This window comes from Zootoca vivipara, chromosome 12, assembly GCF_963506605.1.
Source record: "Zootoca vivipara chromosome 12, rZooViv1.1, whole genome shotgun sequence".
NCBI classification, from domain to species: domain Eukaryota; kingdom Metazoa; phylum Chordata; class Lepidosauria; order Squamata; family Lacertidae; genus Zootoca; species Zootoca vivipara.
Genome location: NC_083287.1, coordinates 56,166,040 through 56,235,820, shown reverse-complemented (window position 1 = coordinate 56,235,820; position 69,781 = coordinate 56,166,040). Strand labels below are relative to the sequence as shown.

Below are 69,781 nucleotides of genomic sequence, written 5' to 3'. Positions count from 1 at the left end.
TCCCGCATCTTGAGTTCAGGGACCTGCTTTTGTTATACAGTCATACCTCGGGTGCGGGAGGTGCGTTTGCAACTCACAGTGCCGCGTCTGCGCATGACGCAATTCGGCACCTCTGTGCATGATGCCATTTTGTGTTTCTGCGCATGTGTGAGCACCGAAACCCGGAAGTAACCCGTTACGGTACTTCTGGGTTCAGCACGGAGCGCAACCCGAAAATGCATAACCCACAGCGTTTGCAACCAGAGCTGTGACTGTACATGGAATCTTCCACCTAGGTACAAAAAGTTGGTCATATCTGTTCTTCTTAAATCAGATATGAATGTCCCATGAGTTTCAAAGGGACCCAGGTATAACCTATCAAACATAGCTAGCAATACTGAAGGATGCTTCCCCCCCCCCCACGCAGCAATGTTGAAGTGTGTCAAGTTTCAAAATTAAAAGTACATTACCGGTACTATGGTACCCCATTGCCTCTCGAGACAGATGGATGCCAACAAAAATTACCATGGCTATTTTACACATTGTGTTTTACATAAGAGGAGTGGCATTTCCCACCGGCAGAAATATACAAAGAATCAGAGCCAGAAACATGGATTCAGCGTAACTATTGGCTTAACTAAGGTTTTTGCACTTCAAGCACTGAATATGACCTCGCCTTCACTTTACACAATGTCTCGGTTATCTTCTGAATTAGCTGATTATCATCTCAAAAACCTTAGCACATGCCTCATCTTAGAGCCAGTGTGGTGTAGTGGTTAAGAGCGGTAGACTTGTAATCTGGGGAACCGGGTTCGTGTCTCCGCTCCTCCACATGCAGCTGCTGGGTGACCTTGGGCTAGTCACACTTCTTTGAAGTCTCTCAGCCCCACCCACCGTACAGGGTGTCTGTTGTGGGGGAGGAGGGGAAAGGAGATTGTTAGCCGCTTTGAGACTCCTTCGGGTAGTGATAAAGCGGGATATCAAATCCAAACTCTTCTTCTATTTAATATATATATATATATATATATATATATATATGACAACCTAGCATATAAGCATTTCCTGCATTGCAAGGAGTTGGGACTAGATTACCCCTGGGTCCCTTTCAATTCTAAGTAATCAGAGTTTTTTGCATGGTATGCTTAATATTGCTCAAGTTAAATACACATTTTTAAAAATAGGGTGGTGGGCGTAGCCAACTCTTTAATTAGCAAGTCTTGGGCTTGTCCTTCTTGTGAGTCACTCTCCTCTAAGCTTGCACATACAAACAAGATTCAGAGCAGACTGCCCTCAAGGTAACTCACACGGTAATTTGGAAGCATTATTCTGAGATTACCCTTTGCTAAAGAAACAGGATTCCATCGTGCTTTAAGCAAACACTCCTGTTTAACTATATTGGGTCATCATTGATTTCTAGGAACTATGATTCCCACACATCAGCAGTTGCTGAATTTTATTTTTATAAGGAAATGTTTAGCCTGCCCTTCATAACAATAAAAACGACACTGCAATGAAACCAATTCAGTTCAATGAGTAAAACCGGGGGGGGGGGGGATTAAAAATGCTTAGGGAGTCACAGCCTCGGTTCTCCCACTTGCAGCAGTGAATAAATTCCTATTAATTTCCCAAAGGCTGGGGAAGTTTAATTTTTACTTGGCGCCCAAATAACAAAGGCATCTGTGTCGGCCACGCCTCTAGGGGGCACCCATAGCCGCCACGGAAAAGGCCCCGTCCTGTTTTCACCGCATTAACGCACTTCTCCTGGCTGTGTGATGATGAAAAGGGCCTTCCCTCCAGGTCTAAGAGCAGAAAGGTTGATGCAGGGCGAGGCACTAATTCAGGTATTTGGGCCTCAAGTCATTTAGGGATTTGCAGGTCAACACCAACACTTTGCATTCTGTCCAGAGGGAGCCATTGTCAAGATTTCAGAAGGGGTGTTACTTGATTCTGGCTGCAAGGGTTAACATTTCGGCCACTGTGGTCTCAAGTAATTGTATATTCCAAACAGTCCTCAAGGGCAGCTCCACAAACAGTGCATTACAATAGTCCAGCCGGGAAGCTGGCAGAGCACCAGTCACTGTGGCTAGCCTATCCTATACTTTTTCACTGGGCTGTATTCAATTTAGCAGACCCACTGAAAATAATGAACCTAAATTAGTAATCTCCATTAACTCCGATGGGTCTACTCTGACTAGGATTAGCACTGAATAGCACCCAGCAATTAGAGCATTACTGTTCTGAAATTGTAACTTCTGACAACCTGTCTTATGGTAAACAGTAATTTCATTACTGCAGTTTCAATTCATCATAACTTAATTATTGTCACTGCAGCACATTCTGTCTCCTACAGATATTAAACTTTTATCTCAGAAAGCTAAATCTACCAAAGCCTACATTGTATATTGTTTAAGGGCTATATCTAATGCTTGTCCTACAATGGACATGGTTAACTTAGGTTCACCGATTTCAATATGTCTACTCTGAGTAGGTTGGGGATTGATAAGAAGGTAAGGTTTTGCATTGATTCCCCAGATAAGCTCATACTAAGGCGGGAGGGGGGAAGAGAAAATAGTTTAAAGGCACGAAATGCATGTTAAGAGTGCCAATTCACCTGATTAATCAGTTTGACTCCACAATATTATCCACTGTAAGGCTGATTTTTTATTTTCTGTAAGAAAAATGAACATTTGAAAGAAAGGTAGAGACAAAAACTCCCATTTGTGCCGACACAAACTTCATTTTTATTTTACTTCTTATTTCAGGATTTCTTATTCATCACATAAACCCATGCTGTTAGCAGCCAACCTGTACTTTCCTATCCATTTGCGACAAAAACTGTATTCTCTCCTACCTGTATTAAGCACTTGCTGACATCGCTTGCACAGAGCGCCTTGTTGCAGCACATTGAGGATGGGATCCAGAAGAACAGCAGACTAGTAAGTGCCGCCGCTGTGCAGCACCACAACCTCATCTTTCTTGAAAGTGGGAGATTTCTGGAACGTTCAGACAGCACTGAAATATTTAAAAAGCAGCAACTGAAGCATCTACATTTACTGAAGCAGAAATTAGGTCTTTTTCATCCTTACCACATGCTCCTAAAACAGTTTTTGTTTGGTTTTTTTCTGTGGGTTTTCCACACTCTTGAATAATCCTAGACTACTTTTCTATAGACTTTTTTTAAAAAAAGAAAGCTTTACACTTTGATTTCTAATCAATGTTTAGTGAGAAAGGGCAGGACCTGAATTAAATTAATTGTGGCTAGAAAGCAGAAGAAAGTTACATTGTAGCTGGGAAGCTGATGCAAAGATTACTGCTTTCAATTTAAAAATAATGAGAACGTGTTTTAACACAACCCCAAACTGTTTCTCAACACTGGGTGTCTAGATGTATACATTTACAAAACAAGGCTTTGGAACAAGGAACAAGATGAGTGCCACATGTTTATGAATGCCAAGCAGCATTGTATTTGGTACAAAAAGTTACGGGAGTTCAGCAGGAAGTCAGAGGATAGGCACTGACTGTAAATGAAGTGACCGCCGCAAAACGTTTGCATGCACGAATAGTATTGAAAGAAGTGGGATATTGTAAGTGGCCACTCATAAAGATTTGTTAACAGAAGCAGAAGACCAACTAAAATGGAAAACATTTGAAGAAATAAGAGTTATTAACAGATTGGTTACAGTATCATCAATTAAACGATGTCTTTAAAGTAGATAAGAAAAAAGGTTTTGATACAGAGAGGTCGAGGTTTGAAATACATCTGTTGGAAAATAATGTGAAAGTACTTTTAAAAACGTACAAATTACTTTTAGAATGGTATACAAAAGATGAATCTACGGCAGTGATTCATCATGGGAAAAGTTATGGAAAGAGGATCTAAAATTTACTGCATGCTGTTTGTTGAAGGAAAACTACAGTATATGAAAATGATGTACTGTTGGTATCTAATACAGAGTAAAATTTCAAAAATGTACAGAACTAGTTCAAATCTGTGTTGGAAATGTAAAGGGAAAGAGGGTACCTTCGACCATATGCGGTGGTCTTGCGGAGTGCTAAAAACTTGCTGGGAAATGATATATAATGAGTTAAAGAAAATGTTTTAGAAAATTTTTGTTAAAAAACCAGAAGCTTTTGTGTCAGGTATAATTGGTGAAGAGATACCAAGAGAAGACAAAAGACTTTTCATGTATGCAAGGACGGCAGAGAGAATGCTTCTGGCCAGAGATGGAAGGAGGGAGAAGTGCCGACCAGCGAAGAATGGCAGACCAAGTTGATGGAGTATGCAGAGATGGTGGGAAAGATCAGAAACCAGGAAGATCAAGACTGGAATAAAATTTTAATATACTTAAAAGACCACTGTAAACGGTTAAAATCAATCGCAAGGATACAAAGACACTTGTAATGTGAAACGAACTTGGGTAATTATGGATATACAACAGATAGATAATGGTAAAAGATGCAGAAAAAGAAAAAATATAATTTCTTTGAATATGGAACCCATGGAGGAAGGGAAGGAGGTCTGACGGTTTGAAAGAACCTTTTATTTTAATGTTTAGAAATGGTTAAAGTGAAAATGTATAAAATTTTGAAAAACCAATAAAAAATTTTAGGGGGGGGGGAAGTGGGATATTGTATGACTGCCCCAATAGCATCATGAGCGCGAATCATCATGCATGTGCAATAAAAAACGACATTTGGAGGGGTCCTTACATCATTTCCAGTAACTGGCTCCCTAACTAGGAAGCTTCTTCCTTGAACAGACTTCTTTCTTACCGTAACATATGCCCCAAGCTGGCAAAGGTTGATTAGTCAAAACCATGATGGGTTTGGAACAGGCCAAGAAAACTTGGAATGTCCTTTATGTGACCCTCTTGGTTATAAGCACCTAAGAGCAGCTTTCTAGACCTCAGCAATGGCTACGGGATGCTTACTGGAGCAATATCACAGGTTTCTAACAGTGTACTTCCATCCTCCATCACACATTTTCTGTTTCCAGCATTCTAGATTTTAGAAAAAAAGCACCTGAGAACGGCGTGATAATCTTAAGCTAACAGCAACCTGGCAAGACTGCTGAATTTTGAGAAACCTGTTTATAGTGTTGGCTTTAGGCACGCTGTTGCAGATGGCCTGGACCTTGCTCTCCTGAAAGGCACTCTGGCTCTAAAAACTAGGCATAAAAACCAGTAACAAATTGCTATTTGGAGAGGGACGGGGATGCTGAAAAGTAATCCATAACACCGGTTTGAACCTATGTTTCTTAGTTCCATAAAACAGAGAAGTATGCTACTTAAAAGTAGGTGCTTTTTTCTTTACCCACCCAGACACATTTCAGGGGGCACTGGAAGCTGCTCAGAAATTACCTTCACACTCATTCACCCATAATAAAAGGATCCTTTTTGCCACTCACATGCTAACAACTCCGAGCCAGCTAAAGTTGTTAAAAGGCGCTTACAATGTTCTCAAAAGTTCCACATTTCTGCAGAGCGCGGAAAGTAAAATAGTGCAATGCATCAGCATACTTTATTCAAAAGATAACTTACTCTGCTTACCTATTTTATTCTTGAAAACCCAATAAAAATTATTTTTAAGAAGCCAAGCCAAATTTCAACCCACAAACCCCTTTTAAGCCCCTTGAGATGACGACTGGCAAAAGGAAACTTTTCGAGGATGCTAAAACTTTCCCCTTAAAAACAAAAAACAAAACACTGGACTTCCAAGGGAAGAAGATCTAAGGGGGGGGGAGCAAATGTGTTGGGCCAAGAGACACAAACCCGTGCCAAAGAAAGACGAAAACAGCTCCTCACCTCTGGCGTGGTTTGCTGGAGCGGGTTTGGGAGGAGGAAATAAAAATAAAACCAGCACCGGTGTGAGCAGGGGGGGAAAGAGAGAGAGAGGTTTGTTGAAGGAGCCAAGGAGGCTGAGCAAAGCAGCTGGTGCTTTCGCAGCAGGGACAGACCAGGAGCGAGGAGGAGAAAAGGAAAAAGAAAGAGACCCATACACAGAAAAGAAACTGTGTTGGGACAACGTTATTTTGCAAAACGCAACCAATATAAATATTGCATTTTACAAAATTACGTTATCTTGACTTGCACCTGCACGCTCACATCAAGAAAAACGGGAGTCAAGGTTGCATTTTGCAAATAGTGTAACCCTATCGCGCTTTCATCATCACCATCCTCATCATTTTTAATTTGCATGCCGTCTTTCTGTCTTACAATACTCAAGGCGGTTTACAAGCTGAAGAAACAAAAAAATGTACGTCTTATAGCAATCTAATGCAATACAAAATAACTTCAGCTCGCTGCATTTTGCAAAATAACTTCAGCTCGCTGCGTTTCGCAAAACACCAGCGTTTTTTAAGAGAGCCGTTCGGCGAAATGCAACGAGAGAACGCTGTAATGATAAAGCAACAAGTCCCTTTGTCAAATGAAAAATATATATGCACTGTTGCATTTTTGCAAAGTGACTTTCTTTTCACAAAATAACTTCGGCTTGTCTTGCATTCTGCATCCTCCCGACGCCCTTATTATTATTATTATTTCTTCCTGTGAGTGGAGAGAGAGGGACCCCCAAACACCCCCCTTCCCCCCAACCCCAAAGCCCCCCAATTCCCCAGAGCTTCTTACAACAACAACGCCCCCCTTCCCCCCCCCAAATCCCCTGAACTTTCCCATCCTCTGGGGAGGAGGGTCTATTATTGGGGTCGCCCCCCCTATGGCCGCCCCCTCCCCTCCCCTCCCTCCCTTACCCACCTCGCCGTCCTCGTCTTCCTCGCCTCCGCTCGGTCGCGCAGGGCCAGGCGGCGGCGGCGGGCAGCGTGAGGCGCCTAAAAGGGCCCCTGCCTGCCTGCCTGCCTTTGCTGCCTGCCTGGCACTCCAGACCCGGCTGTGAGAGGGAGGAGAAGGAGGCGGGAAAAGGAATGGCCGCCTCCGCCTCTTCCTCCTCCTCCTCCTCCCCGTCATTCACATACACACGCCCCGCCGCGCAAGGCGCCTGAGGAGAATTCTCCTCAGAATTCTCCTCAGGATCGGGCCCGGAGGGAGAGGCCTCGCCCTTTCTCACGGGCGGCACCGCCGGGGCGAAGGAACCCCCTGGGCGTCGCCGGGGAGGCGAGCGCCTGGTCGGCGGCGGCGGCGGCTCCAGCCTGAGAGAGCAGAAGGGCCGGAGCAGTTCTTCCCGCCCATTTAATTACTATTATTATTACCTTTGGTTATTAAGATTCGTCTACCGCCTTTGAGCCGAAAGGTCTCAGGGCGGCGTGCGACGTTGAGAATATGAATTACTAGGCAACATAATGGGGGGACACTGTTGTTGTTTAGTCGTTTAGTCGTGTCCGACTCTTCGTGACCCCATGGACCATAGCACGCCAGGCACTCCTGTCTTGCACTGCCTCCCGCAGTTTGGTCAGACTCATGTTCGTAGCTTCGAGAACACTGTCCAACCATCTTGTCCTCTGTCGTCCCCTTCTCCTAGTGCCCTCCATCTTTCCCAACATCAGGGTCTTTTCCAAGGATTCTTCTCTTCTCATGAGGTGCCCAAAGTATTGGAGCCTCAGCTTCACGATCTGTCCTTCCAGTGAGCACTCAGGGCTGATTTCCTTCAGGATAGATAGGTTTGATCTTCTTGCAGTCCATGGGACTCTCAAGAGTCTCCTCCAACACCATAATTCAAAAGCATCAATTCTTCTGCGATCAGCCTTCTTTATGGTCCAGCTCTCACTTCCATACATCACTACTGGGAAAACCATAGCTTTAACTATACGGACCTTTGTCGGCAAGGTGATGTCTCTGCTTTTTAAGATGCTGTCTAGGTTTGTCATTGCTTTCTCCCAAGAAGCAGGCGTCTTTTAATTTCGTGACTGCTGTCACCATCTGCAGTAATCAAGGAGCCCAAGAAAGTAAAATCTCTCGCTGCCTCAATTTCTTCCCCTTCTATTTGCCAGGAGGTGATGGGACCAGTGGCCATGATCTTGGTTTTTTTGATGTTGAGCTTCAGACCATATTTTGCGCTCTCCTCTTTCACCCTCATTAAAAGGTTCTTTAGTTCCTCCTCACTTTCTGCCATCAAGGTTGTGTCATCTGCATATCTGAGGTTGTTGATATTTCTTCCGGCAGTCTTAATTCCGGCTTGGGATTCATCTAGTCCAGCCTTTCACATGATGAATTCTGCATATAAGTTAAATAAGCCTAATGACAAGTAATTACAACAAATAAGGGCTTGACATATCTTGCTTTGCATGTCATGCATCTATCTATCTCATATATTGGTTTCACCTTTTAAGTTGCATTACTGAAATAAATGCACTTTTTGACGATATTCTAATTTTCCGAGTTTCACCTGTATAGCTTAGGGCCCCACTCTCTTGGGGGTCCCTCAAGAAATTTAAAGGGGGGGACTGGATGTACATTTCCAAAAGATAAATAAAAATAAAAAATAAAACCTACATGCAGCAACAGTGTTTGTGTGTTGTGTAAGTCATGGGCCCCGCCTGCTAGCCTGCTCCCTAAAATTTAACAGGCCATAGACAATGATAATTTTAGTTTATATACCGCCCTTTATCCAAAGATAAAAGGGCAACATTTAGGAACAAATCTTAACCCGGCCTTTGGCTGAATAATATCCTGCAGCTTTTTTACATGTTATCTCTGGGGAAAGAGTGTGTTGTGTTATTGTTTGTTTGTTTACTTGTGCTTTATCTTGTCATTTATCCTGTGTACTGCCCTGAGGTATTTTGTTGAAGGTTGGCATTTACTTTTTTTCCCTCTCCATCTTCCCGTATCGTTTTTTATGAAGCTTCCCAACAGTATTTCAAAGCGGTTATCATCATGTTTTATTAACTTGCAAAGTTTCTTTTGGACTTCCCACCCACTCCTTTCCTAATGTTTTATTAGCTGTTTGGAACTCATTTTTATGATCTAAACCCCATTATTGATAAATCCACTGCTTATATTTCAAAAAAGAGTGGTATATAAATTAAATAAATGTATGAATGAATGAATGAATAAAGTACTCAGCATAATAATAAAAACATAATGTGCAGCATAATAATAAAATAATCATTATAACAGCAAACACATACAGAGACATATTGAACAAGCCATAGATTATTTAATGCAGGGGTGCCCAAACTTTTTCCAGAGGGCCAGATTTGATGAAGTGAACGTGTGTGAGGGCCGCACGTTGCTGAGCTTTTTTTAGGATTGAAGTTGTTGAGCTTTTTTTAAAAAAGATTTTACCCCAGGACATATACTGCCACGGGGGCCGGATTAAATTGACCGGCGGGCCGGATTAGGCCCTGAAACGGACTTTGGACATGCCTGATTTAATGGCTAAAGGTCTGAGTAGAGACAATGGCAGCTGAAGGTGATGGCGCCAGGCGAGCCTCTCTGGGGAAAGCATTGCACAGAAGGGGAGCCACCACAGAAAAGGTCCTGTTCTCGTGTTCTCCCCCATATATCACCACCATGAAATAGTAGTGTTGAAAGGGATTCCCCGGGTCTTCTATCCCAACCCCACTCAGTCATAAAGCTCATGGGGCGACTTTGAGCCAGCCTCAGCCTAACTTATCTCACAAGGTTGTTGTTAGGATGAAATCGGGGGGGGGGGAAGAACCACGTGCCCACTTTGAGCTCTGTGGAATAAAAAGGTGTCATACAAAGGCTACACACACACACCTCGTATATATCCCCACAAGGGGTTTTCCTCTGATCCCTGGAATCAGGGTCAGATTTAGGTTTGATGAGGCCCTAAGCTACTGAAGGTATTGGGGCCCTTTATATGTCCAGCTGTCCTTTGTCAACAACATATTGTTGCTGTTTCTTTGTGTTTAATATATGCTATATGTTGATTTATGGACCTCATAGGTATCTAAAGCCATTTGCTCATGTTGCCCTGCAACCAGTCCATGCGGAATGTAGGCGCCCTGGAATGTACTGTTCCTCACTCTGAGAAATACACCCTTGTGAGTACCTGGCAAAAGCCCTCTTAACTGCCTTTTGAAAGTTTGGAACAGCTTTCTCCCTTTGCTTTGCTGGTTTGATCACACCTGTGTGGATCACAACGCCACCTATTGCCCACGCGAGTACTTTCTAAGGGCTTAATCCAGGAACGGCAAGACGGTGGACTTCCAGATATTGTTGGACTGCAATTGGCATCAGCCGGCACCATCACTCATCAGGGATGTGGGTAAATAGAGGAACAACCTCTAGAAGCCTCTGCTTCCCCATCCCTTGCTTGGTCCAAGTGATGGCACATACCGTAGCAATGCTTTACTCTGGAGGAGATGTGCTTGCTTTGGAGAGGTATTATTTTGCAGGTGTGCTATTGGTGATTGTGAAAACTGGGATTCACGGTTCTATGCTAAAAATTGGGCTTGGTTTGGTGTGCCAGTATCTGCAGGAAAGCTTCCTGTGCATGAACATAAGAGTCATAAGAAGAGTTTGGCCACTGGGTCTGGCTACTCCCATGAACAAAATATTGCTGCCTATCCTATTATTGCATGCATCCCAGTCTCTGAGCATGGAGACTGTGGCATCTTTCGGATACGTGGTTTTATTTGCACATACAGTGGTACCTTGGTTCTCAAACGCCTTAATACTCAAGCAACTTGGAACCCAAACACTGTTAACCCGGAAGTAAGTGTTCCAGTTTCCCGACTTTTTTTCAGAAGGTGAATGTGCTCCGTTTTGAGTGCTACGCTTCCGATTTGAGTGTTACGCTGAGGTATGCTTGTTTTTGCTATGTATTTTGCATTTTTGTTTTTGCAGCTCCTTTTTTTTTGTTTTTGTGACTGTGTGGATGGAACCCAGCTCAGCTATTGATGGATTGATTGTGTAGCTGCAGTACATTGTTTATTGCTTTCATTTTATGGATCAATGATCTCATTAGATAGTAAAATTCATGTTAAATTGCTGTTTTAGGGGTTGTTTTTAAAAGTCTGGAACTGATTGATCCATTTTGCATGACTTTCTATGGGAAAGCACGCCTTGGTTTTGGAACGCTTTGGTTTTGGAAAAGACTTCCGGAATGGATTAAGTTTGAGAACCAAGGTACCACTGTGTTTAGAACGTAATGCAGAAGGGCTCCCAGTGTTGACACTCCAAACAGGCATGCTTTGTCATTAGGCTTTCATGGGAGCGGTGGTCCCCGAAGCCATGGCTTTGGAATCAGCACACAGAGCAAGATTCTGCATGTCTTTTTAAGCTTCCCGATTCAACCCAGATCAAAAGCAAGACTAGCCCCAAGCCAAGCCTATTCTATCAACAGGTGAGGGGGTAGGGAATTCCTAGCCTTGCTGAAAGAGCATCCCCCCCCCCAGTTGTCTTAATGCCATGTCAATGAAGGGTGCTTTAAACCAGCTAAGGCCATTAACTTAACATACAGACTGGTCTGACGAGTTCAGAGATATGTAACTACAAAGCTCTCATCTCACAGATACCAAATCCCAAGTTTGGTTGGGACCCCATGACCGATATCCAAACCGACCACTCAATCCAGTAACAATTGGATCATGCAGAAGGACTCAAGTCTAAATTGTGAGACAATGGCCTATCACAGGAAATACAGTTCTGAACTTGGTTTGGTACTTTATTAAAAAAAATTAACGTACTTAAAAAAAAGTCTAAGCGGATTACATAAAGTGGTATAAAGCACTCATTAAACACAGTAACAAAACAGACTTTAACAACAGTATACAAAATAAAATTACCAAAATATAGATAGGACAAACTGGTCGTTGTTTTTTTTAAAATGTACAAAATAAAATTATAAGTTGTTCTGACCTAATTTAACATAGACAGGCGTCTCCTCCCAGGGTTGTACTTTCCTGACATAACTACTACTTACCATTATATTGTATTTTTACTTGGCAGAATGCTCTCCAAAGGGTGCTCATCAATGGCTCCCATTCATCCTGGAGAGAAGTGACTAGTGGGGTGCCACAGGGTTCTGTCTCTTGGGCCCAGTCTTATTCAACATCTTTATCAATGACTTGGATGAGGGGCTTGAGGGCATCCTGAGCAAGTTTGCAGATGACACCAAATTGGGAGGGGTGGCTAATATACCCCAGAGGTCAGGATCACACTTCAAAATGACCTTAACAGATTAGACAACCAGGCCAAAGCAAACAAGATGAATTTTAACAGGGAAAAATGTAAAGTACTACACTTGGGCAAAAAAATAATAATGAAAGGCACAAATACAGGATGGGCGACACCTGGCTTGAAAGCAGTAAATGTGAAAAGGATCTAGGAGTCTTGGCAGACCACAAACTTGACATGAGTCAGCAGTGTGATGCAGCAGATAAAAAAGCCAATGCAATTCTGGGCTGCATCAATAGGAGTATAGCATCTAGATCTAGGGAAGTAATAGTACCACTGTATTCTGCTCTGGTCAGACCTCACCTGGAGTACTGTGTCCAGTTCTGGGCACCACAGTTCAAGAAGGATACTGACAAGCTGGAACGTGTCCAGAAGAGGGCAACCAAAATGGTCAAAGGCCTTATGAGGAACGGCTTAGGGAGCTGGGTATGTTTAGCCTGGAGAAGAGAAGGTTAAGGGGTGATATGATAGCCATGTTCAAATATATAAAAGGATGTCATATAGAAGAGGGTTAAAGGTTGTTTTCTGCTGCTCCAGAGAAGTGGACACGGAGCAATGGATTCAAACTACAAGAAAGAAGATTCCACCTAAACATTAGGAAGAACTTCCTGACAGTAAGAGCTGTTCGGCAGTGGAATTTGCTATAGCACTCGTGCACCTGCTTGACCGCTGTAGGAAAGAATGCCTAACTAGACAGCACTTCAGTCTGATCCAAGGGGAGGCTCTTGTTACATTGCAAGACTGGCATCATGCAACGAGCAGACACGGAGGCTGGCTAGCTCTGGTTAGTGCATGGCGTGGCTTCCTGGCGCATCTTGCTCATTCTTCGGCAGAAGCAGTGTAAACACTGGAAGAGCCTGCTGGATCAGGCCAGTGGCCCATCTAGTCCAGCATCCTGAACTCGCCAGTGGCCAGCCAGATGCCCTTGGAAAACCTGCAAGCATAATTCAAGCACAAGAGCCACCCCCCCTCCTGTGGATTCCAGCAACTGGGATTTAGTTGTGGAGGAAGAGCGCAGCCAGTGGCCACTGATAGCCTTTACCTCCATAAATCTTCTTTTAAAGCTGTCGAGGTTGGTGGCCATTGCTGCCTCCTGGGGCAGGGAGTTCCAAAGTTTAACTCTGTGTTGCATGAAGACGTACGTTCTTTTATCTGTCCTGAATCTTCCAACGTCCAACTTCACTGAATGTCTACGAGTTTTAGTGCTATGAGAGAGGGAGAAAAACTTTTTATCTACAGTATCTGCTTTCTCCATGCCATTCTTACACAGGGGAGTCACTCCATCTTTGTTCATTTTGATTTTGTTGCGTATCTTTAAGCACCAGGCAAAAACATTCCTCTTCTCCCAGGCCTTTGGCTGATTACTGTATACAATTATGACCTTTTAAACTGTGGGGTGTTGGTGGTGGGGAGTTTTATTGCTTTGCTTGTCCTTGCCTTATGCATTTTTGAGTTTTTATATTGCAAACCGCTCTGTGATCCTCAGATGAAGGGCGCTATAGAAATTTAATTAACAATCATAAATAAAGTACGTATATCAGAAGCAAAATCCACATGCCTTTTTCCACACCATGCACCAGCAAGCTGGGGGTTCGCTTATTCATTTTATACTACCCCTTTCCCGACTAGCCTGCAAGCTGATAAATGAGTGAGGAAAGCAAGCTCAGCAGAATGTACTTCGAAATAAATAAATGAGGAAAAATCTGCCTTGCCTGTCTCTTGTTTCGAGATAGCATTAAAACACCCCAGCAAGCAACTTCCAAGCCTATTTGTGTTCTTTGTCCCTGCATCCCAAACGCTCCGCTGCAAAGGCGCGCAGATCGCCTCCCGTTTGCAAAGGTAAAGGGGTCGTGCAATTCTCCCCCTTCCTTTCCTCCCCTGCATGGAAAATCTCCCTTTTCCCGCCGCGACGTTTCCTAAGCGGGCGGCGTCTCCGCCAACGGGCTACAATAACCACCGATCCCCTTTCCCTCCCCCCCCCCGCCACGGCAGGGGCGCCCAAAAGCGAGCGGCCCCAAAAGGCATGTGCTCCAGGTGAGGCTCGAACTCACAACCTCGGCATCGCTCTGCTCTAGTACTGCTGTATAAGTACCGCGCGCTAACCGATTGCGCCACTGGAGCCCTGACACCAACTCCTCCCGAAACGCTTTATCAAGGGCTCAGCTTCGGCTACGCGCCATCTGGGGAGCCGCCGCTTTTATTTCCCTTATTTTTTAAATACAATTCCGACTCTTCCCTTTTCCCTCCTTCGCGCCCGAACGAAGGAGGAGGGAAAGGGGAATATCGCTCCGTCCCGCTTTGTCGTTTCCCCCTTCCTTCTTCAGCCTCTCGCCGGCTGCTCTGAGGGGCGCCATTCGTGGGCCCGTTTCCCCTCAGGCTCCCGCCGAGGAGGAGAAGCGGGGGTGGGAAACGCGGTCGAGGGAGAAAGAACGCGGCGGCGGGGAGGCCGGAGGGAGCGGCGCCTTCTGAGGCGACGCGTCGCCGGGAGTCTGAGGGGGGCCCTCGGGGGCCGCCGAACGGCCGCTTCCCGGAGGAAGGCCCGTCCGAAGCGGCGGAGGAAGAAGGCCGGCCGGCGGAAAGGCTCGAGGGGCGTGGAGAAAGGGGGTTGTGTGTGTCGTCCCCCCCCCACGTCGCACAATATGCACAAAAACACACAATAAACACAAATTGCGGGCGGGTGGTGGTGGGGATGCGAGCCCCTCACGGTCGCCTCGGTGTGAGGGGACGAAGGAGGCCTCGGCGCCGCACGGTCGCTTGGCCGTTTACCGGCTCCCTCGCTCGGAGCGGTTTCCCGCCACCAGGGCCGGATTGACGTACAGGTGAAACTCGGAAAAAATTAGTCGAAACAAAATAATAATAAAAAATTCCTTCCAGCAGCACCTTAGAGACCAACTAAGTTTGTCATAGGTATGAGCTTTCGTGTGCATGCACGAAAATTAGAATATCGTCGAAAAGTGCGTTTATTTCAGTAATGCAACTTATTATTCTTTATTTTTCTTTTAATTTTTACAAATGCTTTCTTTTGGAAATCCCACAGTAATAAAACAAATAGTTACAATAATACAAAAATAAACATCGCTATTACATTTCATTAATTGCATTCCATTTATAATTGACCCGCCTAACGACAAATAATTACAATTGCAACAAATGAAGGCTTGACATATCTTGCTTTGCATGTCATGCATCTATCTCGTATATTGGTTTCACCTTTTAAGTTGCGTTACTGAAATAAATGCACTTTTTCTTTTTAAAATTTAAAAAACTTTATTAAGCTTAAAATGCAAAAATACAGATAAAGAAAAGAAAACAACAACACAAAAATACAAAAAATATGTAAAAGGAAAAATTACAAGAATGCACAAATGAAAATACAAAACGAAAAGTATGATACAAAGAAGTGATAATAATAATAATGTAAGAAAATCATAATAATCAAATCATAAGTCAAACATAAACCAAAAACTCAAAATTTTAATTCTCGACATGAATTGAAGTTTGTCTAAACCCACGTTATCATCTCCCAAATCTCTTCTTAATTACCTGTATTCCGTACACAACAAATTTCTATAAACACCTTCTTTATTTCCAGATCGACTTCCTCTTGTCCTTTTCCCGGGTTAATTTTTTTACACTGCTTCATTCTTATTTAAATTTAGTCTATGCAAGATGTTATAAGTAAGTCCAAGTTTTTATCATGGGGCACTGCTTTTTGAGATACTCTCCAAATTTTACCCAATTTTGAGCGAATTTTTTATTATTACACCCTCTGATTGCATTTGTTATTTTATCTAATTCCACATAGCTTAATATTTTTTCTTGCCATTCTTTAATATTCGGAATTTCTTCTTTTTTCCAATATTTTGCTAATAGAATTCTTGCTGCAGCTATCGCATACAGACTGATTTTTTCATCCTGTTTTTTTATATCCTCCCCTCCAATTCACAATAGGAAGAATTCCGGGTTCTTTTTGATGTTGTATTTGCATATCTTTTTCAGCTCTTCCAATATCCCATTCCAAAAAACTTTAACTTTTTCGCAGTGCCACCATATGTGCACAAATGTCCCCACTTCCTTTTTACACCTCCAGCAGAGATTATTTCCATTTTATACATTTATACATATTTCACCTTTTAAGTTGCGTTACTGAAATAAATGCACTTTTCGACGATATTCTAATTTTCCGAGTTTCACCTGTATAGCTTAGGGCCCCACTCTCTTGGGAGCCCCCCCAAAAAAAATTAAAGGGGAAAAAACTGGACATACATTTCCAAAAGATAAAATAAAGAACAAATAAAATAAAACCTACATGCAGCAACAGTGTTTGTGTGTTGTGTAGGCTCCTATGATGGAAGTCATGGGCCCTGCCTGCTATCCTGCTCCCTAAAATATCCCTGGTTTGCTCCTTTCTATATATAGGGTGCCTACATTCTGCATGGACTGGTTGCAGGGCAACATGTGCAAATGGCTTGAGATACCTATGAGGTCCATAAATGACCATATAGCATATATTCAACACAAAAAAATGACAATTTGTTGTTGACAAAGGACAGCTGGACATATAAAGGGCCCCATTACCTTCAGTAGCTGAGGGCCGCATCAAACCTAAATCTGGCCCAGCCCCCCACCCTTACGGTTCCCAGAATTAGTAGTAGTAGTTGTAGTAGTGATAATAACCAGTGCTTTTTTCCTTTAAAAAATGTTTAGGGGTACAGTGGAACCTCGGTTTACGAACACAATTGGTTCCAGAAGTCTGTTCATAAACCGAAGTGTTCATAAACCGAAGTGAACTTTCCCATTGAAAGTAATGGGAAGTTGATTAATCCGTTCTAGACGAGGAAAAACACCCCCTAGAACGGATTAACCGCTTTGCTCCGATGCCTTCGCGGAGGCCGGGGAGCGTTTCCGCGACTGGGCTGCAGCTGCGAAAGCGGTCCCCGGCCTCCGCAAAGGCATCGGAGCGAAGCCCCAGCCTCCGCAAAGGCATCGGAGCGAAGTCCTGGCTCCGATGCCTTCCGGAGGCCGGGGAGCGTTTCCGTGACTGGGCTGTGCAGCCGCGAAAGCAGTCCCCGGCAACCGGAAGCCGGGGACCGCTTTTGCGGCTGCACAGCCCAGTCGCGGAAATGCTCCCCGGCCTCCGGAAGGCATCGGAGCGAAGTCCCAGCTCCGATGCCTTCCGGAGGCTGGGGCTTCGCTCCGATGCCTTTGCGGAGGCCGGGGAGCATCGCGAAAGTGCTCCCCAGCCTCCGGAAGGCATTGGAGCGGCTTCCGGTTGCCGGGGACTGCTTTCACGGCTGCACAGCCCAGTCGCGGAAACGCTCCCCGGCCTCCGGAAGGCATCGGAGCCGGGACTTCGCTCCGATGCCTTTGCGGAGGCCGGGGACCGCTTTCGCGGCTCCCCGGCCTCCGCAAAGGCATCGGAGCGAAGTCCCGGCTCCGATGCCTTCCGGAGGCTGGGGCTTCGCTCCGATGCCTTTGCTGAGGCCGGGGAGCACTTTCGTGACTGCAGCCCAGTCACGGAAACGCTCCCCGGCCTCCGCAAAGGCAGCGGAGCGAAGCCCCAGCCTCCCCAAAGGTATCCGACGCTCCGATGCCTTCGGGGAGGTTTGGCCTTTGCTCCGATGCCTTCGGGGAGGCCGGGCCTTCGCTGCAGGCCTCCAGGAGGCATCGGAGTGAAGGCCCGGCCTCCCCGAAGGCATCGGACGTTCAGTAGACCTCCGGCACCTCGGTTTACTAACTTCCGGGTTAGGATAGTTCGTAAACTGAAAGTTCGTAAACCGAGGTGTTCGTAAACCGAGGTACCACTGTACTCTAATTTTCCTACTCATTGAAATACTGTCCCTCAATGAGGCCAAACTTAGATTCACAAAATGTTTAGGGGTATGCATTCCCCTGCATTCGTCCCCCCTAGAAAAAAACACTGATAATGATGATGATTATTAAAAAAACACTGATAATGAAGAACACAAGGCGGTTTACAGTATAAAGGTAAAGGGGTGAAGGGGCCCCTGACCATCAGGTCCAGTCGTGTCCGACTCTGGGGTTGCGGCGCTCATCTCGCTCTATAGGCCGAGGGAGCCGGCGTTTGTCCGCAGACAGCTTCCGGGTCATGTGGCCAGCATGACAAAGCTGCTTCTGGCGAACCAGAGCAGCGCACGGAAACGCTGTTTACCTTCCCGCCGGAGCGGTCCCTATTTATCTACTTGCACTTTGATGTGCTTTCGAACTGCTAGGTGGGCAGGAGCTGGGACCGAGCAACGGGAGCTCACCCCATTGCAGGGATTCGAACCGCCGACCTTCTGATCAGCAAGCCCTAGACTCTGTGGTTTAACCCACAGTGCCACCTGGGTCCCTCGGTTTACAGTATAAAAACTACCAAAAAATATGTAGTGTAATAACAACAAACACAAATAAAAAATTGGGCAGGGGCTTCGGGTTTTTTTTGGGGGGGGGGCTCTTCAGGCTCCCCAAAGCGTTTTACAGATGTATCGTTATAACTAGCGGGACCCGGCCACGCGTTGCTGTGGCCCAGTCAGGGCCCCCGTACCACAGTGGAGGATTGTAGGATACCCCTCCCCCTGTTGTCCCCAGGGAGTGTTGGCCCTTCCCCCTGTATATCCATACCTTGGCCCCCACCCTTGGAAAAGGAGCTGCCTGAGTCATGTATTATAGTCATTGGCCAGTAGATGGCGCTGTGTTTAGTTCCTTAAAATTGGCTTTTACCTGCCTCAGGTGTGACATCTGTCTAAGCAAACTGTATAAGAACCTTCACATATTTCGCATGTGATCTGCAAAGGTGAGCTGAGCTGCTTTGGAGAGGGAATGTTTTATAGCTGCAGTACCAGTGTCGTTGCCGCTAGAGGGCGATGTTTTGCAACCTTTTCTGTTGTTGTTTTCTGGTTTTTCCGAAAACTTTGATTTAACCTGCATAAGGTATGACATACTTTATGTATAATGTATGTACATGCAAACACTCCGACATCCGCACGGAACGTTGTGCCAAAATTTCAACACAATCAGTCAAGCGGTTTCAGAGAAAAGTGGAAAGCCCCAAACATGGACCCCTTTCATTCATTCATTCATTCATTCATTCATTCATTCATTCATTCATATAGCAGCGCTGCTGCTCTTCAGTTTACAATCTAAATGACGTTAACCTAAAAAGGGAAATGGGATGGGAGAGAATGAGGAGAAAAATAAATGCATGCCCCTTCTTTCGGTTTATCCTACAAGGTGCTGGGCCTTCACTTTTTGGGGGGTTCACAGATCCCATTGAAAACTATGGGATCCCCTCTGCAAAATATGCATAAAATTTATTGTGCACTCTATTTTATTTTGCGCTCCGGAGCCCCGCAAGTTAAGGACCCCTCTGGGTTGGAATTGGAGCAGAAGAGCCAAAAGGAGATGGACTCCGCAGGCTGGGGCTGGTGGAATGCTATTATTTTATCATCATCATCATCTGCCTACATAAGGAAAAGAAGCAATGAGGAACAAGAGAGCAACCCTAAAAGTAAAAGCACTGGCAGCTGTGATAGTCTGGTCCATTAAGGGGGGGGGATTAAATCCACAAGTGGGCAGTGTTAGCCCAATAAAAATATTACAAGCACTAAAAAAGGTAAAGGGACCCCTGACCATTAGGTCCAGTCGTGACCGACTCTGGGGTTGCGCGCTCATCTCGCATTATTGGCCGAGGGAGCCGGCGTATAGCCTCCAGGTCATGTGGCCAGCATGACAAAGCTGCTTCTGGCAAACCAGAGCAGCACATGGAAACGCCGTTTACCTTCCCGCTGTAGCGGTTCCTATTTATCTACTTGCATTTTGACGTGCTTTCGAACTGCTAGGTTGGCAGGAGCTGGGACCAAGCAACGGGAGCTCACCCCGTCACAGGGATTCGAACCGCCGACCTTCTGATCAGCAAGCCCTAGGCTCAGTGGTTTAACCACAGCGCCACCTGGGTCCCACAAGCACTAGCGTCCCCTTAAATTCTGCAATAGGCATGGCATTAAATAGAATTGTGGAGGGCCTCAGAGAGAAATAAATCGAGGGCCTTGCTGAAGCTGCTGCCCAGATTTGCAATTTATAATAATCTTGAGCCAGTAGAGAGGAGCAGTTTTGCAGAACTACTTGGATTAGCCTCTCCGGGTGCAAGACAGTGCAACTCATTTTTTGGGGGGGGGGGCAAAGTGCTTTATTTAACAATAGAAGTGTTTTTGTATCACTTTCTCAAAATACCACGGTTGTGTACAGCAATATAAAATCTCATTAAAAGCAGCACAGAGCAATCATTAAAATGATGGGCTACCGAATAAGAAGATGGAACACACAGGTCCACTTTTACGTGGGAAGGGAGGCGGGGCTTCCTTTTACCTGTCCTTTGCCTACTTCCTATGGACACAAATACCTGAACTGTCCAAAGGTGTGTCTCCAGCATGTGGCAAAAGCCGGACACATTTCCCTGGGGAGTTCCACAATTTAGGGGCTGCCCCTAGAGAAAGCCCTCTGCAACCCAAGCTACCGTTCCTCATTCTTCTGGGGGCAGAAAAACTACAAAGGGAGCCCCACCACCCTTTGGCCAATCTCAGCAAAGTCTCAAAATATTTCCATGGAAATATGGAACTTGGTGATCACGGAAAATATAACCTACAATATAAAGCTTTCCAAAGGTTTAGGAGAACCAGAACTTTTATACTGTACGGTTGGACATTTTTCAGTCCAGCTAACCTCCAGAACTCTTTGGCATGGTCAATAGGGAAATGTGGACCTCTTATTGTAAGGAATCTTCTTGCCTCTTCCAATTTGGTTGACAAATTAAGAGAATGGATATGTGCCCCACGTCAATTCTGATATTTTTAATTATAGTTTTCTGTTTGTTGTCCTTGTTTGTGTTCATACATTATGTGCGATGGAATAAAACAAAACCAATTTATTGTTTTATAAATTTTAATCAAAATTTGGTGGCAATGGTGAATCATGGAATCCATCTTGATTAAGCAAAGTACACTTGCAAACATTTTATACTGTTCCTGCTCATCATAAGAAAGGGAAAATAGCATTAACCAATTGAAACCCTGTCTTCAGCCTTCTTTTCTAGCTTTTTGAGACTGCATCAATATTGCCAACACACACCTACACCACTTTTCCCAGCTCTGATAACTTGGCAACTTATGTATTTTTAAGCGTTTTAATTTTTCAGGCTTCTGAATTCTCTGCCCGCTGTCCTGGTGTTTCTCAAATTGTATGAGTCAAAGTACGTTTCTGAAAGTACGGCTAATACCACCATACTTGCCCACTGCTTCCCCTTGCCATGCTGCGTCTTCTGGTTCGACTGATGCCATCACCAAAAAATCCCCATATGCTAAATAAAGGTGGTTGGAAGAAAAGAGAAAGTCCGTGAAGGAGGAAAGAGAGGTCTCCTTCCTCTACAGGGAAAGGGTCAGGGCAGGTGTTGGAGAAAATTTGAGAGAGATGAAAGGTTAATTTAACAACAATAGTAATAATTAGAAAGGAAGAACGTAAGAAAAGTAGTACCGTGTTTCTCCGAAAATAAGACACCGTCTTTTATTTATTTTTCTCAAAAAAACACACTATGGCTTATTTTCAGGGGATGTCTTATTTTTTTTTCCTCCTCCTCCTCCTGCGGCCGGCATTGCTGCTGCGCCTATCACTACAGTGTTGCCTCGACTCACGAATTTAATCCGTTACGAAGGCACCTTCGTAAGTCGAAAAATTCGTAAGTCGAAAAACACCATTGGAAACGCGATTTCCCATAGGAATGCATTGGAAACGGAAAAATTCATAAGTTGAAGCAACCCTATCTAAAAATTCGTAAGTCGAAAAATCCCTATCTAAAACCACCACAGTTTTTCCCCGGATGTCGAGACATTCATAAGTGCACGTCCATTACCCCCATTCGTAAGTCGAAAAATTCAGTTGTCGAGTCGTTTGTAAGTCGAGGTACCACTGTATGTCTTATTTTCGGGGCATGGCTTATATTCCTTGAATACTTAAAAATCCTGCTACGGCTTATTTTATGGCTACATCTTATTTTCAGAGAAACAGGGTATAGGAGGAAGAAGTTAATATAAAAGCAGCTGATGAGGAATTATAGAAATAGCTTGTGGAGGAGAACAGTGCAAGTTAAAGCGTGAAAGGAGAAGGGGGGAAGCAATGATAGAAGATGAGTAAAAATACTGACAGGGGAATCTATGTGCGTGCAGAACATATAAGATCAAATTTAGAACCTCTCATCTTAGATTCTCTCCATCAATTTGGCCTAAAATGGGGCGGCCGAGTCATGATACTGCCAGAAGCAATATCTGTACTTAGGGTTTCATAGCTCAGCTTTCTTCAAGCTGTATCCTTGCCACAAGGAAACCATCGCTGTATCTATGATGTCACTAATTGCCACCTGATTAGGATGGGCCTCCACCTACCACCGTTTTGTTACCAGCTTTGACCCTGCACTGCCATTTCGCAACTGGTGTGCCTCCGTAATTTCCATACTTCTCCAGTGGGCTCTGGGGTGTGTGTGTCGATGGTTTGAGAAGCCCTCCTCTCTACCCCACTTTTCAGTGCAGTCCCAGAACTGTAGATAGCAATTACCCTGCCCAGAACCCCCCCTTTTCTCTCCAGACTGATTCAGTCCTCAGTCACACCCCAGATGCTTAGCCTCTTTTGATTTAAATAGCAAGAGGCTCCTGTCCCAACTCGTGTTTCCAAAGAAAGACACCAGTTCCATGGCACAGTCGGTGGTCAAGATCTCGGTTATCCTCTCAACCACATTCCCGTTGATGGCGAGGGACCGGAAGTGGTCAAAGTCGTGCCTGCCCAGTTTCCGCAGGCGCCGGGCAGCCGACCGGTAGCATTTCCACGGCTGGGGCTCGAGGAGCAAGTATGCGCATTTAGACGCAAGGTAAGACAAGAATGTCACAAGGCCACAGTCCCCATGATTGAGGTGGATCCACATGGTCACGGACATACAGAAGGCAATGTCAAACGTGGAGCGGCCAAACCTGCCCAGGTAGGAGCTCAGCAGCGTCTCCCTTGCGTCGGGGTCCATGATGTCAACGGTGGCGTAGGAAATAGAGGCAGGGAAGGGGCTCTGTTGGCTGGCTCTCTCGATCAGCCCAGCGTCAATGTCGCAGCAGAGAAGGCGAAGTTCATTCAGGTGCTCCTGGCAGGCTTGGCTTTCCTGAAGCCCAAGGAGGTGCCTGTAGAGGGCGATGCTGAGCTCCCCTGAATTGCACCCCACATCCAGCCCCAAAAGGGGCTTTGCACGTGGGTTAGGGAACAGCTTGCTCAGCAATGCGCTGGGCAAGAGCTGGATTCGTCCCTCTGGTGGGTGGAAACGAGAGTAATCGGGGAAGTTCCCATATGGTGCTGCCCCGCCTGGGAGCTGGGCATCCCCAAACACTTTACGGTATTCACTTGCAGGCACTGCCATCTTGGGAAGGATGAGGCCTAACATCCAATCCTGTGCATGTTTCACAAAGAGCAAAGACTGGTTGCACAGACCTGGAACAAAAGGTGTGAAAATTATATGAAAGGACTGGAACTCTTTCGGTTTATTCATGTTGTATTTAGGAAATTTCATGTCTACTCAATTTACCTAGCTCAGTATATGTCTGGCATCATACCTTCCAACATTTCTCTGATGAAAATAGGGATGTCCTATTCAATAATAATAATAATAATAATAATAATAATAATAAACCTTTAAAGCCCTAAACAGCCTCAGCCCAGTATACCTGAAGCAGCATCTCCACCCCATCATTCAGTCCAGACACTGAGGTCCAGCTCTGAGGGCCTTCTGGCGGTTCCCTCTCTGCGAGAAGCGACATTACAGGGCACCAGGCAGAGGGCCTTCTCAGTGGTGGCGCCTGCCCTGTGGAACGCCCTCCCATCGGATGTCAAGGAAATAAACAACTATCTGACTTTTAGAAGATACCTGAAGGCTGACTGTTTAGGGAAGTTTTCAATGTTTGATGTTCTATTGCAGGGATACGCAAACTCTGGCCCTCCAGATGTTCTGAGACTACAATTTCCATCATCCCTGACCACTGGTCCTGTTAGCTAGGAATGATGGGAATCGTAGTTCCAAAACATCTGGCGGGCCAAAGTTTGCCTATGCCTGTTCTATTGTTGGGAGCCACCCAGAGTGGCTGGGGAAACCCCGCCAGGTGGGCGGGGTATAAATAATAAATTGTTGTTGTTGTTGCTGTTGTTGCTGTTATCTGATTGGGTTGCTCCAGCCATTCTGGGTGGTTTCCAACATATATAAAATCTTAATAAAACCTTAAACATTTTTAAAAAAACTTCCCTATACAGGGCTGCCTTCGGATGTCTTCTAAAGGTTGTGTAGTTACAGGTAGGTAGCCGTGTTGGTCTGCCATAGTCAAAACAAAATAAAAAATTCCTTCCAGTAGCACCTTAGAGACCAACTAAGTTTGTCATAGGTATGAGCTTTCGTGTGTATGCACACTTCTTCAGATACACTGAAACAGAAGTCACCAGACCCTTATATATAGTGAGAGGGTGGGGAGGGGTATTACTCAAAAGGGTGGTGGGCATGAGTGATTGGCTGATAGGAGTGGTAAACCTGTTGAGCTGAATTGCAACTTATTACCAAACTTAAAACCATGGGGAGACCTGGTTTGAATAGAGACATTGGATTGGATTCTTATCTCATTATACATGGTAAAGTTATCTTTAGCCATCTCACCCCTTGCTTTTTCCTGTAAGACCAATTGCAGTCGTTAACAGTCGTCAACAGCTATCAGTCAGTAAATCACCCTTTCCCATCACCCTTCTGAGTAACACCCCTCCCCACCCTCTCACTATATTTGTATCTGAAGAAGTGTGCATGCACACGAAAGCTCATACCAAAATATAAACTTAGTTGGTCTTTAAGGTGCTACTGAAGGAATTTTTTTATTTTGCTTCGACTCAGACCAACATGGCTACCCACCTGTAACTATATTTGTTGTTGTTGTTTAGTTGTGTCCGACTCTTCGTGACCCCATGGACCATAGCACGCCAGGCACTCCTGTCTTGCACTGCCTCCCGCAGTTTGGTGGTCAAACTTCATGGATCAATGCCTTGTCGTGGCGAAGGGGCTTGAATAACTCAGAGAAGCTATGAGCTATGCCATGCAGGGCCACCCAAGATGGACAGGTCATAGTGGAGAGTTTTGACTAAACGTGATCCACCTGGAGAAGGAACTGGCAAACCACTCCAGTATCCCTGCCAAGAAAACTCCATGGCCAAAGACAACAGACAAAGACTCTCACTATATACTGTACTGTATAAGGGTCTGTGACTTCTGTTTCAGTGTATCTGAAGAAGTGTGCATGTGCACGAAAGCTCATACCAATGGCAAACTTAGTTGGTCTCTAAGGTGCTACTGGAAGGATTTTTATTTTTTATTTTGTAAAGGTTGTGTAGTTACTGATCTCATTTCATTCTAACTCCACTTTCTTAGTTCTGTGTTTGTATTCATTTCAAACTGCTTTTTCAGTATTGCGTTTGACTCGTGACCCACCCAGTGGAACCCTTAGCGTGCACTGAGTAACTTTGCACGAAACAACAACAAACAAACAAACAAACAAACAACAAGGACTGAATCTCAGCACTGTTCCCTTTGCTCTTACCTGCCTGGGATGGGCGAAACGAGGCAAGCGCTGCTGATCCACAACTGCACGCTTCCTCCCTTTTCCCCCGCTACCAAAACCTTCCCTGCGCCCCCAACAACGTCCGAAACGAACCAGGCTGCGTGTACTCCTCAAAAGCCAGAGTCTACCCGAAGTTAAGTATCCCTTTCGCGTCCCCCCCCCCTGCCCTGTTTTGCCTTTCGTAAGTCTACAGTTTGCCGGAGGGTCACGTGCTCCGTGTCCCGGAAGCGCGTCCTTGGTTCCCTTTCCCCCTCCCCTTCACCATCAGGAAGTGAGGGGGGAAATCACGTGACGCCATCGCGCCCTACCGGAAGCGGGCCTCTCTTAGCAGAGGGCTATTTCCGGCGCCGCTGCAGCTGCTCTTCCTCTCCTCCTTCTTCTTCTTCTGGGAGCGAGCGAGGGAGGGAGGCGAGTCTCCTCAGGCGGCTGGCGCACGGGCCTCTTCCCCCTCCTCCACGGGATGTAGCTACAACGGTCGTCCGGTAAGCGAGTGTCCGGGCGGGGAGCCGGGGGGAGGCCTCGGAGAAGCTGCCGGCTTCTGGGAGGGAGGGAGGGAGGGAGAGAGAGAGAGAGAGAGATCCATATACTCTCCATATCCCAGGATACGTAGCAGTATATGCAGCTATGTACGAAGGGAACAGCTCGCTTGCGTGCGGGGTCCTGTCAGCAACAGGTAGGGCTATTGGAGACAGGATTCCCAAGGGCAATGTTTTGCGGAGAAGGCTTATTCCAGTTTTATTATATGTGATATTATATATTATATTTTATATATGTATATACATACATACATACACTCACACACACATATACCGGTACAGACACACACACACACATAAAAATTCCTTCAGTTCTACTGGAATGATTTTTTTGTTGTTTTGACTACGGCAGCCCAACACGGCTACCTACCTGTAACTAGACACCCACCCACACACACCCACACATATGTACACACACACACACATATGTACAGTATACACACACACACACACACACACACACACATACACACAGTGCTTTTTCCTGGGGGGGTTGCAGGGGTACACATACCCCTAAGCATTTTGTGAATCTTTGTGCTTTTGTGTATTTATTTTTCCCAATTTGAACCATAAAATGGTGATTCTCTTGAGACAAAATGAGAGTACCCCTAAACATTTTTTAAGAAAAAAAGCCCTGTCTTCTTCTTCTTTGGCGATCACTCGAAGCCGATTAAGATTGTCTTCCATAAACACGATTTTAACGATTGGTCCGTAAGTGACTGTGGAGGCCAATTCTGGATCCACACGTCCTTCCACAGTGGGGACATTGGTTTCCAGGCAAGAGTTGATCACGGTGTGGATTTGCCAAGCATGCCTTCCTCTTAGCAGGTTTCTCCGCTGTGTCCTGAGATCGAGTTTCTTCAAAGCCCATGACACCTTTGGTAAAGGCTGTTCTCCAACTGGAGCGCTCGCAGACCAGTGTTTCCCAGTTGTCAGTGTTTATACTATATTTTTAAAGATTTGCCTTGGGACAGTCTTTAAACCTCTTTTGTTGACCACTAGCATTATGCTTTCCATTTTTACGTTCAGAATAGAGTAGTTGCTTTGGAAGACGATCATCAGGCATCTGCACAACATGACCAGTCCAATGAAGTTGATGTTGAAGAATCATTGCTTGTGTGTGTGTGTTTTAAGTACTCTATTTTAAGAGCATGCTTGTTTTCTGCTGCTCCGAAGGATAGGACACGAAGCAACGGCTTCAAATCGCAAAACGGGAGATTCTGACTAAACATTCAGGAAAAACTTTCTGATAGTTAGAGCTGTTCGGCAGTGAAACAGACTCCCGTGAGAGGTGGTGGACTCTCCTTCCTTGGAGGTTTTTAAACAGAGGTTGGATGGCCATCTGTCATGGATGCTTTAGCTGAGATTCCTGCATTGCAAGGGGTTGGACTAAATGACCATTGGGTCCCTTCCAACTCTTAAGATTTTATGATTCTATCAGTCAAGTTGTTTTATGTTGATAAAGCACCTTGTGATCTTCAGATGTAGAGTAGTATATAAATTTTAAATTATTATTTATAGACAGCAGCCTCCCTTCTCTCACCTACGAAGAACGTTGCTCTCACAATCCACGGGTGGCCCATATTTCCTTGCCTTTTGCTTTCTGTCTAGGTTTAATCCTAGGGATAAAGAGCTTATACAGTAGTGGCAGAATCTGCTCCAGGCAGGAGTGGCTTGGCATGTTTCTGACCTGCTTAGGGTAGTGGTGGTTGTGATCCCAACAGCTTTTTGTATTCTTGTAAACTCCTATTAATTACCAAAGGGAATGACTTGATTCCAAGTTTAAATGCCCTCAAGTAACTCCACCCCCCTCACACGTCTTACCTACAGTCTACAGGCCAAGCTCTTCTTACCTTCTTAAGTTCTTATGCAGTGCTAGAGGAAAAGAGGACTTGACAGTTCTACCTTTTGCTGCTGGTTACTCTGCCTTCCAGGGGATCGCAAGACTACACTTCATAATCCAGCAAGCTGCGTTGCCACTTGTTTTCTTTCGCAATAGAGGCTGTTTTCTTTAAAGCTCTTGAGTGGAAAAGGAACCAGCTATTAGCTGTGCTCTAATAGCGTTTCCTGGATCTTATCACTGGAGAAGTGAGTGTTTTTCTTTAAAAGAGGCCTGCAGGGTAATTTGGGGTCAGGATTTGGCAATCTCACTTGCCCCTCTCACGGCAGGAGCTCAAATTCTTTCCGGTGACATGAGTTTGTGAAGGAGGAGGGATAGCCCCAACCCCAAGCAGAAGTGGAAGCCTGCTATTTGTTTTGAGTTTGCTGGGCGCAGGCAGTGAGCCAAAACTAACTCCTGGCTCCAGACTGGAGGGAAATGGAGCAAACGGCGGTACTTGTCTTTGGTGATAAAGGCCGTTGTTTGGAGGCAAAGCATCTGCTTTGCATGCAGAACGTTGCAGGTTCAATCCCCAGCAGCCCTGGAGAGCTGTGGCCAGTCAGTGTAAGCCAGAGGTAGGCAACGTGGCGCCCTCCCAGTGTTGCTGGACTACAACTCCCATCATCCTGACCGTTGGCCATGAGGAGTGGCGCTGATGGGAGTTGTAGTCCAAAAACAATTGGAGGGGGCACCATTTTGGATACCCTTGATGTAGGTTGGTCGAATGGCTGGCAGAGAATGAGGCAGTTTTCTATGTTGGATCTCAAAATGTCCTGCAAAGGAAGAGTGAGCCCCACACACCTTGCAAGTTTCTGTTCATCTTCAGGGTTGCAACCTTTTGGGACTGCATGCTTGGTAAACTAAGATTTTTTTTGTGTGGCCTCGTCAAATAGCAAGATGGTCCATGCCTGCTCTATGGTTAGATTTTTAGTGAAGAGCAAACACACTTGAAGATTACCTTACATCCCATTATTGATTTTCCCTTGCATTGCACAGACACAGGGGACCTGCTTGTGTGTCTTCTACGATTGTTCACACATTGAGACCCATCGGGCCTGGCCGGTGTGTGTCCTACAATAGACCCCCAAATCCTCTATCACAGTGGTTCCCAACAGGTGGTCCAGAGGGGTCCACAAGATGCTATTAGAATAAAAAATATATTAAATATATTTCGTATGATATATGATAACAGATTTTTTGTTTTGGCCGCTTCCTGCATGAGCAGAGTCTAGCGCAAAACTAGAATTAGATAGAGGCAGTAGTTCTGCTGTATGCCGTTAGGTGGCGCTTTACAAACACTACTGTTTTGCAAAGAGGCAGCGCGCGCATTCTACTAACGCTCACCTCCCCAAGATGCTTTGCGCGCGTCAGCTTCATTTGTGCGCTACTGCGCAGGTACCCTGTCTTCTCCATTCCCCTCCCTCCTCCCTGGCACGCGCTGCCTCTTTGCAAAACAGTAGTGTTTGTAAACAAAGCATTGTTTTTCGCGGAAGCTACAGTTCACGTAGTTAAAAATGGACCGTTGGTTAAAAATATAAAATATAAAAAGACTCTTAATTTGGCTCTCATTTTTTATTTTAGAATTAGGAATTAATGGGGGTCCTTGTCACAATAGCGGCTCGATGAGGGGTCCTCGAGAAAATTTTGTTGGGAACCCCTGCTCTATCAACATGCCAGGAATATTTTGGCTGGCAACTGATGTGGAAGGGTGCTCCTAAACAACGAAAGTTTAAAAGCTGCTGTTGAGGATTCTGGGGGTGCTTCCACATGGCAGCTGTGGAAGTGGTGTTGCAAGGTCGCTGGCTTTTTGTGGAGAGTCCACACAACATCCCATCTCAAAACTGCCGCCCTCCTGCCCCAATTTAATCAGAGTCTACTCCAGGCATCCCCAAACTGCGGTCCTCCAGATGTTTTGGCCTACAACTCCCATGATCCCTAGCTAACAGGACCAGTGGTTGGGGAAGTTGGGAACTGTAGTCTAAAACATCTGGAGGGCCAAAGTTTGGGGATGCCTGGATAGGGCTGGGCTTTTTTGGTTTTTTAAAAACTATTTAGTCAGTTTTTTCTGTGGAAACAGTGAATCCAGGCTTGGTGGGCTCTGCGTGAGCTGAGTGTTGCTCCTAGAATGCATTTTGCCACCCCCACAGCAGTTGCACCTCAGGAAGCGGAAGTTTGGTAATGATTGTGAGTGAGATGCCTTTTGCAAGCATCCAACTTCTTGTGGGACGTGGTTTCAAATGGCAATATTCCTTCCTCGAGTCTAAGGAGGCCCCTCTTGCTCCTGCCCCCGTTGCCAAGCTCAGCTGGGGAATCTGTGGGAACTTCCAGACTGCCACTGTTTGGGGGTAAACTCTGGCTGCACAATTAAAATCGGTTGAGAGGTCTTGTGCAACAAAGCTGTCTCCCCACCCCCACAAGATAAGACTTCCTGCAATAAGGAGAGTGCTGAGAAAATGCCCTGGCAAGTGTGAGACAATGTTAGGTTGAGAAGCAGTGACTGGCCCAAGGACATCCAGTGAGCTTCGTGCCTGAGTGGGGATTTGAACCCTGGTCTCCCAGGTCCCAGTCCAACATACGAACCACTACACTAAACATACTCTTCAAATGAAACATACTCTTACATGTACTGCTTGAGAGCAGTACATGTGAAAAGGATCTAGGAGTCTTGGTAGACCACAAACTTGACATGAGTCAACAGTGTGATGCAGCAGCTAAAAAAGCCAATGCATCAATAGGAGTATAGCATCTAGGATGCATCAATAGGAGCATCTGGGATGCATCAATAGGAGTATAGCATCTAGATCAGGGGTTCCCAACAAAATTTTCTCGAGGACCCCTCATCGAGCCGTTATTGTGACGAGGACCCCCGTTAATTCCTAACCCTAAAATTAAAAAGTGAGAGCCAACTTAAAAGTCTTTTTATATTTTATATTTATACGTTTTTTGCAGTTACAACAGAGTACTCCATCAGTATACAGTTAGTTTTAATTTTCAGTTCTTAATGAGATGAACCACTTTTTAACCAACGGTCCATTTTTAACTGCGCGAACTGTAGCTTCCGCGAAAAATAACGCTTTGTTTACAAACACTACTGTTTTGCAAAGAGGCAGCGCGCGCCAGGGAGGAGGGAGGGGAATGGAGAAGACAGGGTGCGCAGTAGCGCACAAATGAAGCCGACGCGCGCAAAGCATCTTGGGGAGGTGAGCGTTAGTAGAATGCGCGCGCTGCCTCTTTGCAAAACAGTAGTGTTTGTAAAGCGCCACCTAACGGCATATAGCAGAACTACTGCCTCTATCTAATTCTAGTTTTGCGCTAGACTCTGCTCATGCAGGAAGCGGCCAAAACAAAAAATCTGTTATCATACGAAATATATTTAATATATTTTTTATTCTAATAGCATCTTGCGGACCCCTCTAGCATAGCTCGCAGACCCCTGGGGGTCCCCGGACCACCTGTTGGGAACCACTGATCTAGATCAAGGGAAGTAATAGTACCACTGTATTCTGCTCTGGTCAGACCTCACCTGGAGTACTGTGTCCAGTTCTGGGCACCACAGTTCAAGAAGGATACTGACAAGCTGGAACGTGTCCAGAGGAGGGCAACCAAAATGGTCAAAGGCCTGAAAACGATGCCTTATGAGGAACGGCTTAGGGAGCTGGGCATGTTTAGCCTGGAGAAGAGAAGGTTAAGGGGTGATATGATAGCCATGTTCAAATATATTAAAGGATGCCATATAGAGGAGGGAGAAAGGTTGTTTTCTGCTGCTCCAGAGAAGCGGACACGGAGCAATGGATTCAAACTACAAGAAAGAAGATTCCACCTAAACATTAGGAAGAACTTCCTGACAGTAAGAGCTGTTCGACAGTGGAATTTGCTGCCAAGAAGTGTGGTGGAGTCTCCTTCTTTGGAGGTCTTTAAGCAGAGGCTTGACAGGCATATGTCAAGAATGCTTTGGTGGTGTTTCCTGCTTGGCAGGGGGTTGGACTGGATGACCCTTGTGGTCTCTTCCCACTCTATGATTCTATGAATGATAATTTCTGGTGTTACGCATCCATATATGTTGTAAATGTCATTGTGATCTGTGTTTTAAACCCCATCCCCCCCCATTTTGCATATAGGTACACTGCTTATATAAATCACTATATATAAAATGAAGAAGTGTGCATGCACACGAAAGCTCATACCAAAATAAAAGCTTAGTTGGTCTTGAAGGTGCTACTGAAGGAATTTTTTTATTTATATATAAAATGATTATGAATAATGATAATTCATGGACATGTATTGCATATACATGTTTGTGATGCATAAATTTTGCCCTCGTGACATTGGGTGTTGGCACAATGTTGTTTAAAACGGCCAACCCCTCTCAGAGTAAAAAGTGAGATCTGGACCAAAACATTCTCTGTAAGCTTCCTAAAGTTTACCCAAAGGCTAATTATTTGGACTGCCGGGATAATGAAACTGCAAGGTGAGAAATAGTAAGGAAGTGATAGAAATAGGAAGGAAGGGAGTTTTGCAAATGAGCAGAAGCTGTGCAACACCTAAGCACAGTTGGGCAAGTGCCAAACAAGCTTTTCCTGCATCAGAGAGCAAAAGTGTGCCCATCTAATCCCTTGAAAATCCTGCTTCTAGGCTTTGCAGAGCTGGAATGTCAAGTTGGGTGGAGCTGTGAGCCAGTTTCCTGCAACAAGTGCAACAACTCAAAAGGTAATAAATCCTTTCCTCAGCCTCCCTTAAGTTTCTCTTTAACGCTTCCTGCCTGCATTTAAACTAGGTTCTCCTCAACAGCATGAATGCAATGTTGTTTTCTTTTAAGGGAGTGAGGCTAAACGTCCTCTTTGAAGCTGCACACGTTAGCAAATAATTGACAGGGCTTGGATTATGACTCTGACGGGTCCTCTGAGGGCCTCAAAAGCCGTAGGGTTATTGCCTTTCTTCCATCCCTGAAGGTCAAATCCATATTTATCCGCTGTTGGTTTGTCGGCACATTTGAATCGCTATTGATGCGGACTACTGCAATTTAAACATTTGAAATGCCCCATCTTGCCTTAATTGTGATTTTGCCCAGGGCTCCATCAGTTCGCTAACTTCAGGTTAAGAAGTTCATTTTAGTATAGGCATTTTAGTAGTTGGCACAGACTCAGAAGCGGTGTTGACATCAAAGCAAGCCTTGGGAAGAGGACATTTGACTTGCCTTCCTCTCCTTCCTCCCAAGAGCCTTCACCAGTCACCTCTTCTGCCAGGAAGAATCAGGAGCTGCCCAGGTGAGAAGATGCTTTCCTTGCTCTCTAGAGACCACAACACCTGATGCAGGGGTCAGCAACCTAAGGCCCATGTGCCACAAGCGGCCCACGGGGGCCATTCAACCGGCCCATGAGCAGCCCCTGAACCGAGCCGCTCACTCGGCGAGTCCCTGCGCACTGTGCTAAAGAGGCACAGCACGATGCGGGGACTTGCTTCCGCGACACCGGAAATTGCGTCTGCACATGCACAGACGCTGGAAATCGCAGCCGCGATCTGGGCCATGGAGGGATCTCCGCTGGAGTGAACCAGCCCAGGCGAGGTAAACCTTGGGATACTTCCTGGTTGCTTGGTAGTACTGATCACTGCAGATGGCGACAGCAGTCACAAAATTAAAAGACGCCTGCTTCTTGGGAGAAAAGCAATGACAAACCCAGACAGCATCTTAAAAAGCAGAGACATCACCTTGCCTACAAAGGTCCGTATAGTTAAAGCTATGGTTTTCCCAGTAGTGATGTATGGAGGTGAGAGCTGAACCATAAAGAAGGCTGATCGCCGAAGAATTGATGCTTTTGAATTATGGTGCTGGAGGAGACTCCTGAGAGTCCCATGGACTGCAACAAGATCAAACCTCTCCATTCTGAAGGAAATCAGCCCTGAGTGCTCACTGGAAGGACAGATCCTGCAGCTGAGGCTCCTATACTTTGGCCACCTCCTGAGAAGAGAAGACTCCCTGGAAAAGACCCTGATGCTGGAAAAGATTGAGGGCACTAGGAGAAGGGGACGACAGAGAACGAGATGGTTGGACAGTGTTCTCGAAGCTACCAACATGAGTTTGACCAAACTGCGGGAGGCAGTGCAAGACAGGAGTGCCTGGCGTGCTATGGTTCATGGGGTCACGAAGAGTCGGACACGACTAAACAACAACAACACCATTGTGGGGACTGGGGAGGAACTTCTAAGTCCAGGAGATGCGTGGGGTATTGTAACACCATCCTCCTCCCAGAGCCTTGCATCAATCCAATCACAACCGTCTTAAAAAAAACCCAACAATTCTTGCAAATGTATTTTCACTTACGGTCGGTACAGCTTCCTATGTCCCTGTATGGCGAGGGTGTGGAAGTTGTAGCCCTCCAGTTTTGGGACTACAACTCCCATCAGCCGCAGTCAGCACGGCCCGGGGTCGGGGATGATGGATGTTGGAGTCCATCGGCATCTGGAATGTCATAGCTTCCCCAGCCCTGCCATAAGCGGTTGTAGTTGGTGAGAACTGACGTGTCCCCTCCACGTTTGTGAACATAACTACTTATGCTCATGCAATCAGGGATTTTGACCCATCTCTTCATTTCTACGGCTTTCTTTTTGATCAACTGGCATCTGCTGGCTCTCTTCCCCCACACCCCACCCAGATATGGAACAAATTGCTTTCCTTGTCCACCCTCAGATGAATCATGTTGACTAGCCTAAAATTGAGGGCAAAACGCAGCTTAATTGTATAGAGTTTTGCAAGGTCTTTTGTGGTTTCTCCTCTCTCTCTCTGAATGGCTTTGAACCCCAGCTCTTTGAAATCTCATTTTGGAATACACCTGTATATTTGCAGGCACCAGCGAGGTTGCCAAGTTCTTGTTGTTTGGAGGACATTGCTCCTCAGTAGTGGACTTCTGAGTGGTGCTTTTAGAACATAATATGGGCCTCCATCCTTTTGGAGCAGCCCCCACAGCCCCTGGTAGGAGTTTTGCCCCCCTACAAAGTGTGTGTGTATTATTTTAATTCATAAAAATTACACACTTGATGGGGGGCATGAAAACACCTCAAAGCAGTTGGCGAAGGCTAATTTCTAAGCAGTTGGAAAAAACAGCTTAATAGATAGGAAAACCCCCAAAGCAGAGAAGTAGACTAGCAAATTCAGTAATACAACCCCATTATTTACTTTAACCAATTCATCAACAAAGCAATTTAAATTTTGTTTTGATCCATTCTTTATTTTTTAAGACGTGTGCTGGGTTGTAAAGCAGAGTGAGTGTTTTAACTACTTGAAATGACTCTTTTAAGTGCAGTAACCTAGATGGAATATCTTTCCTATCTCACACAGTGAATGCATCTTTCAATCTGCTGTGACACAGCCACACTTCCCGGGGAGTTTGAGCCAAGTGACAACAGGGGTTTGCTCAGCAGCCATTTCTGAAAACTCATTTCTGAATTTTTCTGAGCTTGCATTTATCTGCATTACTTGCTTATTGAATGTTTTGCTTTTGCTTTACTTGCATGGCATTGTGATTTTGGAGACCGATCTATTGATGGAAGTGTTGTTTCGTCGTTATGGTGAGCTGCTTTGAGCTCAGTGTTGTTGCCGGAAAAGCAGCGTGCAAATATTAAATTTTTAAAAACTTAATCATCCGGAATCGCTGAAATAATTTCCCTGCCCCCCCCCTTTCAGCACTTTTTTAAAAACTGTGATACAGATTTGGTTTACCGAAACTTGTGCAATTAATCGACTAAGATGCCTTTAAGTGGGTGACAGCTCTATTCAGTTAACGAAGAAAGAGGAGAATCTGGAAGCGTTCCAAGCTTCTCTGAGGAGGAACATCCAATAAGTGTCTGGAGGGGGGGGGGAAACACATCTTTTCAGAAGCAGGCCGGTTTACAAATTAACTTGTTCTTCTTCCTAGTGAGAAGTCTTCATCAGGGTGCTGGGCAGGCCTGCTGTTCATCTGATTTCGGAAAGGGGAAGAGGCCTGGTGTCTGCGTTGACCAAATGTCGTCCCGCAAAGGCTCAGTTGCCAGCCAAGGAAATGGGCCTTCAGCTAACGGCAGGGAGAGGGAACTTGTGGAGCTGGCTGAGCTCGGACCCCTCTTAGAGGAGAAAGGAGACCAAGCGGCGATCAGTTCGGCCATTGTAAGTAAGCTTCCTGCCAGAGAGCAGCTAACCCTGTTTTCAGATTAATACCTTACAGGGTGGTGGGGTGGATAAGATGGGAAAGGGGGGGGATGACCGTGCATGCACCACACTGAGCTCTTTGGAGAAAAGGCAGGTTATGCATGTTAACACACGTAATTTGGGATGCCCCAAATTAGGCATGTGCTCTTGCTATATATTGCTATAGATGCTTGCCACCCACAAGCCTAGAAGGTTAAGGGGTGATATGATAGCCATGTTCAAATATATTAAAGGATGCCATATAGAGGAGGGAGAAAGGTTGTTTTCTGCTGCTCCAGAGAAGCGGACACGGAGCAATGGATTCAAACTACAAGAAAGAAGATTCCACCTAAACATTAGGAAGAACTTCCTAACAGTAAGAGCTGTTCGGCAGTGGAATTTGCTGCCAAGGAGTGTGGTGGAGTCTCCTCCTTTGGAGGTCTTTAAGCAGAGGCTTGGCAGCCATATGTCAAGAATGCTTTGATGGTGTTTCCTGTTTGGCAGGGGATTGGACTGGATGGCCCTTGTGGTCTCTTCCCACTCTATGATTCTATGATAATAATAATTAATTTTCATTTCCTGTATTGGTTTTGCTGGTTTTGTTGCTTTGTAATGATGGATGGTTTAGGCATTTTATAAAAAAATGTTCTGTGGATTTTTAGCTTTGCTTTATCTTCTGCTTTATTTGCACACAATTTCAGTGGTTTATGAATCCTTCTAAATCAGTAAACATAAACCATACAAGCATGGCAGGATTTAAGCATTGTACCACCAGGGAACTTTGCGTTCTCCACCAGGAATAAATAAGGCTGGAGGGGGGGGGGAGCAGGGTCTTAGCAAGCCCCACTCCTTGGTACAAGGAGATGTGTCTGAATTTGTGATGGGAACACATCCAGTATTTTATTTCATGTATTTATATACTGTTTGTCACCAGAAAAGTCTGTAAGTGGTTTACAAAAAGATAACAAATATAACAGAGGTGTTTGTTTGTGTCTCTGTGTCAGATACACCCACACACCACAATGTCTGTACACCCCTCCCCAGATATCTTGGGAACTGTAGTTAAAGGTGCTGGGAATTGTAGCTCTGAGGAGTAAACAACCATTCCCAGGATTCATTCTGTGTATACGTTAAATATATGGTGTGCACCCTGCCTGAAAGACACCAGTGCTGTATGAAACAATAAAATCCCAGCAAGGCAAAAGCATAGCGGCTCAATTGAGGGTCATGGAAAACACAGAGCAACAGGGGACGCTCCAGTTGTCATTTGAAGCTCATCTTGCAAGGGGGAAGCGAGAGGAAGATCCAGCAGGTTGTCCCTACCCCAGAGAAGGCCCTGCTTCCAAGATACCATAAAACGATAGTTTGCCAGGGATTGTATAGCTAGCAGGGCCCAAAAGAGTCTCTCCGTCTTCATTCTAGGCATTAAGGCTCTTGCCACGTCTTTGTCAAACAACCATAAATATATCGGCAAATCCTATTAGCGGCTTTGTAGCCGTAATCTTGTCAGCTTGTGTGATCCCTTGTTTTGACCTTCACCTAGCACATTGGTGCTGTGATTCTGCACAGTGCTGGATCCACATTTCTTGGCCTATAACTTTTAAAAATATTGTTTAGAATGGGTGAAAGCGACCCGGCCCAGAGGCATCCAGTGACCTTTATGACTGAGAAGGTCATTCCATTCCAATTTCAACCCTTGAACACACCAGTAGAATTACTAGCATTAAATGCAAGAGCTCGACGGCATTTCATCAAGATAGGCCCTCCTTCCGCAGTCCGATGCCTTTCAGATGTTTTGGGCTCAGCCAGCACATCTGGGGCTGATGGGAGACTCAGTCCCAAACATCTGGAGGGCGCCAGGTCTGGGAGGGCCATGTGCAGGGCAAAAGCGACCCCTGTGGCATTTTCTTGCAGCTGGAATGTATAGATTTCGTAATATGTCTTTTGAAGTGGAGGTCTGAGAGCCTTCAGACTTTGCAAGGCCTCCAGCTTCCTCCCTTTGCCAATTTGCAGAACTGTCCATGCAACTTGCCTTGTTTTTCCTCATTGTGCTGAGAATGTAAGAGGCAGAGCTTTGAGCTGGCGAACAGGCCTTCTGCACCGAAGCCAGCGTTGTAGGAGACGGGCGGCTCAAACGGAGAGGCTGCCCTCCTCTGTTCTGCTTTGGCGGGCTGCGAGTTTGTTTCCTGGGCCCCAGCCAAGGAGAGAAATGGAGTTTCCCAATTTGAGTTGCCCTCTTAGCGGTAGACGAGGAAATGCTGTTAATCCTTTCTGCAAAGGAAATCTGGGATTATGGCTGCAGCAGAGTTTGACCGGTCTTGCTACATGTGCAGAAAGTCACAGGGGGGGTTCCCTTTGGGCGTTCTCTCTAACGGCTGCGTCTTCTCCTTCTGCTTTCCAGGCGTTCCTTGCTTGCTGTCTGTCTGTGGCCCTCCTATACTGCTCTGTACAAAACAGGAGATATTTTCTGATGTCAAATGGGATTTAATCACCTTCAAGCAATTTCAAGCTGTGCTGTTACAGTTTTATTTATTTATCTCCGTTATTAACAACCAATAAGTGCAGTAACAGGGTATTGCACCCCCCCCCCACAAAGCAAACAAACAATCACCAATAAGTGAAAGAAATGGTGTATAAATCACGACATCCATATTTCCTAAGCTGGTGTGGTTGATAAAGAGCCTCTAAGTCCGAAGCATAGGAAATAAAATCTCACCTTGTGCTGTAGAGGTCTTGTGCAAGAAACCCACTTCCCCACCCCCCAAAATAAGTATTTTTTTTAAATAAGGAAAGTGCTGGGAAAGTTGTACTGTAACATGTGGGATAATCGAAACAAAATTAAAAAAAATTCCTTCCAGTAGCACCTTAGAGACCAACTAAGTTTGTTATTGGTATGAGCTTTTGTGTGCATGCAAACTTCTTCAGATACACTGAAACAGAAGTCATCAGTGTATGTGAAGAAATGTGCATGCACACAAAAGCTCATACCAATAACAAACTTAGTTGGTCTCTAAGGTGCTACTGGAAAGGAATTTTTTATATTTTGTTTCCACTACGGCAGACCTGTAACTAGGAGTGTGGGATAATGTGTGCTTTGACAGCATCATCCAAGCTCCCTGCAAACCAGTCGGGACAAATGCTCTCTAAACAGGTGGTCTGGAAGCAACACACGAGTTTGGAATATCTCTTTAATTTTCAAGAGCATTTTTGGCCTGACCCCTTGCCCTTTGTTCAGGCTGTGTGATCTGTTCCTCCTAGGTTCAAGACCAGCCATGCCCAGCAACTCAGGAGGAAGAGGAGGAGGAGGTGCGGGTGCTGACCCTCCCTCTGCAGGCACATCATGCGATGGAGAAAATGGAAGAGTTTGTATACAAGGTAGTTTTGGGTTGGCGCGCAAAGCTGCTATTGGGGTTCTAGGCTTCCATTGTTTCAGCTGCAGAGCTGGGTATGCTATGTTCTCTAACCTCCTTCCTTGCTTTGCAAGCAAAACAGGAGCATGGCGAATTGAGTGTGATGCTAGATCTCAAGGAGGGAGGGCTGGGGAATGTGAGAACCTTGGGGTGTTTGCTAGACCCTTGAAGTCATGGACTGGCTGGATGCAGAGGAACAGTGGGAGGCACCAGCTGGGGAACCCCCAAGGGAAGAAGGCTCAGAGCCTGGGGAGTGCTGGGGGGGGGCACGATGAGCAGTCAGAGGAAGCTGAAGAGGCAGGCTGGGAGGTGGAGGTGTCGGAAGCTGAAGAGGCAACAGGGTTTAGTGAGCAGGAAGTCTGTGGCAGAGAGCAGTCCAGAATCAGAGGCAGAAGCAGAGGCTGGAGGGGGGGGGGACTAAAATGCAGTGAAGAGCCAGGGAATCTCCCTCTCCTAACACTTGACCGTTGTCATCTGCTGGAATCTTGTGGAAGTTAGAGAACATCTAGAGGCCCCTGTCCTCCTGCGCTAGAGACTCCTACAAGTTTTGGCCAGTCAAGCAGTTGCCTGGAAATAAAACAACGGCTTCTAGTAAGAGGCAGCGGAAGGAGCTCACAGCTCAGTCCAGTTGCGAAGCCTCCCAAATTTGGTAGAAGTATTCTGCGGTTCTTCCTCCAGAACAATCCCATCTCTGTACGACCAAGCTTGTTTTGGAGGCATCAAATCCACTTCTTCCTGCTTACTGGAATTAAATTTTTAGACCGGGCGGGATGGGGAACCTTTTCCAGCTTGAGGGCCACATTCCTTTCTGGGCAGCCTTCCAGAGGCCACATGCCGGTGTGGACCGAGAGGCAAAAATGGGCATGACCAGAAGCAATGGTGGGCAGAGATTTGGGTCACATTTATCCTCCCACAGGCCTGAGGTTCCCCCACCCCTCTTTTAGTTGGAAATTGCTACACCAACTGGTGCTTTGGGACACTTGTGGGATTGCTGCGGGTGTCATGGCTTGCAAGGAACCAGGTGTGCAAAGGATTTGTTTTCAGGTGAGTTAGCCAGTGTGCAGGTCCTCTGCCTCGGCTGAGAGTTCTGATGTGGAGGCAACCAGCGATTTTTGCTGCAAATGCCCTGATTGAAGCTGTGCAAGAGTCGCCTGCAGGAGGGGTTGTGTGTGGCTGCGTTGCATGGCCTAATGACGGTTCTCACGAGCTCGTCCAGGAAGCCCTGGGCTGGCAGCTCCCTCCCCTTGTGCCAATGCTCTCCCAGGTACTGACTGCCCTGCATGGTTTGGTGTGTTGCAGGTCTGGGAAGGCCGCTGGAGGGTCATCCCCTACGACGTGCTGCCCGACTGGCTGAAAGATAACGATTACCTCCTGCACGGGCACCGGCCCCCCATGCCCTCTTTCAGAGCCTGCTTCAAGAGCATCTTCCGCATCCACACGGAGACGGGCAACATTTGGACCCACTTGCTAGGTGACCCCGACTCTCTGGTTCCTACTTTAATACTCTGGATCTCTGGTACCTCTGTTAATCTTGAGAGGGACCGTCTTTTCCCCCACTGCGACTTTCTCTTCCCTTGGGGCACTGGAATTGTCCACAACGGTGGTGGATCTAGAATTTGCAGGATGCTAAAGGTCCTTCTCCTCCTCCTCCTGCCCATTTTCTCTACCTGATTCTGGGCTTCAATTGTGATCTGCATTGCGGGGATCTTGTGTATTGTGCAAATCGTTCCTATGAACAACATAAGGGCCTTGGGAAGGAAATGTATACAGTGGTACCTTGGTTTACGAACTGGAAGTCTATTCTTAAACCAAAGTGTTCTTAAACGAAGGCGTGCTTTTCCATACCAGCGAGGGACTCAATTTACAAATGAACCACACTCGACAGGAAGCGAAAATGTTCTGCTGCCAAGGCAAGGTTCACAAACCAAAACACCTACTTCCGGGTTTGCAGCCTTCTTAATCCAAGTTGTTCATAAACTAAGCTGTTCTTAAACCAAGATACCACTGTCTTGTGCTAAACCCAGGGCTCTCACTGTTTAAGCAAGGCCGTTTGGTACGCGTGTTTGTTCCCAAACCACCTCAAGTCTGTTAATGTGTGGACCCTCATTTAGATGGCCTGGGAAAATACGATAGTTTCTTAGGTGCCTAGGATTTTATTCCTTCCTCCCGGCTTATTTCTGGGATGGGAAAGCCTTCTGACTAACTCAGGGACTTTTCACAGTGGCTTAGCATCGTCACCATCAATTTGTAGACTTGGAAGGGAACCCGAGGATCATCTAGTCCAGGCATACGCAACCTTGGCTCTCCAGATGTTTTGGAACTACAACTCCCACGATCCCTAGCTAACAGGGCCCAGTGGTCAGGGATCATGGGAGTTGTAGTTCCAAAACATCTGGAGAGCCAAGGTGGCCTATGCCTGATCTGATCTGGTCCAACCGCCCTTGCAAAGCAGGAATCTCAACTAAAGCATCCATGACAGATGGAGAGCCACAGACCAGCCTCTCCACCTCTTCATAGAAGGAGCTGTAATTATTTGCATCCTCCTCAGTCTGGATTCATGTTTTGGGACTGAGATGGCCTCTGCCCCCTTAGTATAGGGGTTGACAATGAAGTGTTCTGTAGCTGTTTTCGAGGCCACTTCTGATCGGCCCCAGCCAGAGATAATAGGCACCATTCCAGAAACTGGAGCTAGTGGAACATTTTGGTACAGTGCTGAAGAGGGGAGTCTCCTTCCCCAGATACATTTACGTTCACCCCTTTCTTAAAATCTTCAGATGTGCCCTTAATAAGGTTTTGCGCTCCAGGATTTTTTGATTGCATTGATTATATAATAAGGTAATATAATCAAATTGTCCAGTAGCACCTTAGAGACCAGCTGAGTTTGTTCTGGGTAAAAGATTTCGTGTGCATGCACACTTCTTCAGATACACGAGAGCTTATGCCCAGAACAAATTTAGTTGGTCTCTGAGGTAAAGGTGAAGGGACCCCTGACCATTAGGTCCAGTCGTGACCGACTCTGGGGTTGCAGCGCTCATCGCGCTTTACTGGCCGAGGGAGCCGGCGTACAGCTTCCGGGTCATGTGGCCAGCATGACAAAGCCGCTTCTGGCGAACCAGAGCAGCACACGGAAACACCGTTTACCTTCCCGCCGAAGCAGTACCTAATTATCTACTTTATTTTTTTATTTATTTCAACTGTCTCAGACCAACACGGCTACCTACCTGAATCTGGTTATATAATGTTGTACTTTTAATTTTAAGCTGCCTGGTGGGGCCGTCAGACCAGTTCCAACTTGGAACTACAACCAAATAAAAACTGTTAGATCCCCCCCCCGCCCGCCCCCGCTACACCAGCAAATTGGAACTGCCAGCCTTACGACCTTAATTTTAAGAACATAACATAACTTTAAGAACGCAATTCTTACTACGGTTCTAATTCAGTGTTCTTTCCGGAAAGTTTTCTGAGTATCTGGAGGTTAGTTACAATTCCAGAAGGAGTTCTGCAAATGACAGATTTCGCACACAGTAGCTTCTGTATCAGCCCACGTTTTGTGTTTTTCCCTTTTGAACATGCTATGCCACCTATCCCCAGCCTGATGGTGAGGGAGCACAACTCCCAAATTGCCCTCCTGGCCGCGGCTGGTGGGAGTTGTAGTCCAAAACAGCCATAATCATGAATAAATAAATAAAATAAAATAAAATAATAATTATACCCCTCCTATTATTATTATACCTGGAGTACTATGTCCAGTTCTGGGCACCACAGTTCAAGAAGGATACTGACAAGCTGGAACGTGTCCAGAGGAGGGCAACCAAAATGGTCAAAGGCCTGGAAATGATGCCTTATGAGGAACGGCTTAGGGAGCTGGGTATGTTTAGCCTGGAGAAGAGAAGGTTAAGGGGTGATATGATAGCCATGTTCAAATATATAAAAGGATGTCATAGAGAGGAGGGAGAAAGGTTGTTTTCTGCTACTCCAGAGAAGCGGACACGGAGCAATGGATTCAAACTACAAGAAAGAAGATTCCACCTAAACATTAGGAAGAACTTCCTGACAGTAAGAGCTGTTCGACAGTGGAATTTGCTGCCCAAAAGTGTGGTGGAGTCTCCTTCTTTGGAGGTCTTTAAGCAGAGGCTTGACAGGCATATGTCAAGAATGCTTTGATGGTGCTTCCTGCTTGGCAGGGGGTTGGACTGGATGGCCCTTGTGGTCTCTTCCAACTCTATGATTCTATCTGACTGGGTTTCCCCAGCCACTCTGGGCGGCTTCCAACAGATTATTAAATAATCATATTAAACATTAAAAACTTCCTAATTCAGGACTGCCTTCAGGTGTCTTCTAAAAGTCGGACAGTTGTTTATTTCCTTGACATATGATGGGAGGGCATTCCACAGGATGGGCACCACCACCGAGAAGGTCCTTTGCTGGTTCCCTGTAACCTCACTTCTCGTAGGGAGGGAACCACCAGAAGGCTCTCAGAGCTGGACCTCAGTGTCCGGGCTGAACGATGGGGGTGGAGACGCTCCTTCAGGTACACTGGGTGCCAAAAGCTGTGACGGAGACCCTTTGGCCTTTTGATAAATCAGCTAACAGGACTCTCTCTCTCTCTCTCCCTCTCTCTCTCTCCCTCTCTCTCTCTCCTGCATTTCTTTTCCAGGTTTTGTGCTGTTCCTTTGCCTGGGAATCCTGACCATGCTCCGGCCGAACATGTACTTCATGGCCCCTCTGCAGGAAAAGGTGGTCTTTGGGATGTTTTTCCTCGGGGCCGTGCTGTGTCTCAGCTTCTCCTGGCTTTTCCATACAGTCTATTGCCATTCAGAGAAGGTGTCCCGGACGTTTTCCAAGTAAGTCGACCTGGAATCAAAACCCGGGTCGATTAAGACACTTAAGTATTATAGGGGTTTTGGGGGCTGCCATGTGAAATATGAAATTTGTTAAACCACTGAGCTTAGGGCTTGCTGATCAGAAGGTCGGCGGTTTGAATCCCTGCAACGAGGTGAGCTCCCATTGCTCGGTCCCAGCTCCTGCCAGCCTAGCAGTTCGAAAGCACACCAAAGTGCAAGTAGATAAATAGGTACCGCTCCGGCGGGAAGGTAAACGGCGTTTCCGTGTGCTGCTCTGGTTCCCCAGAAGCGGCTTTGTCATGCTGGCCACATGACCCAGAAGCTGTATGCCGGCAAATCTCTATAGAGCGAGATGAGCGCCGCAACCCCAGAGTCGGACACGACTGGACCTGATGGTCAGGGGCCCCTTTACCTATGTGAAATATAGATACTGTACTGTCAATTTGGGGCAGCTGTGATGTATGTTTGTATATTTTTAATGCATGCCTACTTAGTAGGTAGAAAGACTGGAAATGGGAGTAGGAGCAGAACCAGCCCCTGCCAGTGGTTCTGCACATGAACCCAAAGACAAGTTTCAACTTTGAATCAACATCTAATGCAGAATGCGGCAGCGAGACTGGTGACTGGGAGCAGCTGCCGAGACCATACCACACTGGTTCTGAAAGACCTACCTTGGCTCCCAGTACATTTCCGAGCACAATTCAAAGGGTTGGTGCTGACCTTTCAAGCCCTAAACGGCCTCGGCCCAATAGACCTGAAGGAGCGTCTCCACCCCCATCGTTCAGCCCAGACACTGAGGTCCAGCTCCGAAGGCCTTCTGGCAGTTCCCTCCCTGCGAGAAGTGAGGTTACAGGGAACCAGGCAGAAGGCCTTCTCGGTGGTGGCGCCCACCCTGTGGAACGCCCTCCCATCAGATGTCAAGGAAACAAACAACTAGCTGACTTTTAGAAGACATCTGAAGGCAGCCCTGTTTAGGGAAGTTTTTAATGTTTGATGTTTCATCGTGTTTTTAATGTTCTGTTGGGAGCCGCCCAGAGTGGCTGGGGAAACCCAGCCAGATGGGCGGGGTATAAATAATAAATTATTATTATATCTGAACATTATAGTGGGTTTACCTCATTCCTAGAATCATAAAATTATAGTTTGAAGGGTACCCCACAGGTCATCTAGTCCAACCCCCCTGAAGTTCAGGAATCGCACCTAATTCCTCTTTCCTGGCATTGTCTTGTCTTCACACCGACTGAAATGCAGGTGTTTGCACAGGAGTCAAAATCCATAGCCCCTATGGATGGTAGAAGAAAGATAGTCCCTCCTTTCCCCAAGCCAACTTGACTTGCCATTTCCGGAATATGCAATATGCCTCTCATATATTTTCATTAAACATTTATCATTCATTCATATCTTATACAGTATTTTTGGACTTCCATCAACCATGTCTCAAGATTCCCAAACTTTTCCCTTCTTCCTGTATTTCTTCTCTCACTATTATTACTTTGAACGATCGCTAATCAATTTCCATCTCCTTAAATTTATCTCTGTGATATTTCTCCTCTTTCTCCTTACGAAACTTCCTGCAAACCTAAAAGCGTAATTTGTCGTTGACAATTGTCCTTCAAATATTTCTCAAATTCAGCCCAACCTTTCAGGAATCTCTGGTCCCGCAATATGCCTCTCACTTCTGCCTGGTTTCTGTTTGTTTCCTTCCTAGGTTGGATTATTCTGGGATAGCTCTGCTGATCATGGGCAGCTTTGTCCCCTGGCTGTACTACTCTTTCTACTGCTCCCCGCAGCCCCGGCTTATCTACCTCTCCATTGTATGTGTGCTGGGTATCTCAGCGATCATCGTCGCACAGTGGGACCGGTTTGCAACGCCTAAGCACAGGCAGACGAGGGCAGGTATGGGGGCTCTCTGTAAAGGACACCAGTACTGCGGGAGAAGTTTCCCTTGTGGGTCCGAGCACTGGGGCTCACCCCAGATTCCCAGCTAGTCAGGTTGTATTAAGTACTGTGGTACCTTGGTTGTCAAACTCAATCCATTCCGGAAGTCTGTTCCAAAACCAAGGTGTGCTTTCCCATAGAAAGCAGTGCAAACTGGATTAATCCGTTCCAGACTTTTAAAAACAACCCCTAAAACAGCAATTTAGCATGAATTTTACTATCTAACGAGACCACTGATCCGTAAAATGAAAACAATAATCAATGTACTGTACTATAAAACGAATAAGACAGTATTGTAGATGATGAAAATTTGATTTATTATTTTTTCTTACCTGCACTGATGATAGTCCTTGTTTGGAATGGGGGGGGGGGCTTTCATCCATTTCCACAGTTACACAATCAATCAATCAATCAATCAATCATTCAAACAGTGTTTGAACTGGGTTCCACACAGTCACAAAAACAAATTAACTGAAGAAGCCTCAGAAACAAAAACGCAAAATAAATAGTAAAAACAAAAGTGCCAAGCTTAATCCGTTCCAGAAGTCCATTTGACTTCCGAAGTGTTCAAAAGCCAAGGCGCAGCTTCTGATTGGTGCAAGGGCTCCGGAAACAATAGCCGACAGCCACATTGGACATTTGGCTTCTGAAAAACGTTTGAAAACTGGAACACTTACTTCCGGGTTTTCAGCATTTGAGAACCAAAGCTTTTGAGTACCAAGGCATTTGAGAACCAAGGTACAGTGGTGCCTCGACTTATGAATTTAATCCGTCTTACGAAGGCAGCTTCATAAGTCGAAAAATTCGTAAGTCGAAAAACGCCATTGGAAACGCGATTTCCCATAGGAATGCATTGGAAACGGAAAAATTTGTAAGTTGAAGCAGCCCTATCTAAAAATTTGTAAGTCCAAAATTCCCTATCTAAAACTGCCGCGGGTTTTTTCCGGATGTCGAGACATTCGTAAGCGTGCAGCCATTACCCCCATTCGTAAGTCGAAAAATTCGGTTGTCGAGTCGTTCGTAAGTCGAGGTACCACTGTACCACTGTAACGCATTACTGGACAGAGTAAAGCTTTTCTATTAGGACACTCTGTACTGTATAGGAAAAATAATTTGTACTCGCTGTTCCGCTGTCTCGCCAACCACCTTCTGCCGGCTCATTATCCAGCGAGTCCTTGGAAACACTTGCTCAACCCAATGTTTTACTATATGTGCAGAGCCCTCCTTGCACCTTAATGGGAGTCGTTTTTAACTTTAGCATCCAGCTAAAGGCTCCTTCTTTACTGGTTCTTCCCAGCCTTGTGGTCAAGTCACATTCTTGTGTTCGCAACACTTGTCCTCACTGAAAATGATTTTAACCGAAAATCCACGCGAGGACCTTAATGCCTTGGGGGTTAATAACTTAAACCCACTGGGTCCCCAGAGCTGCCGCTGCGCTCCCAATTCAGACTTTCACTTTTCAAGCTTAAAAGCCTGCCCCCCTGCCCCCGGCGCAAGTGGTTGAGAGATAACTCATGCTTTTGGAAGTCCAGCTTAAACTCCGCAAAACTGGCCACTCGGCTTTTGTTTTTGCCGCTGAGTTTTCCCCGCACCTGCCTTCACAAGATGTAAGGGTCATAACCTGGCTCTAGAAATGTTAGCTGGATGCTGGAAGATCCAGGAGAGATGGAAGAGAGAACTACTTTCAAACCGTGGCACATACCGACAGCCACCAGCTTGGACGACGTAGAATCATAGAGTTGGAAGAGACCACAAGGGCCATCCAGTCCAACCCCCTGCCAAGCAGGAAACACCATCAAAGCATTCTTGACATGTGCCTGTCAAGCCCTTCTGCCTAAAGACCTCCAAAGAAGGAGACTCCACCACACTCCTTGGTAGCAAATTCCACTGCCGAACAGCTCTTACTGTCAGGAAGTTCTTCCTAATGTTTAGGTGGAATCTTCTTTCTTGTAGAAATGCAGGATAAAAGCACAAAATTAAACAATAAAGCGACACATTTTAAAGACCATAGAATATTAATTTGCCCAAGTCTTAGTTGAAGAAGTTGGTGTCCAGCACTTAAACCACTATACGGCACTACCAGTATTATTTCCCCCCCCCATCCCCGTCAAGCAAACAGTACCTGCTGCCCAATTGAAGGTGGGGAAGGCTGGCTTATTTCTGCTGCTTTCCCTTCTGAATACTTACTTGAGATCTCCCCTCTCTCCTCCTCTCAGGGGTGTTCCTTGGGCTCGGTCTGAGCGGGGTGGTACCCACCATGCATTTCACCATCGCCGAAGGGTTTGTGAAAGCCACCACCGTGGGACAAATGGGCTGGTTCTTCCTGATGGCTGTCATGTACATCGCAGGAGCCGGTCTCTACGCCGCCCGCATCCCTGAGCGCTTCTTCCCTGGCAAGTTCGATATCTGGGTAAGTGAGGCCAGCGAATGGTGTGGTATTTGGTTTTTTTCTTTTCCCCCCCGCAAAATTTATGCACTATTTGATTGTGGTCTTTTTTAAAAAAACAACAACCTCAAAACGGTTCTCAAAAGAAAATAAGACAATGTCAGCAAAAGCAACTCTTCGAAACGTTCGAAAGATAAAATCGGCAACAAACTAAGAACAGATGGAGACCTACATCAGCAATGCATGGCCAAAGTTTGCCTATACCTATGCCCGGCATACACGGGTCTCTCCCATCTCATTTAATCCCAGCAACAACCCTGCGAGGTAAGTTAGGCTGAGAGACAATGACTGGCCCCCAGTGAGCTTCATAGTTGAGCAGGGGTTTTGAACCCATAGCCCTCTAACCACTGCATCACACTGCCTCCCTTGCCTGAACAGTTGTCCCTGGCTCTGTTTTTTTTTTAAAATGCCCTCCTTGCATTTTCCGCAGTTCCAGTCTCATCAGATCTTCCACGTGCTGGTGGTGGCTGCAGCCTTTGTCCACTTCTACGGAGTCTCCAACTTGCAGGAATTCCGCTACGGGCTCGAAGGAGGATGTACTGACGACTCGCTTCTCTGAGGAACCGCAGGAGACTTTAGTACACACTTCCTAAGTGCTTTTAAAGTAACCTTCTTTGCTAACATCAAAAAAAAGAAGAAGACTCTGAACAGTTTCTTTTCTTTTCTTTTTTCTTTTTAAAGAAACTTAGGAAAAGTTGGCAGTGGTTATTCCTGGCTTTTCTCCTCTCGGGAGGACTGGATGGGGGGACAGGATGGGTTGCCAACTGTCCACTGGGTGGAAGTGCCTCTAGCCACAAACCCTGTTTTTGACTTCGCAGGAGTAACATTGGAATTTTCCGGACACAAGAGAAATTCTGGCAAAAAAAAGAGAAAAGGAACCGGGGGGCCCTCTTAACATGCTCTTTGATGCTGCAAACATACCCCATGCTTGAAGAGACTCTCTGAGCGCCCCATTTCCCCCCTCCGTATCCGAAGGAGGCTTTGTATTGAGCTGGCAGGCCGACGGCATCTCCCACCTGCTGGGGTGCTCGAGAGACAGGTGCTTAGGGCTGTTTCCCCTTTAATTTTGTCTTTCTTGACAAAAGTAATGTATGCCTAAAATCAAGAGTATTTAATATTTAATATTGAGCTTTAAAGAAAACGAAGAGAGAGGAAAAAAGGCGCTATCTTATCCCTCCAGCATATTCTTACTGGAGAGCCATTTCGTAGTATTACAGGGGGGGTGTTCGTACTTAGGGGGCTGTAGAGCTGCTGTAGCTTTTTATGTCGAGGTGACTGATAATAATAAAAACAGATGTCTGATGCTGTGGAAGGCTGGGGAGTTCCGGGGTTTGGTGCAAGGATTTGGTGTCTACAATGACCCGCAGAGTGGTTATTTTTCTTTTCTATGCACTGCTCAGGGGACACAAGAAGTGCGTTGTTCCTGCGAGTTGCCCACATTGTCTTCTTTGCAGCTGGGATCTGGGCCCAGTGAAACCTCCCCCCCCCAAAAGCAGAACCTTTTGCATTGCACTGCAATTTGCTTTTTCAGGCTCCTGGGTGTGCAAAAGAACGGAAAACCCAGTTTGTGCTGTGAGATATAATGGCTGCTGGAAGGTGAATGTTGCTTGGTTCTGAACACGGCGACCCCATCAGGAAGTGTTGAGAGCAGGGGACCTTCCAGTGGCAGAATCTCGGTGGCTTCTTAACCTTGTGCTTTCTGCCTCCTGGGCTGCTTTTCCTTGCCAACCCTCCATATCCATCATTTACTGCAGGGATGAGGAACCTTTCTCCCTCCATGTGTTGCCGGAATTAAAACTCCTGCCGGCTCTGACCATTGGCCATGCTGGCTGCTAGGAGTTGGGGAGTCCAACGTCACTGGTGGGGAGGGGGGGCAGGTTCCTCCCCACTGGCTTAACCGGCCCTCGATTTGCTTGCGGACATTTTTGTGGAGGTTCTTTTCTCAGTGTGTTCAGAAAACGCCCTCCTTAAATTCCTCCAGGTTGGCCCTTCCTACTGAGGAGCTGACATCCTGTTGCTGCACTTTAGGAAATAGGAGCTTCCCCGGCCTGATCTTTCTGTATTTGCAGTCTGGCTGGGCGTTGAGCAAGTGCCGCAAGCCAGAACGTCGTTCAGTCATCCTTGCGTCAACAGGATCGTGCTAGCTGTAGTCAGCTGGATCTGTGACCATTAAACAGGCTTACCTGCGGCGGACGGCTCTGGGAAGGTCTCCGAGCTCTGCGGATGTGTGTATCTTGACGAGACGGAAGGGCTGCTTGCTCACAAGTCAGTAGTTGGCGTGATGGGAATTGGGGTCCTGGAGTGCAGACTGTTTTGAGTTGATTCTCAGTGCTGGTGTCTGTTTGAGAAACCCCGCTTCTTCGTTTCGCTGGGTCTGCAGCGAGGGACCCATGGCACTCTCTGTTTGCTGCTGGGCTTAGCACCCATCCTCCCAGACTATCTATCAGCCATGCTATCTGGAGCTGATTGATTCTGGGGGTCCAACAGCATCCCTGGCCTGGGGGGAGGGGTTCTCCCCACCCCTTTTCCTCCTTTCTGTAGGCTGCAGCCCAAGACTAAATACTGCTAGCTCAAGCATCCTGCTGCTTCTTCCAGTTGTGCCTGGAGATCTTCAAACATCTGCAGTGCAGAGGCCTCAATGACATAGGAAAACTGTTCCTGCAAGCTGCTGCTGCTGCTGCTGCTACTATTCCTTTCAGCTTCTCCCACTCCTTCGTATCTTCTTGTGCAAACAGCTCGGAACTTCCTACTTTTGCATCCCAGCCGATCCTTTAATGCACAGCTTTCCAAACTGTGTGTCGTGACTCGTGACACTTTTACTGTGTCGGCTGCAGTGTATAGCTGTGTCTTGTGAACGCTCCCCGCTCTCCTCCCAGGGCTGGAAAGAGGTTAGTTTAACCTCTGGTTTGCTAGTAAAACTGAATGACTGTGTTGTGAAATAATGCATGTCTAAAAGGTGTGTCGCCAACATGAGAAGTTTGGAAAGCTCTGCTTTAGTGGCCGGAGTGCTCCATTCTCAAAGCCAAGTGGGCAGCTTGCGTAATGCTATTCCCCGCCGATTTTATATTCTGCCCTGAACCTGCTGTTCTACCCTGAGCTAAACACCCAATTCCAGTCGTTTTGGTCTTTGCCTGGCGACTGTGCATAGGGAGGAAAGATACAACGCTGTGTTGAGCACTATGTAAAGCCTTAGTCAGAGTTGATCCAAGCCAGAATTGGCTCTGCGACATCAAGCGCTGGTGCTGGTGCAGCTCAGACGAATGCCTCTTAAAAGAAGAATATCCCCTTCTCTCTATAGGGTGGGAACCAGTATTTCGCTTTGAGCCCCAGCTGGTATTCAGAGGACCCTCAGTTAAGGGGGGAGCATAGCTATGGTGACTGATGGCCATTGCAGCTCTTCTCCAGAGCCTAGGCCAGGCATAGGCAAACTCTGCCCTCCAGATGTTTTGGGGCTACAACTCCCATCATCCCTAGCTAACAGGACCCAGTGGTCAGGGATGATGGGAATTGTAGTCTCAAAACACCTGGAGGGCCGATGCCTGGTCTAGACAAACCGATGGGACCCTTACCCTTTATGGGTGAAGGCAGTAATCTCAAATATTCATTTTATTCCGGGTTCCATCTAATTTGTGAAGGAAAACGCCAGGTTTTTAGAGCACTTAGACTAAGGGGTATACATTATGAGAGACGCCTTGTTGCTTATATCTACTCAGCAGTGCTCTCGGGAAAGTTCCTATTGTCCTTCTCATAATTTTGCTCTGAAAAAGGGCAAATGTGATCCACCACCGCTCCAGATAGCCTTAGAGCCTTCCGTTCCCACTAGCTTGGCCCCAAGCTGACCACGAAAGCAGAATTGGCTGGTGCAATCTACCTTGAGTTTGCCCAAAACATATCAACTTGCAGATCCTTCACTCGGAGTTTTAAAAAGAGGAGATTCCCCATTAATAGGGATGGAGACCCTGTGTGACCTTCCAGATTTTGCCGGACTATAATTCCCCCCCATCCCTGGCCTTTAGCCATGCTGGTTTCTGGGGCTACCGAGAGTTGGAGTCCTAGAGAATCTGGAGGGGTGCAGTGGTCCCCAACCCCAACCCCGAGCTGTTAAAACCTTACTCATTTCTAATAGAGCAGGCTTTTGGACTTTCACGAGTGTTAAAAATGTTAGACCTGGCTCTTTTCCTCCATCCATCCGTAGTGTTAAATTAGATTTGCTCTATACTGTGCTGTGATTAATTTAAAAGTGCAGGAAAAGCTCCCCGTCTCCCACCAGTGGTGTTGATGCTGTGAATCTCAACTTGCAGGCAAGATGGCCCGAGTTTGTCTCACAGCTGTGCTGCTTATTGTAGAAGATTTCAGTGTTTTTGCCTCTGGGACTCGCCTTTAAGAAATGGGTCCCCGAGTACATTATTTTTAACCATATATCTGCATGGTAGTATTGCAGCTATCGCAACCTGTTTTCTACCAGGCCATGACTCTGTTAGAGCGTGCTGCAAGATGGCAGGTTCGATCCCAGTATGAGACACGCTTGCATATTCCTGTATTGCAGGGGGTTGTACTAGATCAGGGTTTCCCAAAATTGGGTCTCCAGGTGTTTTGGGACTACAACTCCCATCATCCCTTGCTGGTCAGGGACGATGGGGATTGTAGTCCCAAAAACTGTTGGAGCCCCAAGTTTGGGAAACCTTGGCTAGATGATCCACAGGGTCCATTCTAACAAGACATTTATTGGATTCTGTGACCCAGCGGTGTGCCCAGTAATCCAGTGACCTTTTCTGGATGAGCAAAGAATGGCCATAGATTGAAGATTGCCTTCGTAATGCTGGGATTAAATGTGCTACATGGCTGCATCCACTCCCCCCGAAAACAGGGGTGGGAAACCTTTGGCCTTCCAGATGTTGTTGGGCCACAACTCCCCACCCCACCCCTGATCACTGGTCATGCTGGGGCTGCTGGGAGTTGGAGTCCAACAGCATTTGAACCCACCCCTTCAGCAAAAGCAGCTGCTCCAAATCAACTTGAAATTCACCTGCCTTGAAGATTGTGACTCTCCACTCGTCCACCAAGCAGGTAAAGAATGCAGACTTCCACGTTGATGACTTTTTCCTTTTTTTAAAATTAAAATATTGGGACCGGCTTAAAAACAGCACAACCCCTATCCAGGTTTACTCGGAAGTAAGTCCTGCCGAATTCCGTGGGACTTACTCCTGGGTAAGAGGGTTTAAAATTGCAGCCTCGATCTCGACACCTTTGTTCCAGAGTTTCATGGGGCAGGATGAAGCAGAACCTGTGAGATGCTTCCAATTGGCGGTTGCTCAGGTGCAGGGCATCTGCTTTGCGTGCAGCAGGTCCCGAGTTCAAATTCCGAGCAGCATCTCCAGTTAGGGCTGGGGGAGAGAGCCTGGTCTCAAATCCTGGAGAGGCCCTTCCGGTCAAGGTAGACAACACTGGTATAAGCTCCCTAGAGGTCCCTGTATTTTAAACCATGGGAAAAGGTAGGTTTTGTGGACATCAATGCAACCAAGCCTTAAGGTTAAAAGTGTTACGAGCACAACGATTCAAGGCCGGCGTGTTTTAAGTTTGATTTCCTCTGTGCAGTTTCGAGAATCCTGGCCCGTTTTAAGGGAAACAGTTCTACTTGAAAGCAAGCCCTGTGGGATTCGGTGGGGCTAGGATTGCAGCCTTAAAACTTCACTGCTTTGCTCCAGTGCATCGCACGTTGGCGAGCAAATATCCTCAGGTTTTAATTGAGCAGGGAGGAACCATTTGGCAAGCACTCTAACCCAAGCAATCTTGAGCACATGGAGGGGAGATAGAAACTTCAGGAACCAGGTAATAATGCCAGAGACCAGTCCAAAACTGGGGGGGGGGATCCTTCCAGTAGCACCTTAGAGACCAACTAAGTTTGTCATAGGTATGAGCTTTCGTGTGCATGACAAACTTAGTTGGTCTCTTTTTTTTTTTTTTCATTTCTTTATTGAAATACATTATTTGTACAAACAAGGAGAATAGAAATGAGGAAAACAAACATTGATAAATAACAAAAAACTTAGTTGGTCTCTAAGGTGCTACTGGAAGGATTTTAAAAATATTTTTTGTTTCGACTACGTCAGACCAACACGGCTACCTACCTGTAACTAGTATTTAAAACTGAAGTAAGAGTGTTGCAGCTGTTGCAGTATTAGCCCGCCCTGGAAAGAAAAAAACAAAACAAACCCCTGATGTGTAACTAGATTTTATTGTGCAGAAAGGCGCATACCCACTGTAAGGGAGATAAGTGAACATTTTGCCGGCCACAAGCGATGGGAGTGACATGGAACTTGGCAGTTTGCTTGGAGGATAAATGAAAGCATTTTGCAAATGTTAATATGACGATGCAAAATCTCTAACCTTTAAGAAAAACCGGGGGGGGGGGGTTGAGTTTTAAAATTAGAGTCAGAAAACTTAACTGTATTTAATAATCGAAACGATACTGGTAGAGAGCTTATGAGAGAGAAAAAGCAACTAAATAAATCTGAAAAACTGAAAGTTGGATGAAAAATATTAATATAGATCTATTATTGGAAATATTATAGTTGGGATAGTGGCATAGATCTATTATCTAGAGATGTAAATGTTTTGAATAAGAGAGTAGATGTACTGAATATATTTGTTTCACGGAGCAGAGAATAATGTGCTCATAACAATGAACTTCCATGTTCCGTTTGTAAACTAGGGAAGATTTTAAGATGTTTATCAGCAATAAACATTTTTAGTAGACCCTAATGGCTTTGCAACTTTTAAAAAGTTTGTCTGATACTTTGACGGGCATGCTGATCTCGAGGGGAACATGTTATACACCCGCATTTCAAAGATAAGGCGGCTAACCGTAACGTCTGCTACACTTGACCAAATTCAGTGGCAGGCAGTTCCAGAGGCAAAAGCAGGCCGAGCAAAACACCCGGAGGGCCCCAGATTGGCAAAGGCCAATCTCTTTCTACCGCTGATGTCACAGTCAAACAGGTGACCCAGTTTCTGCTGCACTCCTTTCACTATCCTTCTGTTAATGTAGAAGTAGCTTCTCCTAAGAGATCTCTTGTACCGGTAGGTGCCACTGTTACCAAATCCAGTTTTGCTACGACTAGGGCAAGGTGACCAAAATTCCTGTGCTTTGCTGAGGTTGGGAAGTGGGCTGGGCTGTAGCTCTTCAGGCTTCAACTAGAAGTTTCCGTGGTCGACTTCCCCATGAAGAAAATCAGTATTGGAGAAAAGAATCACTCTGCATTTACAACCTGCTGTGCACAAATTCCAGTTGTCCTGCCAGGAAGCAAAAAAGCACCGGTCCTGTTACTGGATTAGCCTGCTCTGGTGTGACAAGGCTCCTGTGTGGTCAACAATCTGCTACGGGGCGCACCAACCGTTTTCAGGCGGAGGGCCACATTCCCATTCCGGACACCTTTCCAGGGGCCACATTCCAGTGGCAGGCTGTTCCAGAGGCAAAAGCGGGCCGAGCAATGACACGAGCATTTTACCTTGGTACAGGAAGGTTGTTGCTTCAGACCGTCCCTCTCCATCGTCGATCTAGGCAAGCATGGGGGCACTCTCAGAGCTCAAGGGGAAATTCCAGCCAGGCCAAAACAAGGAGGTAGAAAGGTAGGGCTGGTGAGGGGTGAAGAAGAGGAAGCATGTCCGGGGGGGGGGAGAGAGAGAGAGAGTCCTGAGACTCAGAAAGAGAGATCTGGAGGGCTGCATTTGAAACCCCCCCATTCCCCTCCCAGAGCTACAACTTTTCCCGAGTGGTTTAATCACCCATCCTCCTTGCCAGGGAACTCTTGAGAGTTGTAGCTCTGGGAGGGGAACATGGGGGTCTCCTAACAACTCTCCATCTCTTGGCGGCTGTAAGGAGGGAAGTTGCCCATCGGCAGCTAGTGGTGGCGCCTAGGTGAAGCCAGGTTCACATCTGGATAAAACCACCCTCGGGTGGATGCCATTTGAACTCGGCAATTTGTCAACTGATGGCTACATATTACCTCCAGGTCCAAAGACGGCATATTTCTGTGTATCAGTTCCTGAGAATCACGAGTGCTGTTGTGCTCAGATTCTGCTTGCAGGGGGCTGAACTTGGGCCACTGGCCTGATCCAGCAGGCTTTCTTACATTACAGAGGAAGACTTCCAAGAGAAAATCTTTTAACACGGCACTTAAGTAAGTGCAGCAAGTTTCATAAAGTCAGATAATGCACTCCCAAATCAGAAATTTTGAAACCATTCCAGCACCGTGCCATTTTACATTTTCTCCGCGTCTCTTATCTGAACTATGTACCGGCAGTTTCGTCGAGTATCTTTTTTCCAATTTATTTTTATTTGGTAACCATTTCTCCCTTTCCGAGGAAGGAACAAAAACATTCAAAGTTTTCAAGTGTCCCTGACTTAAGACTCCCACTCCTCAGCTCTGCCTACCAAACGCTCGCTGCCTGATGTTGCCTTTCCACGGTAGTGAGGTCAGAAGAGGACCATTTCATTCTTGCATTGGCAAAAGCTTAAGCAGTCATGAACTTGCTATTCAGACACAAGGATTTTGTTTTAGTCATTTATTTTTATTTTTAATTACTTGGTACCACAGCTCTCTCAAAAATGGCAAAGGCTACAATCTCACCTACTTGGGAGGAAGCCCCACTGAATTCAGTAGGACTTACTTCCAAGTAGACATGGGTGCAGCGCTGCTACTTAAACTTTCTCCTTCCTTCTCTCCCCTTCCTTCTCCTGGAATATGAAAGATGGATACATACCCCAATCAATTGTCTTAAGTCTATGCTGAAGATCAGCAAAAATAACGGAATTCTGCTATTTTCAACGCAAGCTACACTTGAAATACGGCTTCCCTGCTCTCTAGTAAATGCATTTCAGAAAAAAGAACATGAGAGTGTTTATGTTTAACTGAGGATTTCACATCAGTCAAGGCCAATAGCCTTTTATTTTTAGGCAGTGGCGTAGGGCTACAAGCCACAAATATTTATGATAAATTATTTCAACTCTGCCCTCCCATCGAGTTCACACAGCTGCCCATGTCAGGAAATTCTTGTGCCGCAAAAAGAAGAAAGTGTTAAGATTTCAAGCTTTAGGTTTTATTAGGGTCCCAACAAGCTCTGTCGCAAAACATGATTTAAGTGCATTGTGCAATCAGTTTTAACATTTCCTGGATGATTTAAGCGTATGAGTTGTGCGGATGGCTTCTGGAAGACCTAAACGACTTCACCTTGTGCAGCTTGTAGAGGGAGAATGTTTGCACTTCAGAAATCTGGGCGATCCTTTTTCAGCTTGTCGTAGTCGATGTTCACCGCATAGAACTGGAAGAGGGAAGTACAGCTGTTAGGGTGAAAATCCTATCCGTACAAAGGGTTTTCTCCCGCTTGGACTGCTGCCATGTGCTCTACGTGGGGCTACCTTTGAAGGCAACTTGGAAACTACAACTAATCCAGAATGTGGCAGCTAGACTAGTAACTGAAGTGGCCACCGAGACCATATACTGTAACACCGGTCCTGAAACACTGGCTCCCAGGAAATTTCCAAGCACAATTCAAAGTGTTGGTGCTGACCTTTAAAGCCCTAAATGGCCTCGGTCCAGTGTACCTGAAGGAGCGTCTCCACCCCCATCATTCAGCCCAGACACTGAGGTCCAGCACCAAGGGCCTTCTGGCGGTTCCCTCCCTGCGAGAAGTGAGGTTACAGGGAAGCAGGCGGAGGGCCTTCTCGGTAGTGGCGCCCGCCCTGTGGAATGCCCTCCCATCAGATGTCAAAGAGATAAAAAACTACACAACTTTTAGAAGACAACTGAAGGCAGCCCTATATCGGGAAGTTCTTAATGTTTGACATTTTTTATATTTACTGGAAGCCGCCCATAGCGGCTGGGGAAATCCAGCCAGATGGGCGAGGCATAAGTAATAAAAATATTATTATTGATTTAACTAAGGGAAAAGTTATGAACTAAGCACACGAACAAGATGTCGTGTGTGCACCATTTCATGTTTTGCTGGAAAACCTTGGGTCACTGTTAACTGGAAGGCCGGGCCTTGGGGGAACAGTCCCTCTTGGGTCATTGGCTATAAATAGGAGATCTGACTTACGACTTAAGAGTGACAGCGTCATCATAATTTCACCCTTGCAACCAGCTGTTTCATTTCCACTTACAGTCGAACCTTGGATCCCAAAAGCCTTGCGAGTTGAACGTTTTGGCTCCTGAATGCCGCAAACCCGGAAGTGAGTGTTCCAGTTTGCGAACATTCTTTGGAACCCAAATGTCTGGCGCAATGTCGGTGGCTTCCAATTGGCTGCAGCAGCTTCCAATTGGAGCCAATCGGTTTCTGAACATTTTGGAAGTCAAACGGACTTCCGGAGCGGATTCTGTTTGACTTCCGAGGTACCACTGTATTTGAAAGACAGGTCACTGAGTATATAAACACTGAAGCCCAAACGAAGCTTCTGTTTTTTTAGGTCTCAGTCGTTTGAGAGCTGTATATCACAAAATGGTGGAAAGAACATTTTGTGAAAGCCTAGAATGTAGCGCTCCGTTTTAGGCTATTTTATTTCAGTGGGCTCAAGCAAGGCTTAATTCAGGCACCCTCAAACTGCAGCCCTCCAGATTTTTGGCCTACAACTCCCATGATCCCTAGCTAACAGGACCAGTGGTCGGGGAAGATGGGAACTGTAGTCCAAAACATCTGGAGGGCCAAAGTTTGGGGATGCCTGGCTTAATTCTTCTCTGGATTGCATCAAAAGCTTAAACCTTTTTAACAGCTCAAGTTGTACCCAAATGGTGACATTATGCAAGACCAGACATCTCATTTTCATTGTCTCTCCTTACTCACTGCACCTGGCTCCCCCCTGAAAACCAGCTGCTGCCCAGAATGTAAGCCTTAAATTTCATAGTTTTGCAGAATACTAATCTCCTCTGACAGTAGCATTAGAAATGTACAAGGTCTTAGTTGCCCTGTTCTCCAGGTTGCAGACAATCTGCACATGTGCCAAGACTTTTGGATCACTATATTATAAGCTGAAGGTGAGATGTACCACCTGCAGGTAATAAAACCTTTTATAGTTAATTGGTTTTTAAATTAAATGAGGAGCACCTGCTTAAATATTTATCAGCTAAATGTTATAAATCCTTATTCAGAATGCATGAACACATCATCACAGTGAGATTTATTTTCCAGGCTGCTGGTTGCCTTTCCCGGATCTTTTGAGTAAAGTTTACATTGCAAGAGTTTGTACGTTTTGTTTAGGACGCAACACTAAACATCTCAAGTTATTTAAAGCACCAGTTCTCAAAGTGTTCTCATTTTCACATGCCTCTGGTCTCTTTTAGCAACACAGCCGGACAACGGCTTTTATACAGAGCCAAATATGGGAGAAACAGAGCTTTCTGCTCTCTTTGGCAGGCAAGAGCTGGGATGCCTTAAATATCACACAGTTGCGCAAGGGCAGGCAGAATGTACTACAACGGGCAAGCAGATGCCACACTACCCAGAAATAATTGCCTTAGGCAAGAAGGAGCAAGACACGAGGAAGTATTCTCAGAGCTGGTCTGCAAGAAACTGGGTAAATGCCTAGGAGCCCTAAAGAGGCAGTTAATATTACAATTCTTCTGTCTCGCACACACTGAAATTATACAACATTGATTCAGCAGGAGAAAAATATCTCTAATAATCATTCAACTTCCTCTAGTCCAACCCCCGAAATGCTGTGATCACACCCCAGGCCTTCCAAAGCTGAAGCTTATTATTCATAGAATCATAGAGTTGGAAGAGACCACAAGGGCCATCCAGTCCAACCCCCTGCCAAGTAGGAAACACCATCAAAGCATTCCTGACAGATGCCTGTCAAGCCTCCGCTTAAAGACCTCCAAAGAAGGAGACTCCACCACACTCCTTGGTAGCAAATTCCACTGCCGAACAGCTCTTACTGTCAGGAAGTTCTTCCTAATGTTTAGGTGGAATCTTCTTTCTTGTAGTTTGAATCCATTGCTCTGTGTCCGCTTCTCTGGAGCAGCAGAAAACAACCTTTCTCCCTCCTCTATGACATCCTTTTATATATTTGAATATGGCTATCATATCACCCCTTAACCTTCTCTTCTCCAGGCTAAACATACCCAGCTCCATTACTCCCATCAAATGGCCATTATTATTATTATTATTAACTGCCCTTCATCCATCGATCTCAGGGAGGTTCACTGGTGTACAGTGGGACCTCGACTTACAAGCTCCTCGACATGCGAACGGAAAACCCGTTCACGGCTAGATGCGGTTTCCTCGACGTACGAGTTTTTCTGTTTCCAATGCATTCCTATGGGAAACCGCTTTTCCTATGGGAAACTCGACTTATGAAGTTTTCAACCTACAAGTGTGCATTCGGAACGGATTAAATTCGCAAGTCGAGGTCTCACTGTATATTAAATGTCACCAAGAAAAAATGGCGCCTCGACATTCTGTTGTGGTGACCATAACCTAGGTTTAAGATGCCATTTGGTGATTAGCTTAAATATCCGAGTTTCTAACACTGTACCAGAGGCTGCTGGATTTGTACTCCCATCATTCCTAACCAATGGATGGGGCTGATGGGAGTTGGAGTCCAGCAACCTCTGCTGGACACCAGACTCCCCATCCCTGGCCTATAGGATAACCAGCACCATAACTCTGGGTTAAGTATTTTGTACCATACCTTATACTGGTCATTGGGTCCCAGCTTGTTCCAAGGCTCCGGGTTGTTCTTTCTGTCCCAGCTAGCCAGAGAAACATGACAAGAGGCAGACAGCAATCAGTATATCTTTGTAAGAAGGAGAAAAACCTACAGCATAAAGCAGGGTTCCGAAACTAAGGCCCGGGGGCCGGATGCGGCCCAATCGCCTTCTAAATCCGGCCCGCAAACGGTCCAGGAATCAGCATGTTTTTACATGCATAGAATGTGTCCTTTTATTTAAAATGCATTTCTGGGTTATTTGTGGGGCATAGGAATTAGTTCATATTTTTTTCCAAAATATAGTCCGGTCCCCCACAAGGTCTGAGGGACAGTGGACTGCTGAAAAAGTTTGCTGACCCCTGGCATAAAGCATAACCGCTCTACCCAACTGTTGGCACAAGGTTCTCACCAATTTAAGGATCATGGCCTCAATGCCACCAGAAGCGCACACATTTTTTATAATGTGGGATGTAAAAAAAAAGTCCACCGTATCACAAGTAATAGTAAAACTCCTTTAAAGCCAGTTAATGCATTACAGTGGAACCTCGGTTTACGAACACCTCGGTTTACGAATTTTCGGTTTACGAACGCCGCGGACCCATCTGGAACGGATTAATTCACTTTCCATTACTTTCAATGGGAAAGTTCGCTTCAGTTTATGAACAGACTTCCGGAACTAATTACACCCATGCTTCGGGTTAAGTACGCTTCAGGTTGAGTACTCCGCGGACCCGTCTGGAACGGATTAATCCACTTTCCATTACTTTCAATGGGAAAGTTCGCTTCAGTTTATGAACAGACTTCCGGAACCAATTGTGTACTTAGACCGAGGTACCACTGTAATTCAAGAATTACAAGAAAATTTCCTTTTCCCCAGTTCATACGTGTGTGTGTGTGTGTGTGTGTGTGTGTGTGTGTGTGTGTGTCTGCTGTAACTGTTAGCTTTCTTATTGCACCTGTTAAATGAGTATCTTAATGGATTCTTCCATGTTCACACACAAGGAGCAACAGTAGGAATGAACGACTTAAGGCCCACTCTTTGAAGAGAGAAACCTCCAGTCTTTGTGGATTTTAAGCGTTCTAAACAGGCAGGGAGTCCAGAAGGCTCAAAGTTTCAGAGGTTTGCCCTCCAACAAATGCAGGGGCACAGCTAGCCCATTCATCCCCACCCATGCATTCTTCAGTGCTAACAATGCCTGAAGAGGATTAATATATTTTCCCAATGTGGGGCTTAAAGCAGCAAGGCCGTGCTTAAGGCAGGGGGTTGGACTGGATGGCCCTTGTGGTCTCTTCCAACCAATTGTGTTCATAAACCGAGGTACCACTGTATTAGAAATGCAACGGCAGCTTTTCACTGTCATGAACAGGGGCAAGTTTGTGAGGCAGTGATGGACGGAACTCGGTGCTGGCAACCCAACCCTACACTTTTTCTGGGATGCGGGTGGCGCTGTGAAACTACTGAGCCTCTCTTGGGCTTGCCAATCAGAAGGTCGGCGGTTCGCATCCACGTGACGGTGGTGAGCTCCCGTTGCTCGGTCCCAGCTCCTGCCAACCTAGCAGTTCAAAAGCACACCAGCGCAAGTAGATAAATAGGTACCACTGTGGTGGGGAGGTAAACGGCGTTTCCATGTGCTCTGGCTTCCGTCATTGTGTCCCGTTGCGCCAGAAGCGGTTTAGTCATGCTGGCCACATGACCCGGAAAGCTGTCTGTGGACAAACACGGGCTCCCTTGGCCTGAGAGTGAGAGGAGTGCCAGCCTTTGACTGGGCTTAACCGTCCAGGGGTGCTTAACCTTTTACCTACATTTTCTCCATGGCAGGCTCCTGCTAGACTTTGTGCTTTCTGCACACACAGTTAATTGGACTTACTCTCTTCCAAAATACCCTTTTAGCTATGCTGTACAGCTCATTGCAGTGCCTCGGATACAACTCAGCTGAGGAATGGCAATGCTTATATGCAATGCTTTTCTTGCTCTAAACCTAAGAAGATGATGCTAGTGTTTTGCTGTGGTTTTATAATTTGTTGGAAGCCACCCAGAATGGCTGGGGCAACCCAGTGAGAGGGGAAGACATATAAATTTATTCTTATTCTTCTTTTATTATACTACCTCTGCAGCACAGCAGGCCATATTTTATTCAGGTTCTGCTTTAAGATGGCAACGCTTAAAGAAGTGGCAAAAGGTCTGCCTCCAAGCAGCTTGGAAGGGGTACTCATCAGCCTAACCAAGTCATGCCACCAACCCCTGCCACTGGGTTCCCAGTGTTGCTTCGGAAAAGAAGCCAAGCTCACTCCCATCCACTTAGGCCATGGATGCCTGTGGTTAATTTTGAGTAACGTCAAGCGGTGTGCAGCTGCCACGGACAGGAGTCATGCTTAGGTCCCATTCAAAAGCGCTGCCTCGTATCCATCCGTGAAGGACACGCAGTGGTGAGCACGTGACGTGGTTTTGTGGGGGTGGCAAATGTCAGCACCATGCCAAGGGCTCCCCAAAGCAACTACCGTACTCTATTCCGAACTTTAAAAATGGAAAGCGTAATGCTGGTGGTCAATAAAAGAGGTTTAAAGACTGTCTCAAGGCAAATCTTTAAAAATGTAGTATAATCTCCGACAGTTGGGAAACGCTGGCCTGCAAGCGCTCCAGATGGAGAACAGCCTTTACCAAAGGTGTCATGGGCTTTGAAGACACTCAAACTCAGAACGCAAGGGAGAAACGTGCTAAGAGGAAGGCACGCTTGGCAAATCCACACCATGATCAACTCCCACCCGGAAACCTATGTGGAAGGACGTGTGGATCCAGAATTGGCCTCCACAGTCACTTACGGACTCATTGTTAAAACCTTGTTTAGGGAAGACAATCTTACTCGGCTACGAGGGATCGCCAAAGAAAGACCGACTTACCAGACATCAGGATTGCGAAGAGCAAGGCGCATGATGTAGAGGCCCGCGCCGGTCCCTCCAATTCCAATAAAGAAGAACAGAGGAATCAACTGTGATAAAGAGAATGTTTCGAGATCAAAAGCGGAAGTTGAATACCAGGATAAGTCGCCACTGCACGTTTGAACCGAATGGGAATGTGTCAGACCCCAAAGTAGGTAACCCGATGTCCTTAAAGGGATGAGGATATGGAAGGGAAAGAACAGGGGGGAGGTTTGTGCAAAGGGAAAGTTGTCACTGGTAGGGGCACAATCTTCAAAACCACCTGCATCCATGTTTTCTGCCTAAGATACTGTGGCCCCACCAGGATGACCTCCTATGACACAGTGTGGGTGGGAGAGGTCAACTATAAATCACAGCTACACACACACAAGCAACCCTTTGGGCAGACAATGTGCCTCTTCAGTCTGCTCCCAGGTTCTTAACTAATGCTTTTTAAGTCCCCCATTGCAATTTTTTTTTAATGAGAGAATTTCTAACCTGCCTTTCTTCCCAAGATTCCTGGGGATGTTACATTATAACAAAACGCAAGAGAATAAAAGGGATTCAACATTGCTTGTACAAAACAGATAAAAGCATAGCACACCCCCATCAACCACCTGGGCTCTCATCTTCGACAAGAAACAAAATTCCTGTTACTTGCCTGCCCACCCAAAAATCCCAGGCAAACAGGTTCGTTTCCACAGGATATCAATGTAGATGTTGTTGAAAGCCAACTTCCATCAGCATCAGCATAGCCAGCGGTCAGAGATGATGAGAGTTGGACCAACAACATCTGGAAGGCACCAGACAGTAAGAGCTGTTCAGCAGTGGAATTTGCTGCCAAGGAGTGTGGTGGAGTCTCCTTCTTTGGAGGTCTTTAAGCGGAGGCTTGACAGGCATATGTCAGGAATGCTTTGATGGTGTTTCCTGCTTGGCAGGGGGTTGGACTGGATGGCCCTTGTGGTCTCTTCCAACTCTATGATTCTATGATTCTATAATTCTATGATTCTAAGTTGGGGACAGCTGCCACAAGTCTCTTTGCTGGGTCTCTTTTGGCATCAAGGGTTAGCAAAATTAAGGAGGTGCTGGTAGAAGCACAGTGCTGCTGACAAACCTGCTTGAGAAAGTGGTCTGCATAGGCATTTTAAGAGCTCAAAGGAGTAAACATCACAGAGGCCAAGAGAAGGAGAAGCAGCAGCTCCCAGGCTCTGCAAGGTCCAGAAAGCTAAATTATCCTTTCCTTACCTAGAGGAATCCAGTGTTTTCTAAACCACTGGGGGGGGGGCGCATTGCCCTAAAAAAAGCTGCATCCTAACCCCTTAGACTTGTTGTTGTTTAGTCGTGCCCGACTCTTCGTGACCCCATGGACCATAGCACGCCAGGCACTCCTGTCTTCCACTGCCTCCCGCGGTTTGGTCAAACTCATGTTCGCAGCTTTGAGAACACTGTCCAACCCCTTAGACTAAAACAATACAATACAAGCCTGTTCACTCATTTATCTGTGCCTATTATTTATTGACAAGTTTTATATTTTATTGTATGCTATGTTTACCTCTCCACCCGCTGCAGAGAGGAAGGGCGGTTTAGGAGTGGTGGTGTTGCTTAAAAATAAAACAAAATTCATTGCAACCTGCTCTGGTCTTTCTAGCATAACTAAAAATAAAACAGAATTCTGTTACCATCTGGGATCTCCCCCCCATTGCATACCTAAAAATATATAGGATTTGTTGCAATCTGTTTTCTTTCCTGGGGTAATTAAAAAGCAAAGGAGAATTTGTTGCAATCTGGGTTTCCCTCCCTCCTCCCTTTGCATACCTAAAAACAAAACAAAAGAGAAATCGTTGCAATCTGGGGGGGTGTGTGTGTTCCTTTGCATACCTAAAAAAAGGGGGGGGATTTGTTGCAATGTTTCCTTTCCTCAAGTACTGTAATTAAAAGTAAAGGAAAATTCGTTGCAATCTGGGGTTTGTGTTTTTGTTCCTTTGCATAAAAAAAAAAAATATGTTGCCATCTGTTTTCTGTCCTCGCGCAATTAAAAGGCAAGGGGGAATTTGTTACAATGTGGGGCTTTTGTTTTTTGTTTTCCTTTGCATACCTAAAAATAAAATAAAAGAGGGTTTGTCGCAATCTTGTGTTGCTGTCTTCCTGGCGCGGCTTAACAAAATTCAAAAACGAAACAGAGGAATGCAATAAAAGGGACAGAAGGGAAAAGGAGGCGGTGGGGGGGAGGGGAGCAGAATACGACTGGGCTCCACCCCTCCACCCGCCTATAGCGCTCCCTCCGGGACTTACGGCCGGGTGCTTCTTCGCGTGGGTGAGCATGAGGCGGAACATGATGGCGGCGGCGGCGGCGGCGAACCGGTCGGCGGCTAAGGAGGAGCTGCAGCAACAACCACCACCACGAACGGTCCCTTTTTTACCTTCTGTCTCTGCGGCCGCCTAACGAGCGCCCAATGTCACTCGAGGACCCCGCTCGAGGACCCCGCTGGGGCTGCCCTTTGAACCGCCTGCCGGGAAAAGAAGAGTTTGCCGCCCCTAGCGACGTCCTCCGAAGGAAACCATGCATTCAAAAGTGCTGTCGGGAGGTTCGAGGCGGGCGCCCGTTTCGAATAAGTCATTTCCTCACCCCCGACCGCATCGAATGAAATGCAGGCAGTTGCGTAGACAAGAGCAAAAAAGGAGGAGAGGAGAGGAGGCAGGCAGTGACCGGCCACTAGGGGTCGCCGGACTGTCGGCGACGATGGCTGGGGCTGCTGGGAGTTGGAGTCCTATCTGCTGGGCTGGTTTGCTCCCTGTGGTTGGAGGGAGCCAAACGCAGGAGGCGTGGCGCTGCACCCGCCCCCTACAGGAGTGGCTGGCGTTGTGCGCTTGGCAGGTGCTGGAGACTGTCTTGGGGGAAAGGAGGATTCCTGAGGGATCTGCAGGACTTTTGCACAGCCTCGCCCCCCAGAATTACAGACCATCAGATAGATAGATTAGATCAGGGGTCAGCAAACTTTTTCAGCAGGGGGCCTTCAGACCTTGTGGGGGGCCAGAGTATTATTTTGGGGGGGATTGAACGAATTCCTATGCACTACAAATAACCCAGAGATGCATTTTAAATAAAAGCACACATTCTAAAGTTGTTGTTGTTGTTTAGTCGTTTAGTCGTGTCCGACTCTTCGTGACCCCATGGACCATAGCACGCCAGGCACTCCTGTCTTGCACTGCCTCCTGCAGTTTGGTCAAACTCATGTTCGTAGCTTCGAGAACACTGTCCAACCATCTTGTCCTCTGACGTCCCCTTCTCCTAGTGCCCTCAATCTTTCCCAACATCAGGGTCTTTTCCAAGGATTCTTCTCTTCTCATGAGGTGGCCAAAGTATTGGAGCCTCAGCTTCACGATCTGTCCTTCCAGGGAGCACTCAGGGCTGATTTCCTTAAGAATGGATAGGTTTGATCTTCTTGCAGTCCATGGGACTCTCAAGAGTCTCCTCCAGCACCATAATTCAAAAGCATCAATTCTTCGGCGATGAGCCTTCTTTATGGTCCAGCTCTCACTTCCATACATCACTACTGGGAAAACCATAGCTTTAACTATACGGACCTTTGTCGGCAAGGTGATGTCTCTGCTTTTTAAGATGCTGTCTAGGTTTGTCATTGCTTTTCTCCCAAGAAGCAGGCGTCTTTTAATTTCGTGACTGCTGTCACCATCTGCAGTGATCAAGGAGCCCAAGAAGGTAAAATCTCTCACTGCCTCCATTTCTTCCCCTTCTATTTGCCAGGAGGTGATGGGACCAGTGGCCATGATCTTGGTTTTTTTGATGTTGAGCTTCAGACCATATTTTGCGCTCTCCTCTTTCACCCTCATTAAAAGGTTCTTTAATTCCTCCTCGCTTTCTGCCATCAAGGTTGTGTCATCTGCATATCTGAGGTTGTTGATATTTCTTCCGGCAATCTTAATTCCGGTCATGTAAAAAAGGAGTCAATGCAAGAAACAAGCAAATATATAACGGTGTTTTTGTGTTTATTTTAATTACATTTAAATACAATTAAATGCCATTAAAATGCAATTAAATGCCATTAAAATGCAATTAAATGCCATTAAAATGCAATTAAAATAATTGCATTTAATTGCGTTTAGTTACATTTCCGCTTCCTGGTACTGTATGTCAATACAAGGAAATAAATACTGTAACGGGAAAGGCAGGCGCGGGACGGGGAGCGGACGCGCCTCCGACTATGACGGAGGCGGCGCCTCCCTCCCAAGTCCCGCCCACCCTTCCCCGCTCGGTCGCTTTCAAGCTGGGGCTTCTGCTGTTGCTGCTGCTGCTGCAGCCGCTGCTGCTCCTGCCGCCGAAATGGCCCTGAGGCTGCCGCTCCAGCTGGGCCGCTCCTCCCTTGCCTCCAGTAAGCCGGACATAGCTACGCAACCCCGGCGCCTTGGCCCAGCTGGGCCCTCCGCCGCCTCGCCTAGGGGACGATGCGTGAGCCGCCAAGGGGTGGGGGACTCCAACTCCCATCAGGCCCCGCGGGAGGAGCCTATGGTGAGGGGATTGTGGGAATTGGAGTCCGGGGGGGAGGTGGGAAACATGGCACCCTCCGAATGCTTTCGCTGTGCGCCGGATCCCGTCAGCCCCCGCGGCCAACGAGCGATTCCCGGGGGATGATGGGAGTTGTAGTGCAACATCTGGGAGGCCCAGCAGGTTCTCTAGCCTCTGTTTATCCCTCCGGGTTGCTTTTTGGGGCGGTGGAAAGGGAACTGGTTTAACTGGGCTGCAAAAATGGTGATAGGCCTACATCTTTTTGCCAAGTTGTGGTTTAATATTGTACCAGCCCGTCTTTGTCAGTTTTCTGTGCTGATGTTACCATTCTTACTACTACTATTATTAATAATAGCAGTAATAGTAATAATGATAATTTATTTTGGGTTTGGGCTGTTTCAACATGCCCCCAAGCTTAAAACTGTGGTGTTTCCCACCCACTTCTTGTTATAAGTTGCCTCCTTTATTATAGCTGTTAGGTTGCCGCTTTGCTAGGACATCCCCTTGAATAGTGCGATAAAACACAAATACCCCTGAGATCCTGCTTGTTCAACAGCAGCGTCCCTTGCATTCTGTGTGGGAACCAGTGGAAATCGATGCTTTCCTCGGGTGCTCGTGAAACGAAGGGGAAATCTGCACCCATTTTTTAAAAATGTGACACGGGTGCAGTTTGTTAAAA

At 46.2% G+C, this 69,781-nt stretch overlaps 5 protein-coding genes and 1 non-coding gene across 6 annotated transcripts in view; 2 read left to right on the top strand and 4 right to left on the bottom strand.

Annotated features, from left to right (window-relative positions):
- TWSG1 (twisted gastrulation BMP signaling modulator 1) overlaps positions 1-6,956 on the bottom strand; it is a 15,640-nt gene extending 8,684 nt beyond the window's left edge. The window contains exons 1-2 of the mRNA XM_060281027.1: positions 6,728-6,956; positions 2,831-2,991 (exon numbers count right to left, since the gene is read on the bottom strand). Of these exons, the coding sequence (XP_060137010.1) occupies positions 2,831-2,991; positions 6,728-6,941 (375 nt within the window). The 5' untranslated portion in view covers positions 6,942-6,956. The remainder of the gene's footprint in view (positions 1-2,830; positions 2,992-6,727) is intronic.
- Positions 6,957-14,103: 7,147 nt separating this feature from the next.
- TRNAI-UAU (transfer RNA isoleucine (anticodon UAU)) lies at positions 14,104-14,198 on the bottom strand. Its single transcript has 2 exons — positions 14,161-14,198; positions 14,104-14,139 (listed from the first exon to the last, which is right to left on the bottom strand). It is a non-coding gene; the product is annotated as a tRNA-Ile (tRNA).
- Positions 14,199-20,434: 6,236 nt separating this feature from the next.
- On the bottom strand, positions 20,435-26,037 carry BCDIN3D (BCDIN3 domain containing RNA methyltransferase). Its single transcript, XM_035101784.2, has 2 exons — positions 25,727-26,037; positions 20,435-23,591 (listed from the first exon to the last, which is right to left on the bottom strand). The coding sequence occupies exon 2, from the start codon at positions 23,542-23,544 to the stop codon at positions 22,723-22,725; it is 822 nt and encodes a 273-aa protein (XP_034957675.2). The 5' UTR covers positions 23,545-23,591; positions 25,727-26,037; the 3' UTR covers positions 20,435-22,722.
- Positions 26,038-26,076: 39 nt separating this feature from the next.
- On the top strand, positions 26,077-50,099 carry ADIPOR1 (adiponectin receptor 1). Its single transcript, XM_060281026.1, has 9 exons — positions 26,077-26,229; positions 32,795-32,869; positions 36,073-36,299; positions 39,579-39,695; positions 41,030-41,201; positions 44,388-44,574; positions 46,283-46,470; positions 48,729-48,922; positions 49,389-50,099. Exons 3-9 carry the CDS (start codon positions 36,159-36,161, stop codon positions 49,515-49,517), a joined length of 1,128 nt encoding a protein of 375 aa, XP_060137009.1. The 5' UTR covers positions 26,077-26,229; positions 32,795-32,869; positions 36,073-36,158; the 3' UTR covers positions 49,518-50,099.
- Positions 50,100-58,035: 7,936 nt separating this feature from the next.
- On the bottom strand, positions 58,036-67,031 carry NDUFA4 (NDUFA4 mitochondrial complex associated). The gene is made up of 4 exons (XM_035128744.2): positions 66,873-67,031; positions 64,563-64,651; positions 61,647-61,707; positions 58,036-58,279 (listed from the first exon to the last, which is right to left on the bottom strand). The coding sequence occupies exons 1-4, from the start codon at positions 66,912-66,914 to the stop codon at positions 58,223-58,225; spliced, it is 249 nt and encodes an 82-aa protein (XP_034984635.1). The 5' UTR covers positions 66,915-67,031; the 3' UTR covers positions 58,036-58,222.
- Positions 67,032-69,127: 2,096 nt separating this feature from the next.
- Positions 69,128-69,781, top strand: part of SDHAF4 (succinate dehydrogenase complex assembly factor 4) — a 5,970-nt gene continuing 5,316 nt past the window's right edge. Inside the window, exon 1 of the mRNA XM_035128746.2 lies at positions 69,128-69,264. Within this exon, the coding sequence (XP_034984637.1) occupies positions 69,165-69,264 (100 nt within the window). The 5' untranslated portion in view covers positions 69,128-69,164. The remainder of the gene's footprint in view (positions 69,265-69,781) is intronic.

What these genes read in the sequence shown, in the direction of transcription:
- BCDIN3D (XM_035101784.2), bottom strand. Translation starts at nt 23,544, where the DNA reads ATGTTAGGCCTCATCCTTCCCAAGATGGCAGTGCCTGCAAGTGAATAC.
- ADIPOR1 (XM_060281026.1), top strand. Translation starts at nt 36,159, where the DNA reads ATGTCGTCCCGCAAAGGCTCAGTTGCCAGCCAAGGAAATGGGCCTTCA. An exon ending in CGGCGATCAGTTCGGCCATT is followed by an intron (nt 36,300 to 39,578) that starts GTAAGTAAGCTT and finishes TGTTCCTCCTAG; the next exon opens with GTTCAAGACCAGCCATGCCC. An exon ending in CTGGCAAGTTCGATATCTGG is followed by an intron (nt 48,923 to 49,388) that starts GTAAGTGAGGCC and finishes CATTTTCCGCAG; the next exon opens with TTCCAGTCTCATCAGATCTT.
- NDUFA4 (XM_035128744.2), bottom strand. Translation starts at nt 66,914, where the DNA reads ATGTTCCGCCTCATGCTCACCCACGCGAAGAAGCACCCGGCC. An exon ending in CTTCGCAATCCTGATGTCTG is followed by an intron (nt 61,708 to 64,562) that starts GTAAGTCGGTCT and finishes TTCTCTGGCTAG; the next exon opens with CTGGGACAGAAAGAACAACC. An exon ending in GACCCAATGACCAGTATAAG is followed by an intron (nt 58,280 to 61,646) that starts GTATGGTACAAA and finishes TCCCTCTTCCAG; the next exon opens with TTCTATGCGGTGAACATCGA.